At 38.5% G+C, this 72,089-nt stretch overlaps 2 protein-coding genes across 4 annotated transcripts; both read left to right on the plus strand.

Annotated features, from left to right (window-relative positions):
- The first annotated feature begins 2,606 nt into the window (after window positions 1-2,606).
- LOC142179383 (jacalin-related lectin Calsepa-like) lies at window positions 2,607-26,893 on the plus strand. Of its 3 annotated transcripts, XM_075249159.1 has the most exons (5): window positions 2,607-3,009; window positions 3,183-3,245; window positions 14,018-14,242; window positions 25,288-25,614; window positions 25,987-26,893. In XM_075249159.1, exons 2-5 carry the CDS (start codon window positions 3,186-3,188, stop codon window positions 26,098-26,100), a joined length of 726 nt encoding a protein of 241 aa, XP_075105260.1. In that variant the 5' UTR covers window positions 2,607-3,009; window positions 3,183-3,185; the 3' UTR covers window positions 26,101-26,893. The 3 variants fall into 3 exon arrangements, 2 of the variants coding, with proteins under 2 accessions (XP_075105260.1, XP_075105259.1); XM_075249158.1 differs by lacking the exon at window positions 2,607-3,009 and having other exon boundaries at window positions 3,016-3,245; window positions 25,987-26,890; XR_012707373.1 differs by lacking the exons at window positions 14,018-14,242; window positions 25,288-25,614; window positions 25,987-26,893 and adding an exon at window positions 4,476-4,706 and having other exon boundaries at window positions 2,690-3,009.
- A 4,886-nt stretch (window positions 26,894-31,779) lies between these two features.
- On the plus strand, window positions 31,780-38,861 carry LOC142175502 (putative late blight resistance protein homolog R1B-16). Its single transcript, XM_075242379.1, has 8 exons — window positions 31,780-32,108; window positions 32,243-32,308; window positions 32,448-32,669; window positions 33,102-33,371; window positions 33,951-37,617; window positions 37,748-37,819; window positions 37,934-38,097; window positions 38,805-38,861. The coding sequence occupies exons 1-8, from the start codon at window positions 31,938-31,940 to the stop codon at window positions 38,859-38,861; spliced, it is 4,689 nt and encodes a 1,562-aa protein (XP_075098480.1). The 5' UTR covers window positions 31,780-31,937.
- The last annotated feature ends 33,228 nt before the right edge of the window (window positions 38,862-72,089 follow it).

The raw sequence follows: 72,089 nt of genomic DNA on the forward strand, positions 1-72,089 counted from the left end.
TAAAGATTCTAGATAAGCAAAGTAGGAATTACAATGAAGAACAATTACAAAGTTACAACTCAACTAAGGACATACAAAAGACTTGTTGTAGGAACTGGTATGTAGTAGCGTTCTACTTTGTTCTTGATGCACTTGAGAATTGAATGCTTGATGGAGTTCGTTTGGAGTGCTTGAATGAATTCTCCAAAATATTCAAGTGATATTTTGTTGTAATACTCTTTGTTAATACAACTTGGATGACATCACTTGAATGATGTAATCACTTGGTTGGTCAAAAGGGAGTGACTGATGTACTTTGTTGCACTATTTGCGTGTAAAGTGCAAACAGTACAGCAGACACTCACTTTCCAGCTGTAGACAATTGACTTTCGTACTGCTGTCAGGTAAACCCAAAGGAATTGAATCAGGTCCCTGAGCTGATTCCTTATCTTCTGAAGCCATATCAACTTAACTTAGCTTGAGTTCATTGATTGAACTGTGTACCAAGTGTATCAGATTCTTCATCTGGTTCTTTGACAATAAATCTGTTAGATCATCAAAACAGAAAGCTAAGCTACTGTAAACCTATCACAACAGCAGAAGGCTGTCATTTTACCATATCTCTTTTAATTAGTTCTTCTATAGTTGATATCCAAAGCCTTTTGAAAGCGCTGTCAAAATTTTGATGTAAAATGTGCACCCTTGCTAGATATGAAAGAAAGGGGCACCTCATGAAACAATAGAGTAAACTAGAATGAAGTATGCAGGCTTTGATTTAATCTGAATCATGTTTTCGCAAAGTACATGGAAAGCTAACCACAAAGTCCATGATCATCCTCTCCCATTTGCACTCGGGAATAGTTAAAAGTACCACCAGACAGCTACCATCAACCACTTCTTTAGGACCTAATAATTTGTGGATATAACATTTGCATTACCTTAATTAATTTTTATATTATTAACTTTAATAACTATAATTTATAAATATTATGATATTGGGAAAATAAACAATCTTAACTATTTAGTATTCAATATTCAATTCTAAATACATCTTAATGTGTATTCATATTTATACATTTTAATCTTAATAAAAACAAACGTTCTTTAAGTCGATATCAACTTACTTGGGATTGAAATGCCATAATGGTTAGTAGTTATATGATTCTCTTACTCCATTGAGAGAATTCATCACAGCTTGGTGTAATATGCTAATAAGGACTTGAAGTTTGTCGTTTTTCAAGGAAAGTCCTGTCAAATCCTAGAAACTATATGATAATTGGCTAAAAGAACATATAATATGATGATAATTGCCTCGCATTTTAGTATAATAATTGTGATATTTAGAGTGCCTTATGATGTTTTGAGCCTAATTGTGTTGTTTACTTGTATAGAAGTGATTGAAAGAAGAATGGAGGAATAGTGGAGCAGTGCCATAGCCAGTGCCTAGCACCCACTGTAGCACCGAATTTCAGTGCTATCCTCAGTGCTCAGCACCCACTATAACACCGAATTTCAGTGCTATCCTTGGTGCGCAACACTCACCATAGCGCCCAAACTCAGTGCCATAAGAAGTGCGGCACACCCAACATATTTCGGAAGCCAACTTTTCGTTGTTTTGCTTGGACTTGGTTTAAATCGTCTAGGACTTTTCCTACACATATAAATAGTCCTTAAACATTTTTTTTTTTAATGGAGTTAGACCCTAGCAAAGGAGAAACGCTGCCAGAGTAATTTAGGAGCCAAAAATCATAGAGTTTTTTTTTCGTTCTTGTACTACTTGTAGTTTTATGTTGTCAAACATCTTATGATGACTATCATGACTATGTATGGCTGGTTCTTCTCATTTTGGGATTATGGGTGCTACATGAATGTTGACGTTGGAAGTTTAAATTGACGATTTTGATTTTTCAATATTACTTTGTTTATTTAATCGTGTTCTTTTTATTTTGCCGTGCGTAGCTAACAACAAATTCCATCTACGAATCTAGAGTTGAACTCGAAAGTGGGAATTCTAGATTGCATATAGGATTAAATAGAGCAAGTTCTTTAACCTGGGCATCGGGGAAAGATTCACAGTTAGGATAGACATATACTTTATTTCCTTGCTTGGTTGAAATACAGGAATCATAAATGCATTCTTGTTAGTCTTAATTCCATCAACCACCTCTTTATTTATTAGGACCGAATAATTAATTTGTGGATACAACATTTGCATTACCTTAATTGATTTTTATATTATTAACTTTAATAACTATAATTTATAAATACTAAGATATTGGAAAAAATAAACAAACTTAAGTATTCAGTATTCAAATTTAAATACATCATGTATATTCATATTCATACATTCTAATCTTAATAAAAACAAACGGCCTTTAAGATGAGCTGAAATCTGTAATAATTCATATTGTTGATCTCAACTTATTTGGGATTAAAATCTCATAATGTTTAGTAGTTATATGATTCTCTTCGTCCATTGAGAGAATTCATGGTGTAACATGCCTAACAAGGACTTGAAATTTTCAGTCTTTCGAGGAAAGTTCTGTCAAATCCTAGAAACTACAACATTAATGACTGTTCGGACACTAGAAATATGGCAAAAAAACAAGAATTGCACCTCAAAGTACTGCACTAGCCACGAGAAATAGATCAAAATAGGAGAAACTATATAACCTGCACCTTCAAATGTGATCTCTTTTTATTTCACAATGCTGTTTAAATCTAACCATCACAATTTATCAAATATAAAAAAATTACTCACTTTTACATAACTTAAAGAAACTACTCGGAAATATATTTAAGAGACTTATTTCAAATTTAATGCCCAACCACTTTTTGTCATTTTTCTCCCTAACCTCATGGTTTTGGTGCCCGTATACCCTTATCTCTTCTCCTCCACACGAATTTTCAACTTCTTATTATCTCAAACTGTCGGTTTGTTGAACAGAAAGAAGAAACCATTCCATACTTTTTGTTGCCTCATTCTAAAGCCATTTCTCAGATTTTTCATCTTCAACATCAACTAAAAAAGTTAGTCAATTAGTCTCTAATAACTTAAGAAAAGTGTGTTTAATTTTGGTTCTCCGATGGGGAAATATTCTTTAATAAACACTTGCTACTTTTTATGCATGGCTATATCTGCAAAAATGTTTTCTGCTTCTTTCTTCAGTTTCTTTGTATTCTTACTTCTTTCTCCTGATCAGATCATGGAAAGAGGAAAACAAATTGACGGAGAAAGAGAGAAAGGGGAATTAGCAAACTTGGAGGTATGTCATAATTAATTTGTGCTAGTAATATTGGTTTAAGGTGTCTATCTACGTAGGTCAAGAATAACTATTTCTAATAAACTTTTCACCTAACGGTCTAAACCCAAATAAAATATTAAGTAAAAGAACTAATTGAAGAATCGATTAAACTAAATAACTAAATAATGGATTATAGTTCCTATATATGGGTGAAAGGTAAAATTTCTTCTTTTATTAAATTGACTAACTTCTATGGTTGTTTGGTAACTGATAATATGTTCAAATTAGGTGTGTGTATAGGTTGGGTAGGTAGCTTTCTTTATTTACCAAATTAAACCAATTATGTCGGGGTTTTAAATCTATAAACCAAATCAAACTCGTAATAGTCGGATTTTCGATCTCTTTTTTTCAGTTTTTTGGTTTGGTTTGATTTTTTCGAGTTTTTCCCCATAATATCGGGACAAAAATATAATTAATGCTCCAAATATTTCTTTTATCCCTGTAAGATAAAACAATTATAGTTCAATAATCATTCATTTTCGCTATCACTAATGAAAAGCTTTAAGAGTTTTATGATGACCGAGCTAAAACAATGGAATGAGTTATATGGGGAAGGGGGGTCAAGTAAAAAGGAGCAATTTTGTTAGATAGGAATTTTTACATTCCTATGCCATAAAGTAAACTATATTACCCTCCATGCTTAACTTTTAATATAATTACCTTCTATATACCTAATTATCATTTATGTACCATTTTAGGATTTTAATGGTATTAATTAGTCTCCTAATTTTACTCAACCATATATTCTCACTCCCCCAAGTTTCTCTCTCCAAATCCCCACGATTTCCTCTTCAAACACCCACATTTTCCTCTTCTAAAACTAGCAAAAATCTGTAACTCTTCCACCATTGACAACCATTAAAAAGTTTTGAAGCTTTGAATTCGAATTTGGGTTTTCAAAAGACATTGTTTGTTTGGACTGGATGTTGTTGCAAAGAATTGAGAATTCTCTCCACGTCTCTCTCTATCTCGCAATCCCAAATTTCAGTAATATAAGAGGAAAGGAAAAGAGAGCAGCAATTCCATCATTGACAGCCATTAAAAAGCTTTGAATTCAAATTTGGGTTTTCAAAAATCATTATTTGTTTGGATTGAGTGTTGTTGTAAATAATTGGGAATATGGTTTGGAATTTATATCTTAATTTTGAGGGGTTTTGGTGAAAATTAGACTTGATTTTGGCTAAATTTCAGATTGAAACTCGAAGAAGAAGAAGAAGAAGAAGACATGACATACATTATATTGCAGAAATTGTAGATAAATTGTAGAAAAATTGTAGACTATTATTTTTTAGCTTTGTGTTTTTTTGTTAAAAGTTTTGATGAGAGCTTGTTATTCCACTTCGTCTGTTTTGGAGCTAACTTATGCAGAGGAGAAGATATTTTTTAAGTTATATATATTGTTATACCTTTAAATTCAAGAAAGTATGGATGCATTATATTTAAAGAGACGTGAATTTGTAAAATAGGTTGAATGTGAGCAATAAGTCAAATAAGACTCACAATGGCTTGTTTTCTACATTTATTCTACAATAAAACTACATATCATTTGAAAAATTAATATGAAAAAACAGAATTTCAATGTTTCTACAAATTATCTACAAAATTTCTACAAACTGTTCATAAAAGAATTTATCTTTATTTTCATGCATGTTCGTTTGGAACACTAAAGTTACTTGATATGCCAACATCTCCCGTTATAGAGGAATACAACTTATTTACAATTTTCTACAACTTTCATACATTATTTCCACCCAGTGAAATACAACTACAATAACATAAAACTTATATACAAATTTTATACAAATTTTATACAATATGTCTTTTGTATATTTTGTATCTGATTTATACATAGTAAAAATAATTTTCATACGACTGATTATATATTATACAACTTATCTACAATTTTCGTACATTATTTCTACAAAGTTATATACAACTACAATATAATACCACTTAAATATAATTTTTATACAATGTTGTTCAACTTTCATACAATATGTAAATAAATAAACAACAGTCTACAATTTATCTACAATTTTTGCAATATAATGTATGTCATGTCTTCTTCTTCGAGTTTCAATCCGAAATTCAACCAAAACCAAGTCTAATCTTCACCAAAACTCCTCAAAATTGAGATATAAACTCCAAACCATATTTCCAATTATGTTCAACAACACCCAATCTAAACAAATAATAATTTTTGAAAACCCAAATTTGAATTTAAAGTTTCAAAGCTTTTAATGGCTATCAATGGTGGAATTGTTGCTCTCTTTTTCTTTTGTTTGTATTACTGATTTTTGACATAATTGCGTTTGTTGCAGAAGAATTATAGAAGATTTAGTCATTTTTTATTTGTGAAATCAGAAAAAAATGTTGAAACAGAGTGTATCGCAAAAACAGAGTATGAAAATTTTGAAACGAATCTGACGATAATTATGAATATGCGTGATTTGTGTTGTAGAAGATCTGGAAGAATTTTTAGTTTCCCAATTTTAGCTAGCCTAAATAAGGAATCCTACAACTACAATGATTCCTTATTTAATGTATTGTCTATATTTTGTAGAAATACTATTAGCATGAAGGGTAATATGTAAACTATGAACATATTTGGTAATATAGTTTCTTATATGGTATAGGAACGAAAATTTTCCTTGTTTTTATTCAATTTTGTTTAGGCTCAACCGAACACTTATATGGACTATTCGCAAATTACAGTGAAAATAGTACGGTTTAGCCAATTTTCGGATTGGTAATTGAAAAGTAGTCAGTATTTGTAAAGTCATTGAAAAATAGTCATTATTTTGCTGCAACACATAAAGTTCCAGCATAATATACTGGAGATTGGTGCACTTGTGTATGAACTTCCAGCATATTATGATGGAACTCCAACACACGGAAAGTTCCAAAATAATAAACTGGATATTGGAGCACCCCTGTATGAACTTCCAGCATATTATGTTGGACCAGTATATTATGTTGGAACTCCAGTATATTATGTTAGAATATATTCTGAATTTTAAACAGTGTTTTCGTTCAGATTTATCTTTATATGAAAATGGGCTAAATTTCGATTGTTTTTGAAACTGTGGCTATTTTTCAATTACCACATGTAAATCTGGTTTTTTTTTTAATTTCCCTCCAAATTATAAGCTCAAACTTAAACAATTATACTAAAATACATAAATTATTAAAATAATTGCTGGGATTAAGATTGGTGAATGGGAAATGAAGGGAAGAAAGTGGAGGGAAAATGAGCTCCTTTTTGCTTTGGAAAGAGCAAGTGTCTTTCATTGGTGGTGGAAAAAAAATGTGAATGTGCTTATATTGAGAAAGAACTTCCTTGGGTTAAATGGGTTGGAAAAAAAAGTAAGCCTCACGCCGTCGCCGTCGTCACGTAGCTCGGCTTCTGTCAAAGATGCTTTATCATCTTTCTTTTTGGTTGGGAAAAAGTATAAGTACCCTCCCAACTTATAACCGAAGTTTCAATCACACACCTTTTCTTTTCTGGGGTCTTATTACTCCCTCTAAATTTATTTTTTTCAAAATTTTGAAAAAGACTGTAACCTATACGAAATTGCCATGTATCAATCTCAGGACCGATTTTCATGAGCCGTTCTTCCAAAATACACTTCATTTCATGAACATTTTATCACACATTTTCAAGAGCTTTAAATTAATTTTGGGTCTCAAAATTCACCAAATCCACAGTAATCAAGCTTAAATTTCAACTACAATTTCACAACAACATCATCACCAAACCCCAATAATCAATTTGGCCAACAACCAACAACTTCAACAAACACTTTTATGTTACGATAAATATCATATTATAGTGGATGTCTACTCTTCCTCCATAATCTTCATGTCAAATGCTTAATGACATATTCAATGACATATTTTCTATGTTCAGTGACATATTCCATGACATATTTTCTTCACTTTTCATGCCTATATAAAGGCCTTGTAATAGATAGGAAAATACACACAATTGAAGAAGAAAATCTCTTCCTTCTCTCTATCTCTATTTCTTGCTCATGTTTTACGAAATTGCTTTTATTTCTTGTTCATGTTTTACTAAATTGCTTTTATTTCATAACACGTTATCAGCACGAGTCTCTAACCAATTGTATATATATACCTACAAAAATTTTCCTACATCCGAAAAGATTACAATTAGAAGTCATACATATCATCACATGGTTAAATGTAAAGAGAAACTACATATGGTAAGTAATGAAATGTAAGAAGGTATGCTTATCTTATACTTGTCATTCCTTTAAAATCTCATATGCACACAACTTCGTACTACACCTGTATTGCATAAGCACATATTAATATTACATCTTTTATATCACAAGAATGGAATAAAATTTTCGAAGTTCTATATGTGAAAATCATAGTAGCAGTTAATTGTTGATATGATGCATGTCATGGTAACCAAGGATATTTTATATAAATTGTCTTATGCATATTTATGTGTTAATTATCTTCAATCTGTCCTACCGCTTTAAACATTTTTTTTTTTACTTGGATGAATATATTTTTTTCCTTTTGGATTTTTACACTTGCATATAGTACCAAAAAAAGGAATAAAAAATAAAATAAAATTGGTCATACTGTTTAAAAGCATAAATCATCTTGAAGAAAAAAAGAAATACTTCACATCTTTATCTAGGTTGATTTAAAAGCAAACAATGATTAGTATGACTACGAGAAGAGGTATTTTTGAGTATCCATGACCTACTTGATGCTTGCTACTGACTTACCATTTTTAAGTATTTTATATGAATGATGCACAAGCTACAACTGGTAAATTGTTACCTATAATGTCACTTTTCAGGTAATATAAATGCTGAATTTATGTATTAGTACTATATATGTGTTAAGTGTACTTTTGATAAATTTTTTCACTAATTGCTTGGTTGAATTGAGTGAAGGAAAGTCATGGCGTTAAATCAAATCCAATAGGTAGGGTATACCCCGAAAACAACAATATTTTTGAGAGAGACTCAATAAATATTATGACCGTGATTTTATGATCCTTTTAAACTCTAATAAAATTTAGAAGAAATATTCTGACTACAAACGGTTGTATTTCATATATATGCTACAAATAATTAATAAAGTTTTACGCTGATTTGAGATTTGTACACTTATTTAAGAAAGCAAATTTGATTTGCTAAGTTGCAAATTAGTTGTGTATAACTTTCTTGGCATGTGATTGAAATTAAGGCTTGAGAATGAATCTCAATATTGTTTAACCTATTATGACATTGATTGAGGGTAAGACATCGGGATCAAGTCCTGATGCTTCATAATTATAAGAGTTGGATTTGAGTCCCAATTTATTATGTCCTAACATGCCTTTATATTGGTAAGACATTGGGTTTGACCCCCAATGTACCATATTGATGATATAATGATGACTAAAGAAAAATAATATATTTTTCATGAAAAGGCATAAAAATTGTCCCACTTGATTTGCTCCATTCTTGAAGTGAATGTGATAGCAATGCATAATAAGTTTCAATGAAGACAAGTGGTTGAACAATGAACGTGGGCATTCCAAATATCAAAATAATAATAATCATCACTATGATTATAAAAGGAGAACAATAAGGGTTCTCAAAATAGTCCTTCAAAATGTGAAGACAATGCTTACCATCAAATTGGTATGAAAATAATAAAGCACATCGCTGATTATGATCCATTCCTTGAAGAGAATGTGACTTATGATAAGCATTGAGAATGCAAACTCATTCCTAAAGTTGAATGTGGCAATATGTGATAAAAGCAATGAATAAAGACATGCAATTCATGATTATATGAATACCACACAACTCACCTCTAAGGGAGGTTTGAGTAAAATAAAGAGAATAAATATTATTGTGTGGTTACATGAATATGTCATTGGTCGCGTTCATGTGATACACCAAATATTATTTTGTCATGCCTTATAAAAGTTATTAAAGACAAAGTTAAAGCAAGAAATGATTTTGCTTATGATGATTTTGACCATGACAATTTATTATGATATAATTTTATCCGTGAAGGAGACATTTACCATATGAATGGTATGATAAAAGATCTTGTAGTACAAAAGTTGTTAAGAACTCCGAAAAAACTAATTTATTACCACCCAGATAAATAAACTTATTCATGACATTGATATTGTAAAGTCTCAAAAGAAACTTTTTGAGTTTTAAATATATAAGTCAAAGTGATTGGCATATTGAGACTATAAATGAAAGGAAGATTGAATATCTTCATATTTCTATAATCATACCGGATAAATATAAAAGGTTACCCGATCTTCTTTCAATTTGTACTATACAAATATAAGCATGATGCTGGAATCATATGCCACAAGTAAACTAGAGGTTTACTAAAACAAATATTAATTGGCATGACCGGTTGACCATCTCGGTTCGATTATGATGAGAAAAATTAATTAAGAATTACATTGACATATATTGAAGATTAGAAGATTCTTCAAGAATTCTCTTGTGCTGCTTATTCTCATGATATACCAGTTAAAGGTTGGGATTGAATCCCTTGATTTTCTGGAAGGAATAAAAGGTGATATATATAGTCCCAGTCACCTGCCATGTGGACCGTTTACTATTAATATGATTTTAATAGATGCCACTATTTTATGGTCACATGTGCATTTGTTATCAACTTGCAGTTTGGTTTTTGAAAGATTGCTTGCTCAAATTATTAGAGCACAATTCCAGAATATTAATTATGATGATTTATCTTGATAATACTGGTTTAAATTCAAGTTGGTTTAGTGGAAATTATATGCCTCCAATTATAGCTAAATCATTAGTTATGAGAACAAAACTCCCAAAAATGAAATGTGGTATGAGATGTATTATTTAATATGCACCAGTACTTGTACGCATCTAGCCAAGTTATGAAAATTTATCCCTATCACAATCGGTTCAGGGTCAGGAACCAAATAATTTCTATATAGACATATAAATGTGCTATATGATTTAATTATGCTACCACAATGCACAAAGATGAGTTCCCAAAGAAGGTTGGGAAATGTGTTGGTGATCCCAACATTAGGGGGAGAAAATGGATAGCTGAGAAAGTGATACGTGAAATGAATTATTATGAATACACATAGATCCTCGTACAAGAAAATATGAACTTAAAGTTCAAGTGATAATTAATTTATAAATTATTGCCAAACGCATTTGCTGACCCAAAGCTAAATGTCATATTTCAGCTGTTAATGCTCCAAATAGAATAAAGTCCATGAGGGACAGAGTCTATGGCACGCATGAAGCGTAACAGACCAATCGGTTCCAAAGATAAAACTCCTTGAAGAAGGATAGGGGCAAAATGGTCATAATAAGGAGGCAAGTGCTCTAGAAGAGCACCACGACATAACACTTCGTAATACCTCATGTGAGAGGTTCAGGTACCTGAAAATAATGAGATAAAGAGATCTCAATAAGTTATGTTTTTATTGTGTAAAATTGAACCGATATAAAATGATCGTCGACGATATTGTTAACATAATGTAGCGTTCAATATTATTAATATTGACGAGGATCTTGAGCTCAAATCTGTCATGAAATTTGGACAGATAAATGATTGGCCAAATGAAAAATACGCAATGAAAATTGACTTCACTTGAAAAAATGTGAAGTTGGGCGGATAGTCCCAACACCTAAAAGTATAAAGCCAATGAAGGTATAAATGTGTTTTTGTGCAAAAGGTTTATGTCGATAGACATAAAGATGACATGTGACACAAGAAAGTTAGTAAATATCCTCACATTTATTATATGGAGACATGTTCTCTTATGGTGGATATAATTATTTCAAGTTTTAATTTGGCAATACATGAAAACTTGATATGTGTATAATGGAAATCATTGAAGGATTAAAATTGTTCTGAAGCATATTAATGTTTCCAAAAACTCTATTAAATAAAGCTTCAAAAATCCTTATACGGATTAAAATAATCAAGGCGCGTGTGGTATAATCGCCTGTGTGAGTACCTATTGAAACAAGGGTACAAGAATGATTCAATTTGTCCTTGTATCTTTATAAAAAGATCTAGATTTGAATTTGTTATAATCTTTGTGTATGTTGATTCAAATATCATTACAACTCCCAGGCAGCTTCCTAAAGCAGTAAACTGTTTAAAGAAAGAATTTGAAATGAAAGATCTTGGAAAGACAAAATTTTGACTTGGTCTAAAAATTGAGTTTATGAAAGATGAAATTTTTATCAATCAATCAGCATACACTGAAAAGATTTTAAAGCGATTTTATATGAATAAAGCACATCTATTCAGTACCCCGATGGTTGTGAGATCACTCTATATAAATAAAGATCCATTCCGACCTCATGAAAATAATGAAGAACTTGTTGGTCCTGAAGTACCATATCTTAGTGCAATTGATGCACTAATGTATCTTGCTAACACTAAAAGGTATGACATAACATTTTCACTTAATGTCTTAACAAGATATAGCTCTGCTCCTACATGGAGACATTGGAGTGAAATCAAACACATATTGTGTTATCTAAAAGGGACTACCAATGCGGGCTTATTTTATGGCAATGATTGCAATCCCGATCTTGTTGGTTATGCCGATGTAGAGTATTTATCTGACACACACAAGGCTTAATCTCAAACATGCTATGTGTTTACATGTTGAGGCACTGTCATATCTTGGCGTTCGACTAAGCAATCAATCGTGGCTACTTCTTCTAATCATGTTGAGATAATTTCTATTCATGAAGAAAGTCGAGAATGTATTTGGTTGAGGTCTATAATATATCTTATCCGAGATAAATGTGGTTTGAAATGTGACAAACTACCCATAATTTTGTATGAAGACAATGCAGCATGCATAGCCCAATTGAAGGGATGATTCATAAAAGGAGATAAGACAAAGCACATTTTACCAAAGTTATTTTTCACACATGATCTATAAAACAATGGTGATATCAATGTGCAACAGATTCGTTCAAGTGATAATATGGTTGATTTGTTCACCAAATCTCTACTGACGTCAACCTTCAAGAAACTGGTATACAAGATTGGGATGCGAAGGCTGAAAGATGTAAACTGATGCTCTCATCAGGGGGAGTTAATACGCGGTGTACTCTTTTTTCCTTACAAGGTTTTGTCCCACCGGGTTTTCCTTGCAAGGTTTTTAACGAGGCAACCAAAAGGCATATATGTGTACTCTTTTTTCTTCATTAGGATTTTTTTTCCCATAGGGTTTTTTCCTAATAAGGTTTTAACGAGGCATATTATTTATGGACATCCAAGGGGGAGTGTTATGATAAATATCATATTATGGTGGATGTCTATTCTTCCTCCATAATCTTCATGTCAAATGCTTAATGACATATTTTCTATGTTCAGTGACATATTCCATGACATATTTTCTTCACTTTTCATGCCTATATAAAGGCCTCGTAATAAATAGGAAAATACACACAATTGAAGAAGAAAATCTCTTCCTTCTCTTTATCTCTATTTCTTGTTCATATTTTACGAAATTGCTTTTATTTCTTGTTCATGTTTTACTAAATTGCTTTTATCTCATAACATTTTATTTGTTCTTCGAGATTTTTTAAGTTTCAACAATAGTATATTCGAAATTCTTTCTTCATTTTTGAATCTCATCAGCAAATAAGGATCTAGAATGAGTTTAGTACTTGAATCTCAACTTCAAAACTTCAAGAACCTTCGTATTTGCTCAACACCTCCAATTCTTTTTCAAATTCGTACAAGAACAATGACAATAATAATTGTCCTTTTTTTCCCCATTATATTTAGGAATTAAAAACGAACAGAAAGGAGGAAAATGAAATAGACTTAAAAAATTAAAAGTTAGACATATGAAACATTAGTTTATGTATTTGTCATATTTCTCCTTTTTATTTATGAACTAATTCATAAAATGATCACTTAATAACTCACTAGTAATTTTTTGTGACAGTGCGAAGGCAGATAAATTAACTAGTTCTCACATATCTTGTGATTATTTCCTCCGTTGCTTAGAGCCTGTTTGGCTTAGCTGATTTAAAGTAGCTGATAAGCATTAAGTGCTTAAAAGCACTTTTAAGTGTTGAAACTGATTTAAACAATAAGCAGTTATGTGTTTGGATAAAAGTGCTGAAATTAATAATATGCAGCAGAAGAATTGGGTAAACGAAGAATTTTGTTTTAAAAAGAAGTATTTTAGGGATAACATAGTAAATATTTTGGTCAAACTTACAGTGCTTATAAGCTGAAATTTGATAAGTTGGGGGAGACCAACTTATGGCTTTTAGCTTATAAGCAGTTAACTTATAAGCACTTTTAATTTTACCAGACGCGTAGATAAGCCAAAAAGTGTTTATAAGCCAGTTTGACCAACTTATAAGCTTAGCCAAACACCCTCTTAATCACCTCTACTTCTTTTACTTGACCTCATACTTACACACAAGCACAGATCCCTTTCGTAAAACTAATGACTTATGTTACTCTTCTAACTCCTTATATAGAATGAATAACTTAAATAGAATAATCATAAGAAATATTAAGAGAAAGGGATTGAAAAAAATCAAAGCAAATCGCAAACAATGGTACCTTGCCTACTCATCTTTTACATGATTGTTCCTATATTCACTCTATTTTTTGCCACACCAAAATAATACTACCAATATTCGGATAAAATTTGATAATGGAGTCATTGATTTGTTATATAGGTGAAGGAAAATCAAGTGAGTTACGATCAAGCGGATTCAATATTGGTGGAGCCATGGGGAGGCACTGGTGGATCAGAATGGTATTACAAGATGGAAAGTCCCATTAAAGAAATATTGATTGCTCATGGAGATTGTATTGAATCCATCATGTTTAGGACCGTTACTGAACAAGGTACTACAATAGACTCACCAATGTTTGGTGGGGATAGAGGTCGAAGAGACAAGGTAGGTCCAAAAAATTTGTGATCAACATATATATTTCTCATGATTGTGTCACGACCCTGGTTCACCCTTCGTGAATTATGGTGACGGCACCTAGTCTCTACGACTAGGTAAGCCTAAACTTGCTGAAGATAACCAAAACTTGCGGAAGTAAAATAATTTAAAAATAGAAATAAGGCAATAACAGTGTTAAATATAGGCCTGAGTAGCGGTACTTGGATCTACATATGAAAAACATGTGCAGAAGGGGCATGAGTACACCTTAGCAGTACTCAGTAAGTGCCAAGCCTAACCTCGGTTGGGTAGTGACGAGGAAGGTGAGAGCCCTACTGAGATTAAATAAATATAAAGATGACAGGATAAGATAAGCAGCACAATTGAGAATATACAGTAAGAATCTACACAAGGTAATAAGAGTACAATAACGGAAATGGAGATGAAGGCAAACCACAAGGAAAGTAACCGGGGATCTCTCAGTATCCCGAGGATCTCTTAGTATCCTCAACATGTACTAGGGATCTCTTGGTATACCGAGGATCTCTTGGTATCCTCAATATATGCCAGTGATCTCTTGGTATCCCGAGGATCTCTCGGTATCCTCAATATATGTCAGGGATCTCTTGGTATCTCGAGGATCTCTCGGTATCCTCAATCTACGTGTCAGGGATCTCTTGGTATCCCGCACCTCAGTCCAGGTCATCAATACGAATATGGGATCTCCCGGAAAACCGTCCTGTAGTCCCAATTTAAAACACACAGTAGCAACACAAGAATATTAAATTAAATGCTAATTTCGTACCAAGTACACAATTAATCCTAGCCTAACATGCTTCACGTAATGCAATTAAGGCAGTTTAAGAAAAATGCAATTAAGTCAACTAAACATGCTTTTCTAAACTAGCAACAGGCTAAATTCACAAGTAGAATATAACAGGAAAAAGAACTCAATTGAAATACTTAAGGAAAAATTAGATTTTCAACAATTAGCTCAAATACGTGCTCGTCACCTCACGTAAAAGTCATTTCAATTATCAAATATATCATATCCTAAGGGGAAGGTCTCCCACACAAGGTTAGACAAGCCACTTACCTCGAACCGGCTCAAAAATCAATCTGAAACTACGCTCTTGCCACGAGTACTCGACTCCAAATGATCCAAATATGTTCAAGCCAATTTCATAATATAAATAACACTTCAAGTAACTGATTCTACAATTAAATTCTGCGCTAATACGCAAAATTAGGTAAAATTACCAAAATACCCCTCGGGCCCACGTCTCGGAATCGGGTGAAACTTACATTTTCAGAAATCTCGTACTCTCACGAGTTTATACACAACAAGAACACTGAAATCGGAGTCCAACTGACCCCTCAAAATCTCATTTAAAGGCCTCTTAAACTCAAGCCCTAATTACTCATTTTTCCCAAATTTCTCACCACTAATTAGGTCTTTAATCACATAAAAATGAGTTATGAAGTCAAGGATTTTACCTCCAAGTGATTCCCCTTGAATTCCTCTTCAACCCTCTTCAAAAAGCTTCAAAATCACCTAACAATGGAGGAAACTAGGCTAAAATTCGCGAAATAAACCTTTTAAAACATTCTGCCCAGGCATATAATTCCTTCTTCACGAACGCAGTCAAGGCCTCGCGTTCGCGAAGCACAAAAATGACGTTGAGCAAAAGTCCTCTTACGTGAACGCGACAAAGCCCTCGCGAATGCGATGATTTACCCAGACAAGCCTTCGCGAACGCGTTTCTCTCATCGCGAACGTGATGAGTAAATTCTACTAGGCCAATATTTCTCCTATGCGAACGCGAAGACCAATCGCGAGCGCGGTTCACAAGTATCCAGCCTTTCGCGAATGCAGAGCCTTCCTCGCGAACGCGAAGGCTAAAATTTCACTAACCTCCACTAACTCATCGCGAATGCGAGGGTCCACTAGCGAACGCGAAGTGTAAATATCTGCAACAGCTGAACCTGCAATTCTGCAACTTTTTAACAACTAAAAATGATCCGTTGAGCATCCGAAACACACCCGAGGCCCTCGAGACCTCAACCAAACCTACAAACCAATCCTAAAACATCATTCAAACTTGTTCCAACCTTCGGAATGCTCAAAACAACATAATAACACCTATTTTTCATCGGATTCAAGCCTAAGAATTCCAAAAGCTCTAAAAATACGCTTTCGATCAAAAAGCCTATCAAACCTCGTCCGAATGACCTGAAATTTTGCACACACGTCACATTAACTACTACGAAGCTACTCCAACTTCTGAAATTCCATTCCGACCCTCGTATCAAAATTTCACTATCGAACCGGAAACTTTAAAAATTCAACTTTCGGCATTTCAAGCCTAAATTAGCTACGGACCTCCAAAACACAATCCGAACATGCCCCTAAGCCCAAATTCACCCAACGGAGCTAACGGAGCCATCGGATTTCCATTCCGAGGTCATTTTTATACTGCTCTGACTACAGTCAACTTTCCAACACTTAAGCTCTCATTTAGGGACTAAGTGTCCCAAAACTCTCCGAAACTTGACACCGAACATCGCGGCAAATCAAAATAGCATAATTAAACTTGGGAAAGCAGTTAATAGGGGATCGGGGTGTTAATTCTTAAGATGACCGGCCAGGTCGTCACATCCTCCTACACTTAAACATTCATTCGTCCTCGAACGAGCATAGAGACATACTTGAAGTAGTGAAAAGATGAGGGTAACGGCTGCGCATATCCTGCTCGGTCTCCCATGTCGCTGGCCCCGCCACTGAACCTTTACTGTTGCAATGTTCTTTGACCTCAGCTTTCTAACCTGCCTGTCCAATATTGCATTGGCTCCTCAACATAAGATAGATCCTTGTCCAACTGGACTGAACTGAAATCCAACACACGCAACGAATTACCGTGATACCTCCGGAGCATCGAAACATGGAATACCGGATGAACTCCAGCCAAGCTAGAAGGTAAGGAAAGCTCATAAGCAACCTCCCCAACATGCCTCAGTATCTCAAAAGGGCCAATAAATCTCGGACTCAACTTCTCTTTCTTCACGAATCTCATAACGCCCTTCATAGGTGAAACCCGAAGCAGAAACCGCTCTCCAACCATATAGGAAACATCACGAACCTTCCAGTCCGCGTAACTCTTCTGTCTGGACTGGGCTGTACGAAGTCTATCCTAAATCACCTTAACCTTCTCTAAAGCATCCTGATTCAAGTCTGTGCCCAATAGTCTAGCCTTACCCGGCTCAAACCAAGCCACCGGAGATATACACTGTCTCCAATATAAAGCCTCATACGGTGCCAATCGCTTCGAAGAATAAGTAGTATACACAGGAATGAAGTGAGAAAACTTGGTCAGCTGATCCACAATCACCAAAATAGCATCAAACTTCCACAAAGTCCGTGGGAGCCCAACTATAAAGTCCATGGTAATCCGCTCCCACTTCCACTCCGGAATCTCTATCTACTGAAGCAACCCACCCGGTCTTTGGTGCTCATACTTCACCTGATGACAGTTGAGACACCGAGCTACGAATCCAACTATATCTTTCTTCATGCCTCCACCAATAGTCATGTCTCAAATCCGGATACATCTTCGCGACACCCGGATGGATGGAATACCGCAAACTATGGGCCTCCTCTAGAATCAACTCTCGAAGCCCATCAATATTGGGTACACAAATCCGACCCTGCATCCTTAATACCCCATCATCACCAATAGTCACATCTCTGGAATCACCGTGCTGAACCTTGTCCTTGAGGACAAGCAAATGAGGGTCATCATATTGCCGCTCCCTAATACAATCAAATAAAGAAGACTGAGAAACCACTCAAGCAAGAACCCGATTGGGCTCCGAAAGATCCAATCTCACAAACTGGCTGGCTAAGGCCTGAATATACATTGCCATTGGCCTCTCCGATGCTGGTAAATAAGAAAAACTCCCCAAACTCTCCGCCTGGCGACTCAAAGCATCGGCCACCACATTGACCTTGCCCATGTGATACAAAATAGTGATATCATAATCCTTCAGCAACTCTAACCATCTCCTCTGGCGTAGATTTAGATCCTTTTGCTTGAACAAGTGCTGCAAGCTCTGATGGCCAGTATAAATCTCATAGAGAACCCCGTATAAATAATGATGCCAAATATGCAGGGCGTGAACAATGGCAGCTAACTCAAGGTCGTGAACAGAGTAGTTCTTCTCATGTATCTTCAACTATCTGGACACATAGGCAATTACCCTACCATCCTGCATCAACACCGCTCCGAGTCCAATCCTCAAAGCATCATAATAGACCGTATAAGGCCCCGAACCTGCAGACAGTATCAAAATTGGGGTTGTGGTCAAAGCTGTCTTGAGCTTCTGAAAGCTCGCCTCCCACTCCTCCGTCCACTGGAACGGAGCACCCTTCTGGGTCAACCTGGTCATAGGGGCTGCAATCAATGAAAACCCCTCCACAAAATGACAGTAATAGCTCGCCAAACCAAGGAAACTACGGATCTCGGTAGCTGAGGATGGTCTGATCCAACTCTGTACGGCCTCTATCTTCTTCGGATCCACCTGAATACCCTCACTCGATACCACATGGCCTAAGAATGCCACTGAATCCAACCAAAACTCACATTTCGAGAACTTAGCATATAACTTCTTCTCTCTTAAAGTCTGAAGCACAGTCCTCAGGTGCTACTCATGATCTTCTCGACTCCGAGAATACACCAAAATATCATCAATAAAGACAATTACGAATGAGTCAAGATACGGCTGGAACACACTGTACATCAAATGCATAAAGATTATTGGGGCATTGGTCAGCCCAAATGTCATAACAAGGAACTCGTAATGACCATACCGAGTCCTGAAGGCAGTCTTCGGGATGTCTGGTTCCTGAATCTTCAACTGATGGTAACCTGAGTGCAAATCAATCTTAGAAAACACTCGTGTGCCCTGAAGCTGGTCAACAGATCATCAATACGAGGCAAAGGATAATGGTTCTTCACTGTAGCCTTGTTCAACTAGCGATAATCAATATACATACGCATAGAACCATTATTTTTCTTCACAAACAAGACAGGAGCACCCCCAAGGTGATACACTGGGCCGAATAAAACCCTTATCAAGCAATTCCTGCAACTGATCCTTCAACTCAGGAGGAGCCATACGATACGGAGGAATAGAAATGGGCTGAGTGCCAAGCAACAGATAAATGCCAAAAATCAATATCTCTATCAGGCGGCATGCCTGTAAGATTAGCTAGAAACACATCGGGAAAATCTCGTACTACTAGAACTGAATCAACTGAAGGGGTATCAATACTGATATCTCTCACATAAGCTAAATACGCGTCACCCCTTCTCAACCATATGCTGAGCTTTAAGAAAAAAAATAACTCTACTGGGAGTGTGATCTAAAGTACCCCTCCACTCAACACGCGGTACACCTGACATAGCCAGCGTCACGGTTTTGGCATGACAATCAAGAATAGCATAATGGGGCGACAACCAGTCCATGCCCAAGATAATATCGAAGTCAACCATACTGAGTAACAATAAATTGTCTCTGGTCTCAAAACTACTAAGAGCAACCAAACATGACTGATAAACGCGGTCCACAATATAAGAATCTCATACAGGAGTAGAAATGTAAATAGGGGAACTCAAACAATCCCGAGATACACCCAAATGGGGAGCAAAATAAGAAGACATATAAGAGTAAGTAGATCCTGGATCGCATAGAACCGATGCATCTCTATGGCAAACCAATATAATACCTATGATGACAGACTCGGTGACAACAACCTCGGTATGGCAGGAAGGGCATAGTATCTGACCTGGCCTCCCCCTCTAGGGCGCCCTTTACCTCCCTGACCTGCAGCTGGGGTACGGGCACCAGAATAATGGCCCGACTCTAGAGACCTCTTGGCCTCCCTCTTCTCTCTCTCCCTAGCATACATACCCTCGATCTTTTTAGCAATGCTCACCACCTACTGATAAGAAATATCCATATCCAACTTATAAGCCATGCTAGACCTGATACTGGAAATAATCCCCTCAATGAACTGACGAACCCTCTCGCAAATAGTAGAAACCAAGGCTGGTGCATGCCTAGACAAACTGGTGTAACGGACAGCATACATTGAGGCAGTCATAGCACCCTGGTGCAAATGCTCAAACTTGGCGTACCATGAGTCTCTAAGGCTCTGAGGAACATACTCTCTTAGGAACAGATCTGAAAACTGAGTTCAAGTCAGTGAAGCAGCCTCATCTAGACTGTCTAACTCATAGGTGCGCAACCACTCATAGGCGGCTCCTCGAAGCTGGAAGGTAGTGAAGGAAACCCCGCTCGATCCTGATATACCTATGGTACGAAGAATGTGATAACTCTCATCTAGAAATCCCAGAGTATCCTCTGATGCTAAACCGCGGAATACAGGAGTCTTGTACCTCTTGAACCTCTCAAGCCTCCGCTGCTCCTCGTCGGAAGTCGTTGCCCTGTCCTCGGGCTAAACTAGCACTGAAGGCTGTACAGGAATAATCTCAGGGACCTGCTCAACATGCACTCGCTACTCAGGAGTGTGGGCAGCGGGAGTCTGTACTCCTCCCCTGACCTGAGATGTAACTGCAAAAAGGGGAAGCAACCCTACCTGAGCTAGAGTGGTGTACATGCTCATGAATTGTGCCAGAGTCTCCTGAAGAGCTAGAGTAGTAGTAGCAGTAGGTATGTCAGGTGCCTAAACTCTGGCTGGAACTGCTGGTGGTACCTCGGCGGTAGCTTGCGCAAGTGCTTTGGATGCACCACGTGTGTATATTCGGCCTCTACCCCGGCCCCGACCTCGGCCTCTAACGGCTGCAGTAGGGGGTGCGGGTGCCTAATCATCTCGGGTAGCATGTGTCCTTACCATCTGTGAGAGAATAGAAGACAAAAGTTTAGAATTGTGATGGCAAAATATCGCACGACAAGGAAATCAAATGAAATGGAATTTTCCTAATAGTTACATAGCCTCTCGTAGATAAGTACAGACGTCTCCGTACACACCAGCGAGACTCTAATAAACTGTCTTATGATCCATGACTCCTATGAACCTAGAGCTCTGATACCAACTTGTCACGACCCCAGTTCGCCCTCCGTGAACCATCGTGACGGCACCTAGTCTCTACGACTAGGTAAGCCTAAACGTGCGGAAGATAACCAAACCCTGCGGAAGTAAAACAATTTAAAAAATAGAAATAAAGCAATAACAGTGTTAAATGTGCCACTCGGCATACACCATATTTATATATATCTCAAAACCAATATCTAAATCCAAGACCCGGACAAGCTAAGAAAAAGAAATACTACATAGCTCTAACTACGGAATTTTTGTCTAATAAGAACAAAAGTACATAAGGGCTAAATACTAAGAGCACGAATAGAAAGGGACTTCTCGATCTGCGGACCTGGCAGATGTACCTCGAAGTCTCTAAGCAGTCGCCTCTCTCAATGAAGGTAGACCTGAGTACGGTACCTGGATTTGCACATGAAAAATATGCGCAGAAGAGGCATGAGTACACCACAGCGGTACTCAGTAAGTGCCAAGCCTAACCTCGGTTGGGTAGTGACGAGGAAGGTGAGGGCCCTACTGAGATTAAATAAATATAAAGATGACAGGATAAGATAAGCAGTACAATTGAGAATCTACACAGGGTAATAAGAGTACAATAATGGAAACGGAGATGGAGTCAAACCACAAGAAAAATAACCGGGGATCTCTTGTTATCCCGAGGATCTCTTGGTATCTTCAATATATGCCAGGGATCCCTTGGTATCCCGTGGATCTCTCGGTATCCTCAATATATGCCACGAATCTCTTGGTATCCCGAGGATCACTCAGTATCCTCAATCTACGTGCCAGGGATCTCTTGGTATCCCGCACCTCAGTCCAGGTCATCAATACGAACAGGGGATCTCCCGGGATACCGTCCCGTAGTCCCAATTTAAAACACACAGCAGCAACACAAGAATATTAAATTAAATGCTAATTTTGTACCAAGTAAATAGTTAATCCTAGCCTAACATGCTTCACGTAATGCAATTAAGGCAGTTTAAGTAAATAGGCACTTAAGTCAACTAAACATGCTCTTCTAAACTAGCAACATGCTAAATTCACAAATGGAATATAACAGGAAAAAGAACTCAATTGAAATACTTAAGGAAAAATCGGATTTTCAACAATTAGCTCAAGTACGCGCTCGTCATCTCACGTACAAGGCATTTCAATTATCAAATATATCATATCCTAAGGGGAAGGTCCCCCAAACAATGTTAGACAAGCCACTTACCTCGAACGACTCAAAAATCAATCTGAAACCATGCTCTTGCCACGAGTACTCGTCTCCAAATGGCCCAAATATATTCAATCCAATTTCATAATGAAAATAACACTTCAAGTAACTGATTCTACAATTAAATTCTACGCTAATACGCGAAATTAGGTAAAATGACCAAAACGCCCCTCGGGCTCACATCTCGGAATCGGGTGAAACTTACATTTTCAGAAACCTCGTACTCTCACGAATCTATACACAATAAGAATACTGAAATCAGAGTCCAAATGACCCCTCAAAACCTCATTTAAAGGCCTCTTAAACTCAAGCTCTAATTACCCATTTTTTCCAAATTTCTCACCACTATTAGGTTTTTAATCACATAAAAACGAGTTATAAAGTCAATGATTTTACCTCCAAGTGATTCTCCTTGAATCCCTCTTCAACCCTCTTCAAAAAACTTCAAAATCGCCTAACAACGGAGGAAACTAGGCTAAAATTCACGAAATAAACCTTTTAAAACATTCTGCCCAGGCATATAATTCCTTCTTCGCGAACGCGGTCAAGGCCTCGCGTTCGCGAAGCACAAAAATGACGTTGAGCAAAAGTCCTCTTATGTGAACGCGGCAAAGCCCTCGCAAACACGATGATTTACCCAGACAAGCTTTCGCGAACGCGATGAGTAAATTCTACTGGGCCTATTTTCCTCCTACGCGAACGCGAAGACCAATCACGAAAGCGGTTCACAAGTATCCAGCCCTTCGCGAATGAGAAGGCTAAAATTTCACTAACCTCCACTGACTCTTCGCGAATGCGAAGACTAAATATCTGCAACAGCTGAACCTGTAATTCTGCAACTTTTTAACAACTAAAAATGATCCGTTGAGCATCCGAAATACACCTGAGACCCCCGAGACCTCAACCAAACTTTTCAACCAATCCTAAAATATCATTCAAACTTGTTCCAACCTTCGAAACGCTCAAAACAACATCAGAACACCTATTTTTCATCGGATTCAAGCCTAAGAATTCCAAAAGCTCTAAAAATACGCTTTCGATCAAAAAGGCTATCAAACCTCGTCCGAATGACTTGAAATTTTGCACGCACGTCACATTAAATATTACGGAGATACTCCAACTTCCGGAATTCCATTCCGACCCTCGTATCAAAATTTCACTATCGAACCGGAAACTTCAAAAATTTAACTTTCGGCATTTCAAGCCTAAATTAGCTATGAACCTCCAAAACATAATCCGAACACACCCCTAAGCCCGAAATCACCCAACGGAGCTAACGGAGCCATCTGATTTTCATTCCGAGGTCGTCTTCACACTGCTCCGACTACGGTCAACTTTCCAACACTTAAGCTCTCATTTAGAGACTACTAGCATGTTTGGCCAAGCTGGAGAAATCAGCTTATTTTGAGAAGTGCTTTTGAAAAAAGTGCTTTTGAAAAAAGTACTTTTGGAGAGAATCAGTTTATGTTTGACTAATCAGTCTGAAAAGCATTTTCGAGAAATAATTTGTGTTTGGCCAAGTTTTTTAGAAAGTGCTTTTAAGTGTCAAATTACGAATAAGGACATGAATAGATTTACTTAATAATTAATATTATAAGTAAATAAATAATATCAAAATTTTGTTATTACATGCAATAATTAAAAAACTAATTCATTTTATTTAAGTAAAATATGAAAATAAAATTAAAAAGTACTTAATTCTTTTAATATAAGTTAAATATATTAAAAAGATTTCAACAAATATAAAAGCATTCACCCCTAAAGTCACTATATATTAGAAAGTTTCCTAAAAATAAGAAAAATATTTATAAATTAATATCCTAAGTATTAGGTTTAAGGGTTATTTTGGTATATGCTATATTTTGTTAAGGGTATTTTAGGTAAGAAGAAAAGCCAAAACTGCTTCTGCTTTTGAAAAGAAACTATTTTTTTCTGCTTCTCTGAAACTGCTTCTGCTTCTTTCCAAAAGCACTTTTTTCTCCAAATAAGCTTGGCCAAACATCTCAAATTAGGAAAAAAAAAAGTGTTTTTGGGGAAAAAAGTGCTTTTGAAAAAAAAACACTTTTTTGTCTTGAGAAGCTTGGCCAAACAAGTTATAAGTGTCCCAAAACTCTCTAAAACTCGGCACCGAACATCTCGGCAAATCAAAATAGCAGAATTAAACTTGGGAAAAACAGTTAATAGGATATCGGGCGTTAATTCTTAAGACGACCGGCCGGGACGTCACAGATTGACTCGTTCTTCTCAAGTTAACTTGTGTCATATCATAGGATTGAGCTTAAATTTTTTAATAAAAATTCAATTATCAAGATATGAAAAACGACATGTTATATATCCGCTTAACATGATAGTTTAGCATCTTTTTACATTTTCAGTGAACACAACATAAACTCTATAGTACATAAGCATCTTTCAAGTCAAAGATATGAACACACCGGTTGCTTTCACTATAGATCCTCATTTGGGTTTAACACAAGGCTGGCAGAGCTACAGGTTTAATTGATTCCCCTTCATCTAAAAATTATGTAGAAAGGGTAAATATAATTTTCTTATATATCTAAGTTAGTTAAATCCTCTCCATGTAAAGGAAGTGGAAAAGTCTCCAAATTTGCTTTAGGTCACAAATTTTGTATCCTAATGTGACATTCTTGTACTTTTATGAATTTTTGTCAAAATTATCGACTCTGCTACTTATTTAACCGATTGCAATAATCTCAGGTTGTTATTGAGGCAACTCCATTGGAATATTTAAGAGGCATCAAGGGGACATTTGGACGTTGTGGTAGCTATTTGGTTATAAAATCTCTATGTTTTATAACTACTACAAAGAATTATGGACCATTTGGGTCTAAGACTGGAACCCCATTTTCATTTGTGATGAAAGAAGGTGGAGCTGTTGTGGGATTTCATGGGCGTTCTGGAGCGTACCTTGATGCTATTGGTGTTTATTTGCAGAAACTTACTCCTCCCACTTTATCAAAGGAACCTGAAGCTAAAAACATTGAGCCAAATGAACCTGTGGACGAAGAAATTGAAATTCATAACGTATGTTGTGATTACTCCCTCATTTGCTTAAGCACGTCTACTTCTTGATTTTTCTTCACCTCATACTTGCACACAAGCACAGATCCCTTTCATAAAACTAATGACTTAAGTGACTCTTCTAACACCTTAAACAGAATAATAACTTTTAAAAAGGGATGATCAGGTGATCATAAGAAATATTAAGAGAAAGGAAAAATAACAAAAAAATCAAAGCAAATCGCCAACAATGCTCAATGGTACATTGTCTTCTCTTCCTTTACATGACTATATCTATATTCATTCTATTTCCTCTTCACTGCAAAATAACGCTACCAATATAGGGATAAAAATTTGATAATGGAGCCACTGATTTAATTTGCTGTGTATGTAAAGGGAAATCAAGTGAGTTACGATCAAGCGAAATCAATATTGGAGGAGCCATGGGGAGGCAATACTGGTGGATCAGAATGGAATTACAAGCTGAAAAGTCCCATTAAGAAATATTGATTGCTCATGGAGATGTTATAGACTCCATCATGTTCAGAACTATTACTGAACAAGGTACTACCATAGACTCACCAAAGTTTGGCGGGAATGGAGGTCGAAGAGACAAGCTAAGTCCGGAAAAATTATGATCGACATATTTATTTCTCATGATTGGAACTCTCTTCTCAAGTTAAATTTGTGTCATGTCATAGCAATGAGCTTAAATTATGTAAAAATAACAGTTAATTATCAAGACAATTAAACCAGTTATAGCAGATTATTCATTTATCTTACGACCTTCAAGTTACCTTATTAGACTCTTGATATGAAAAATCACATGTTATAGGTCAACTTAACATGGTAGTATAGAAACTTTTTGCATCATTTTTACTATATACGACAAAACTTTATAGTTATATAAGCATCTTTAAAAGCTAGTCGGGGGTCTTTCGGAAACAATGTCTGCGTACACACTTGTAGGGAAGCGTATCAAGCTAATAGAAAGAAAAGAATATTTAAGAGAGAAAAGCAATAAATTGCACAAGACAAGACAAGACAAGATTTACGTGGTTCAGCAATTTTTGCCTACTCCACGGCCACACAAAGAATAACTCTTTATTAATTGAAGAGAGAAAGAAGAAATTTTGGGATGTTCTACAAATGAAAATGTAGACCCCTATTTATAAGCATTTGAATGCCCTGCCGAGGTAAGCGCTTACATCATAAGAATGCCGATGTAAGCGCTTACATCATAAGAATGCTGAGGTAAGCGCTTACATCACAAGAATATCGATGTAAGCGCTTACATCATATTTTCATCTCTTTTTTATTTTTCTTTCTTTTGTTTTGTCTACTTTCACATACAACAATAGGTTTGGTCCTATCAATCTCCCCCTCAAACCTATGTTACATCAAGAAAGAAAATAAAGAAAGATTTGCTATTCTCTGGTGGCACCTTCACTCTATCAGTCTTGAAGGCTAACTGAGGCAGTGCACATCCTCAGTTTCTCAACACCGACAACTTTGGTCAACATGTCTGACGGGTTCTTTGATCCTGGTATCTTCTCTAGGGAAAGAGTTTCTTCATTTATCAACTCTCGGATATGATGATACCTCAACTGGATATGCTTCGATCTTGTATGAAACACTGGATTCTTGGCAAGATGAATTGCACTCTGGCTATCGCTGAAAAGCTCACAATTGTCCTGCTCTTTACCTAGCTCTTTAAGAAAATTCTTGAGCCAAATCATCTCTTTTCCAGCTTCTGAGATTGCCATGTACTCTGCTTCAGTGGTAGATAGAGCAACACTTTTCTGAAGTCTGGACATCTAACTAACAGCAGTACCACCCAAGGTGAACACGTAGCCCGTGGTACTTTTTCGACTATCCAGATCGCCACCTAAATTTGCATCAGCAAAACCTTGTAAGATAATGTTGCTCTTTTTAAAACAAAGTGCCATACCTGAGGTGCCTTTGAGATATCGCAATATCCATTTTACACCTTCCCAATGCTCCTTCCCTGGATTTGACATGTATCTACTGACAACTCCAACTGCATGGGCTATGTCAGGTCTAGTGCAAACCATAGCATACATCAAACTTCCTACTGCTGAAGCATACGGAACTTTAGACATGTACTTCCTTTCTTCATCTGTCTTAGGTGATTGGTCCTTTGACAGATTTAGATGGCTTCCAACTAGAGTGCTTCTGGTTTTTGCATCATGAAGACTGAACCTGCTTAGTACCTTCTGTATGTACTTTTCTTGAGACAACTTTAAGGTTCCTTTCGACCTGTTTCTGCTAATCTCATCCCAAGCATTTGCTTAGCTGGTCCTAAGTATTTCAATTCAAACTCCTCCGCCAGTTGTTGCTTAACCAAGTTGATCTCATTTATGCTAGATCCTACAATTAGCATATCATCAACGTACAACAATAAAATGATATAGGATTCATCAAGATTTTTGATATAACAGCAATGGTCCATCTCACATCGTGTGAAACCATTTTTATGCATGAATCTATCAAATTTCTAGTACCATTGTCGGGGAACTTATTTCAAACCATACAAACTCTTCTTCAACTTACACACATGGTTTTCTTTACCAGAAACTTGAAAATCTTCAGGTTGCTTCATGTAGATGTCTTCTTCAAGGTCACCATGCAAGAAAGCAGTTTTAACATCTAGCTGCTCCAAATGCAAATTTTCTGCAGCTATGATACTTAGCACCAACCTGATAGTAGTTAATTTGACTACAGGAGAGAAGATCTCGGTGTAGTCAATTCCTTCCTTCTGCTAAAAGCCTTTTACTACTAATCATGCTTTGTATCTCTTCTTACCATCATGCTCTTCCTTGACTCTGTACACCCACTTGTTCTGCAATGCCTTCTTTCCTTTTGGTAACTCCGTAAGTATCTATGTTTTATTCTTTTGAAGAGAATTCATCTCTTCTTTCATGGCTAGCTTCCACTTATCAGAGTCTATCACCTGCATTGCTTCAACAAAATACTCTGGTTCTCCAGCATCAGTAAAAAGTAAATAGTGAAGAGAGAGAGTTAACCTATCCGGAGCATTCGTGACTCTTTTAGATCTCCTCAATGTAGGTTCATGAGTAACAGAATCCGAATTTGATTCAGGTCCTAATTCCAGATTTGGTTCTGGATTTGATTCTATCTCTGGTTCCGCTTCAGGTTCGGCTTCGAGTTCTTCTTCAAATTCGGCTTCTGGTTCTTCATCTTCAATTTCAGAATCAGTTGTAATCCCTCTAGCCACTTCATTTTCTGAGATTTCTTCTAACTCAACTATTTCAGACATTGTCTGTTTGCTGGTGTTGGTTGGTTCTACTTCAAGCTTGTCCTTGTACATCACATTTTCATTAAATGTGACATTCTTGTGTCTTAGGATCTTTTTATTCTAATCATCCCAAAACCGATAACCAAAATTATCACCACCATAGCCAATAAAGAAACATTTCTTTGCTTTAGGATCAAGCTTATCTCTATCATTAGAGTTTACATGCACATAAGCAACACAACCAAATATTTTCAGATGTGGGAGAGTTACCTCCTTTCTTTTCCATACCTCATCAGGAATTTCAAAATTCATCGGTACAGAGGGTCCCCTGTTTATGAGGTAAGTTGACGTGTTAACAGCCTCAGCCCAAAAATACTTCGGCAATCCAGAATGTATTCTCATACTTCTGGCTCGTTCATTCAGGATTCTGTTCATCCTCTCAGCAACACCATTTTGTTCCGGTGTTCCAGGAACTGTCTTGATCATTCTGATCCCATTCTCCGAGCAAAATGCTTTGAACTCTTGGCTATCATACTCTCCTCCATTGTCAGACTTCAGACATTTTAACTTTAGACTTGTCTGATTTTCAACTTCAGCTTTCTATCTTTTAAAGGTAACAAATACATCAGATTTATTTTTCAGAAAATAAACCCATACATTTCTTGTGGAATCATCAATGAAAGTGACATAATAGTGTGAGCCTCCTAGAGAAGTTACAGGAGCTGGTCCCCACACATCTGTATGCACTAGTTCCAGTTTCTCTTCTTTGGCGTCCTTCCCACCGTTGAGAAACTAACTCTCTTTTGTTTCCCGTAAATGCAATCTTCGCACAAACCTAATTCAACATGTTTTAGGTTTGACAACTTCTTTTTGGATGCCAAAAGCTTCATTCCCTTCTCCCTCATATGCCCGAGCCTCTGGTGCCACAATGTTGTATCACGACCATGATCAATTGTTGCTATAGTATCTCTTTCTATTGCAGTTGCATACAGTGTTCCCCTTTTGAAGCCTCGTGCCACAACCAAATTCCCTTTGGTTATCTTCCACGATCTATTGCCGAATGTTGTTGTATATCCTTCATCGTCAATCTGACCCATAGATATCAGATTTTTCTTGAGGCTAGGAACATGTCGTACATTTTGCAATTTCCATAGCGTGCCTTGTGAAGTCTTTATATGAACTTCACCTTTTCCGGCAATGTCGAGAGGTTCGCCGTCTGCTAGATAAACTTTCCCAAATTTTCCAGCAATATAATTATGCAATAATTCTTTGCATGATGTAGAGTGAAAGGATGCACCTGATTCCAGAATCCAAGATTCGATTGGACTGTCTGCACAACAAATTAGTGCATCACCGACTTGTTCAGCAATTACATTTGCTGAATTTTCTTCCTTCTTATTCTTTGGTTCTCTATATTGACTACTGTAGTGACCTTTTTTATCGCAATTACAACAAGTAATGTCCTTGCGATTTTTGGATTGTCCTCTTCTCCTTGACTTTGATCTTCCACGACCGTAAATCTGTCCTCTTTAGTTGATTCTCCCCCTGATTCGGTACTAAAAGCAGATCCTGGGGAATCACTTGATTCTCTTCGACGAATATCTTCGCTTAGAACCAAGTCTCTAATATCATTCAATTTGAGTTTGGTACTTCCTGATGAACTGCTAACTGCAGTTACTGTTGCAGACCAACTCTCCGGTAGAGATGATAGTAGAATCAACGCCCTGATTTCGTCATCAATTGTTATATTAACATAACTCAACTGAGTTAATATTGTATTAAACTCATTGATATGTTCCGTGACTGATCCACCTTCTGTCATTTTTAAGTTGAACAATCGACGCATCAAATAGACTTTATTTGAAGCAGATGGCTTCTCATACATATTTGATAACGCATTCATCAAGCCTGCAGTGGTCATTTCGTTAATGATGTTAAACACCACATTTCGTGTTAGCGTCAAACGAATCACACCAAGAGCTTGGCGATCTAATAGATCCCAATCCGCTTTGGACATAGTCTCCGGTTTCACCTCGGTCAGAGGTAAGTGTAATTTTTTCTAGTACAAATAGTCCTCTATTTGCATTTTCTAGAATCCAAAATCTTTGCCATTGAACTTGTCAATCTTAACCTTCCCTTCTTCCGATGCCATTTTTCACAAAAACAATTTATGTGAATAGTGCTTGTGAATAGTAACGATGATCAATAGTGTCGCACTATTCTTGTGAATAGTACCTGCACCAATACTGTACTTTTCTACCAGAATTACACTGTCTGTACTCTGATACCAGTTGTAGGGAAGCGTATCAAGCTAATAGAAAGAAAAGAATATTTAAGAGAGAAAAGCAATAAATTGCACAAGACAAGACAAGACAAGACAAGATTTACGTGGTTCGGCAATTTTTGCCTACTCCACGGCCACACAAAGAATAACTCTTTATTAATTGAAGAGAGAAAGAAGAAGTTTTGGGATGTTCTACAAATGAAAATGTAGACCTCTATTTATAAGCATTTGAATGCCCTGCCGAGGTAAGCACTTACATCATAAGAATGCCGATGTAAGCGCTTACATCATAAGAATGCTGAGGTAAGCGCTTACATCACAAGAATGTCAATGTAAGCGCTTACATCATATTTTCATCTCTTTTTTATTTTTCTTTCTTTTGTTTTGTCTACTTTCACATACAATAATAGGTTTGGTCCTATCAACACTACCCTGCCCAAACCCCACTTTGTAGGATTATGCTAGGTTGTTGTTGTTGTAAGCATCTTTCAAGTTAAGGATATGAATGCACCTATTGATTTCGAATCCTAATGTGACATTCTTGCACTTTTCTCTGAATTCTTGTCAGAATTCCTGATTCTGCTATTTATTTCACTGATATGTGATTTGCAATAATCTCAGGTTGTTATTAAGGCGCCTCCATTGGAATATTTAATAGGCATCAAGGGGACATTTAGACGTTATGGTAGCCATTTGGTTATAAACTCTCTATGTTTTATAACTAATTCAAAGAATTATGGACCATTTGGGTCTGAAGCTGGTGGAACCTCATTTTCATTTGTGATGAAAGAAGGTGGAGTTATTGAGGGATTTCACGGGCGTTGCGGAGCGTACCTTGATGGTATTGGTGTTTATTTGCAGAAACTTACTCCCCCTGCTTCAGCAAAGGAACCTGAAGATAAAACAATTGAGCCAAATGAACCTATGGTTGAAGAAATAATTGAAATCGATGACGTATGTTGTGATTATTCGCTTGTTTGCTTAACCACCTCTACTTCCTTAATTTTCTTCACCGCACACTTGCACACATGGGCAGATCCCTTTCATTAAACAATTAACTTATGTTACTCTTATGACACCTCATATAGGGATCAGGATCAGGTGATCATAAGAAAGGGAAAATGACAAAAAAGGAAAACAAATTGCCAACAATGGTACCTTGCCATCTCTTCTTTTACATGACTGTATATATATTCATTCGTTTTTTTTGTTGTTCACTGCAAAATAAAACTACCAATATTGGGATAAAATTTGATAATGGAACCACTGATTTAATTTGTTATGTATGTGAAGGGAAATCAAGTGAGTTACGATCAAGCGGACTCAATATTGGTGGAGCCATGGGGAGGCAATACCGGTGGATCAGAATGGAATTACAAGCTGAAAAGTCCCATTAAAGAAATATTGATTGCTCATGGAGATTTTATAGACTCCATCATGTTCAGAACCATTACTGAACAAGGTACTACCATAGACTCACCAAAGTTTGGTGGGAATGGAGGTCGAATAGACAAGGTAAGTCTAAAATAATTATAGTCGACATATTTATTTCTCAGGATTGGAATGTTCTTCTCAAGTTAAATTTGTGTCATGTCGTAGTAATGAACTTAAATTATGTAAAAATAATAATTAATTATCAAGACAATTGAACCAGCTATAGCAGGTGATTCATTTATCTTACGGCCTTCAAGTTACCTTATCATGCCCTTGATATGAAAAATGACATGTTATAGATCAACTTAACATGATAGTGTGGCAATTTTTGCATCATTTTCAGTGTACACTGCATAAACTTTATAGTTATATAAGCATCTTTCAAGTCAAAGATATGAGTGCACCTGTTGATTTCGAACCTAATGTGACATTCTTGCACTTTTCTCTGAATTCTTGTCTGAATTGCTGAATCTAGTACTTATTTAACCGATATGTGATTTGTAATAATATCAGGTTGTTATTGAGGCGACTCCATTGGAATATTTAACAGGCATCAAGGGGACATTTGGATGTTATGATAGCCATTCAGTTATAAAGTCTCTATGTTTTATAACTAATTCAAAGAATTATGGACCATTTGGGTCTGAGGCCGATGGAACCCCATTTTCACTTGTGTTGAAAGGTGTAGCTATTGTGGGATTTCACGGGTGTTCTGGAGTGCTCCTTGAGGCTATTGGTGTTTATTTGCAGAAACTTATGGTTGAAGAAATTGAAAGCCGTGACGTATATACTACTTTTTCTCTTAATATTATGAATCAAATAAATTTCGTTTGTTATTTGTTTTATTTTATTTCTTTCTAGTTAATTGTGACTTTACACACTAAATCAATAGATGCATGACATGTATCTGCATATAAGGTTTTCTTCATTTAATATATATTGACATGTTATTAAATCGCTTAACCATGATAAGTTTGTATGATTTGTTATAAATACCGAGTTGGGCATGTTTTTGTTAGAGACATGTCCATTCACTATTTTATGGCAAAGAATAGGAACTTACTAATAGAATTATAAACTTATAGTTTTAAGAATAAAATAAAAAATAAGTAAACATTATAAAGCATATCAATCCTGGTTGGTTATAATTTCGAGAGGTTGTTTTTATATGTTTGAACATTATAAATAGACACCAGTTGAACTTATTATTTTAATGCAGTTGAACATATGCATAGTAAACCATCTTTCTTGGCATGCTTATTTTGGATACATAACCATTTGCTCAAACTCTGACAACATAATATATAGAGAATTAACGGTCTTTCTTTTGAGAATTTGATATAACGTTTGGTCCTTTGGCAGGTGTCATTTTCTGCTCTTCGCAAGGACATAGTCAATGTTCTGGATTTCATAGAGAGCGTAAATAATGAAGAAAATCAAAAAATTGTTGACGTGGATCTAATTGAAAAGCTGAAATTGGAGCTGGCATTTTTCTGTATATATGTACAGCTTTCTTATTCCGATCTGCAAAAGTTTAATTATACAATGAATCTCAAAAGGCAGGAGGTTGAAACAATTTTGTATGATTTTGGCAACTGCATGCGGTTAAAACAAGGCATGCATCATGTCCTTCCTTGCCTCGTGGAGAATATGGATAATTGTATTAGCTCATGTCTTCTTGATAAATCAAGTGCCACCATGACTGCGGATCAGTTGGATTTCCTCCTCCAGAATCTCTATCGTTTATCCAAGTATCGTGCTGAACAGGTTTTTCCTTTAGTGACTGAATATGAGATTCTTCAGAATGTATGTGGCAACATAAGAGATTTCCATGGGTTGATAGTGAATGCGTGTCTTGAGCATGAGATTGTTAAAAATGTCTTACCTAGGTTTCAACCTATGGCCGAGAGAGTAGGACATTTCCTCTGGGATGATCAGATTGATGGAGCCTCTCGTCTCTTCAAGCTAGCACATCTACTCTTGGAGATTATTCCGATTGAACTTGAGATTATGCACATATGTCATACAAATTTGAAAGCTTCAGCATCAGCAGAAGTTGGAGGCTTCATTAAGCAGCTCATAAAAATCTCTCCGGACATTTTTAGGGAATATCTGATTCATCTACAAGAGCGCATGGTTATTACCTCTAGCAATTCAGGGGCTCGAAACATTCATGTCATGATCGAGTTCCTATTAATTATTCTTACTGATGCTACCACAAACTTTATTCATCATGACATACTGCTTGATTTCTTGGCGTGTGTCGGAAGGGAGGTATCAACTCTTGTTCGCGTCTTAGAAGAGAAATCCAGAAATGAAGTGTGTACTAGTGGAAAAAACCATGAAACTTTGGACTTAATGGAAAATATTGAACTCCTAAAAGGAGATCTCAAACATGTTTACTTAAAAGCCCCAGACTCATCCCAACTATGCTTCCCCGTGAGTGAGGGATCCCTCTGCATGCATCTTCTACTCATACACTTAAATGATTTGCTCAATTCCAATGCTTGTTCAGTTGCTTTGATAAAGAAAGAAATTGCGGTGGTAAAAGAAGATCTAGAATTGATAAGATCTATCTTCATGAATGTTGAACAAGAATTGTATAAAGATCTTTGGGCACGTGTTTTAGATCTAGCATATGAGGCAAAAGATGTCATTGATTCAATTATTGTAAGAGACAATGGTCTCTTACATCTTATTTTCTCACTTCCCCTTGCCATAGAAAAGATCAAGCTTATCAAAGAAGAGATCTTACTTGAGAAGATTCCCAAAAACAAGAGCCTCATTGTTGTAAACTCTCCCAATAAGCCACTTGAAAGCAAGTCATCATCAGCTGAGCAAATAATCGTAGGTTTTGAAGAGGAGACAAATTGGATAATTAGGAATCTCATCAGTGGACCAAAAATGCTAGATGTCATTTCGATCACTGGTATGCCAGGTTCCGGTAAAACTACTTTGGCATATAAAGTGTATCATGATAATTCAGTTTCTAGTCATTTCGACATTTGTGCATGGTGTACAGTCGATCAAAAATATGATGAGAAGAAGTTGTTGGAGAACATTTTTAATCAAGTTACTAGCTCAAGTTCAAAATTAAGTGAGAATGTTGATGTTGCTGATGGGCTACGAAAAAAGCTATTTAGGAAGAGGTACCTTATTGTCTTAGATGACTTGTGGGATACTACAACATGGGATGATTTAACAAGACCTTTTCATCAAGATGAGAAAGGAAGTAGAATTATTTTGACGACTCGAAAAAAGGAAGTGGCTTTGCATGCACAACGCCACAGTGATCCTCTTGACCTTCGATTGCTAAGACCGGAAGAAAGTTGGGAGTTATTAGAGAAAAAGGTGTTTGGAAAAGAACGTTGCCCTGATGAACTAGTGGATGTTGGAGAAGAGATAGTCCGAAACTGTAAAGGGCTTCCTTTGGTGGTTGATTTGATTGCTGGAGTCATTGCAGGGAAGGAAAAGAAAAAGAGTGTGTGGCTTGAAGTTCAAAATAATTTGAAGTCCTTCATTTTTAACAAGAAAGTGGAAGTGAGGAGGATTATAGAATTAAGTTATGACCATTTGCCTGATCATCTAAAGCCGTGCTTACTTTACCTTGCAAGTTATCCAAAGGACGAATTAATTGGAGTCGATGTTTTAAAAATTGTATGGCGTGCCGAAGGATTTGTGGAACAGACAAATATGAAGAGTGTGGAAGAAGTGATGGAGGATTATCTGGATAATTTAATTTCCAGTAGCTTGGTAATTTCTTTCAAGGAGATAGGTAAAGACCGGACTTGCCAAATTCATGATCTTGTGCATGACTTTTGTTTGATAAAAGCAAGAGAGGAAAAGTTGTTCGACTTCATAAGTTCAAGTGCTGCATCATCATCTTCTTCAGATCTGATGCCACGTCACATGAGAATTGATTTTGATAAGGAGCACTTTGGGCATAACAATTTTGTCTTGTTCGATTCAAAGGCGAAAAGGCATTCTGGTAAGCACCTCTATTCTTTGAAGATAAATGGACACGAGCTGGGCAACTGTCTTTATGATGTATGTCACCTAAGACACTTGAGGCTTCTTAAAGTGTTGATCCTGGATCGCTCCTTTATCAAGGTGAAAGATTCTTTGCTGAATGAAATATGCATGTTGGTTCATTTGAGGTTCTTACACATTCAGACAGAAGTTAAATCTCTGCCTTCGTCTTTATCAAACCTCTGGAATCTTGAAACTCTGTCTCTGGATAACGGTAATCAATCTATGGTACTACTACCGACTATTTGGAGTCTTTCAAAATTACGAGTGCTGAACGTATATGCCGGTTCCTTCATTGATTTGGACACAGATGAACCAATATTGACAGTAGAGGACCCAAAGTTAGAGAACTTGAGAACATTAGAGCTACTCGAGCTTTCCTATTCGAAAGACACACATGATATTTTCAAAAGGTTTCCCAATCTTCAAGAGCTTGGATTTTTTCTCAAGGAATCATGTTCAACAGAGGGATATTGGTTCCCGAAGTTGGACTTCTTAAATGAACTAGAAATAATCGTGGTAACTTTTCAAAGTTCAAATTCAAGTGATAGCGCACCCTTAGAGTTTGAAAATCCACTGTGGAATTTTCACTTCCCTTCGAGTTTGAAAAAATTGTCGTTGCGTCAGTTTCCGATGACATCCGATTCACTATCAACAATAGCAAAACTACCCAACCTTGAAGAGCTGAACCTTATTAGCGTAATCATCGATGGAGAAGAATGGAACATGGGGGATGAAGACAGCTTCGAGAATCTCAAATGTTTGACGTTGCAGCGAGTGACTCTTGCTAAGTGGGAGGTTGGAGAGGAATCCTTTCCCGTGCTTGAGAAATTACGACTGTGCGAATGTTGCATGCTTGAGGAGATTCCGCCTTGTTTCGGGGATATTAGTTCATTAAAAGTTATCGAACTCCCATGGAGCCCTCAACTGGAAGATTCTGCTTTGGAGATTAAGAAATATGTTGAAGATATGATGGGAGAAGACAAGCTTCAGATCAGGAGTAAGTATTGAGCGCTCTTACCCTTGGAAAAATGCGAGTATAGACGAATTTATTACCTCCTTTATTTCATGGACTTTGACCAGTGTAATTTTCTTTGCAGAGCACATGTAGATACAATTCACTTTGCCAGTACATCAGCTTGTAAATGAAGAAACATACATGGGATTGCTGACTCTCTGCTATGATGGGGAAGAAACAAAAGGTTGGCAACCTCTATGAAAGTTATCCTATTTCTCAGTTTTTGTAAATCTTTCAAGAAATACAATCACTAACATGTGAAAACTGTTCAGATATTCTAAAGAAATGGGATCTTTAGTTGTCGCGTGTGCGAAGAGTTTAAATAGGTGCTGCTGTTCAACATTAGGCCTGATTGAAGCTCCATGTTCAACTCTTCCTAGGGAACATGTAGCAGCTTCCGGTTACTTTCCCGTCCGATCTTTGATTTCTTCATACCAAATATCAGCTTCCATTTGTCATCAGGTATGTGAATTTCTCCAGTAAAAAGCTGTAATTTACCCACAACCGGCGTCATAATTCTGTTTTTTTTTTCTTGACTAGATTTATTATCCCGTAGCAAAGGCCTCATCCGGATAAATCCTAACTTGGGTGCGGTAATTTCTGGTAAAATTGACATCTTTGCTGTTTCTTTTGGCGATTTTGTCAACTATTCTTTAGGTGCAATCTATGATCAACTGAATTCTTGCATATATTGCATTACATATATATATATATATATGTATATGTATATGTATATGTTATATAATATTTTTTTGCGGGGCTCCTTCGCTAGCTTTAGTTTTTTAGATTCTTATTACATATGTTTCCATTTTATTTCACCTAAGAGTCTTGAAGGAGATCCTGGACGTGATTGCACAGTGCTTGGCTTCTTTCAATTCACTAGATTGTTGGCTTGATTTTTACCTTGTCTGAAATCCATGCGGAAAGGTTCTCTTGATGCAATTTTGATGGAGAGGCAACCCGAATCATTGTTGGTATACTCTGTCACTTTTCCAGCCCCTCAGCATGGCACTCGTGTTGTATACTTGATGCAATTTTTTTTTTTTTTTTTTTTTTTTGGCACTCGTTCACCTCGGCCCGAAGCAATTTTTAGTCCTGCTCCTTTCCCATCATCAACAGGTCCTCCTATATCAGCAATTTTTAGTATTTCTAATTATGCTATTGCTCAGGACTTTGCACAAAATGCTGTTGTAGTTGCTGTTGCAGCTAGCTCTACATCATTTTAATGTTATCATAGAGCATGTTATAAATTCTATGACGATTACAGCATGTGATTGTAGTGTGCTAGGTTATATTGAAGATACCGGTCTTGAGGAGATTGCCAAGAACCGAATGTATCCTTGACAGAGCAAGGCCTTGTATCTGTCTCAGCTGGCTGCCCTAAGCTTCAGTCAGTTTTATACTTCTGCTTCCAAATGACAAATGCTGCTTTGGTTACTATTGCAAGGACTAGTCCTAACTTGCTCCTGTTTCATTTGTGTATAATCGAGCCTTGGACCGCTTGATGATGGTTTTGGGGCCATCGTGTAACAATGCAGGGAATTGTGCTGAGAAACTCTTTCTGGCCTTATTACTGATAATAGGCTATATTAATGTTTTAGCTCAACTTAAGGATGGTTTACTATTGTAAATGTTTAAATAATGTAAAAATTGGCTCTAATCATGACTTTAATGTCTCACAGGAGTTCAATAAACAAATGAGGATTTATGATGGTAATCAAGTGAAAAATGGAGTCAAATGACGAAAAGTTGAGCAGCAACATTTTAACAAGAGAAAACCCCACTAGCGCGGGTCATGCGCTGGTCATGCGCTCCCGCGCTAGTTCAATTGTTTTTGACAGAAAGAAACCCCACTAGCGCGGGTTATGCGCTAGTCATGCGCTCCCGCGCTAGTCCTGTCCGGGAAATCAATTATTTGGGGGTAAAATTGGAATTCCTTCTTAATCCCACTCAATTTACATAAAGTGAAGCTCCATTATTGAGAGAAGATCAGATTTTGAGGGGGAAAAAAGTCATAGAAGAAGGAGGAGCTTCATCTTGGAGCTAAGAAAGGAGAAGAAGAACAACATCTTGGAGCAAGGATTCAAAGAGTTCTTCTAAACTTTCTTCTATTTGTTTGTTAATATTATGTTTAAAACTTTTATTGTTGATTTTTGTATGATTATGAGTAGCTAAAAACTCTAGTATTCTTGGGTCATGGATGTTAGATAATTATGTTATTTGAAGCTTAGATTGATGATCTTGAATTTATCATTATGGGTTGTTTATTTGATTCTGCTTCTAATTATTTTACTGCGTAGCTAAGAGTGAAATATTATTTACGAATCTTGAATTAAACTTGACAAAGGAAATTCTTGATTGCATATAGAATCAAATAGAGCAAGATCTAGATCCTGGGCATCGGGTGAGAGATTCGCAATTAAGATAGAACTATACTTAATTGCCTTGCTTGGTTGAAAAATAGGAGTTGTAAATGCATTCTTGCTAATATTAATACCATAGACATATAGGTATTAGTTTAACTTGAATAGATGCATAAGAACTCGAAAGATTCTTATGAATATTATTAACCCAATAATCAATAACCCGGATAATTCAATAAATCCATTTTAAGCTAAAATAGTAGCATAATTTCTAGCAAGTCCATGACCCGGGAATATATTTATCCAAATTGTTATAAACATATTGTGAAATTGGTGTAGTAATTTTGTGTTGAATTATTGTGCAATTATTAAGTAAGTTGTAAATTGGTTCTTTATATATTTTGTGATAATTTAGCTTGAATTGATAATTGTTTGAGTCTACATCAGTCGATAAGTTGATCACAATTCCTCGTGGGAACGATACTTTACTTACTACTATATTACTTGTCGATCGCGTACACTTGCATGAGTGTTTTGGTCGCAATAAGTTTTTGGCGCCGTTGCCGGGGAGTTGAAATTAGTTACTTGACTGTTTTAAGATTTTATTAGCTGTTAATAAAAACCTAAATTTTTCATCTACTTTGTTTGTGTTGCGCAGGCTCTTCTCTTGAATGCGGAGGAGTAGAAGCACAAACAACCTCTTCCCTTTTGATCTTGAAATTGAACGAACAATTCATAGAACAAGGAAGGAGTGAGAAGCTAGAAACAAAATAGAAAGAGAGTTGGATATTCAAGTTCAACCACAGCCAACAGTGATGGCAGGTAATCAAGAACGTGCGGTGATAGAAGCAGCAAGGCCAAACCTTGCTAATATGACTCAGGCCATTGTGAAGCCTGAAATCACCGGTCACTTTGAGCTTAAACAGTACATGGTGCAGCTGATACAGTCCACTGGGCAATATGTTGGTCTATCTCATGAAGACCCACAAAGGCACATTCAAAATTTTTTGGAAATAACGGATACTTACAATTATCCAAATGTTTCCAAGGATTATGTCAGGCTGACCTTATTTCCCTTTTCAATATTGGGGGATGCTAGGGAATGGTTGCAAAAAGAGCCAGCTAATTCAATCCACAATTGGGATGATTTAGCAAAGAAATTTCTAATCAAGTTTCTCCCCACCAAAAAGACAGTTTTGCGGAGTCAGATTCTTGGGTTTCAACAACGGGATGGTGAAACTCTTCGCTAAGCTTGGGAAAGATACAAGAAAGTACTTCGGGATTATCCTCATCATTGTCAAACTGATGAAGTATTGGGCCATACTTTTGTTGATGGATTAGACGAAACTTCCAAAATGAATCTTGATTCAGCTTGTGGAGGTAGTTGCATGGAAAAACCATACAGTGAAATACAACTTCTGCTGAATAACTTTACTGCTAATGATCATAATTGGCAAGGTGAAGGAGAACCAAGGAGAGCAATGAAACAGAAAGCAGGGTTACTTGAACTGGATGACATTTCCGCCATGAGAGCAGATTTAGCAAAATTGGCAAATCAAATGACCAGAATGACAATGGGACCATCACAACCAATGCAGCAGGTTCAACAAATGTCAGTTTGTTGTGAAATGTGTGGTGACAATCACACTAGTGACATGTGCCCCGTGAATCCTGAATCTATTTATTATGTGGGGCAACAAAGCAGAGGTCGATGAATCAACAAGCCCAATATGGGAACACTTACAACTCAAATTGGAGGAATCATCCTAATTTCTCTTGGGGTGGGAATCAACCCAATCAAAATCAATTTAGACCCCAAGGAAATTTTAATCAATCTCAAAGGCCGCCACAGCAAGCAGAAGAAAGTACAAATGATTTGTTGAAAAAATTGTTGCAAAACAATCAAAAACTCAGAACGAACTTTAGAAATCTTGAAAGACAATTGGGACAACTAGTTGCAAATCAAAATACTAGGCCTGCAGGTGCTCTTCCAAGTGATACAGAGAAAAATCCGCAAGTTAGTGCAATTACACTTAGAACTGGAAGGGAATTAGAAGAAGTTCCAAAGAAGAAAAAAGACAAGCCTGTACCTGAGGGTGAATTGATTCTCAAAGCAACACAGGAAGTAAGGAAAGATGATACAATTTCAGCACCTGTGAATGTTCCAAGGCCACCACCACCTTTTTCACAAAGATTGCAGAAAAAGAATGACGATCGCATGTTCAACAAATTTCTCTCTATGTTGAGTCAGATTCAATTGAATATTCCATTGGTAGATGCGATTCGTGATATTCCAAAATATGCCAAATACATAAAACACATTGTGGCTAACAAGAGAAGACTAACTGAATTTGAAACAGTTGCACTTACTGAAGAGTGCACTTCAAGGGTCTAAAATAAGCTTCCTCAAAAGCTTAAGGACCCTGGCAGCTTTACTATCCCTGTGAGAATAGGCAATGCTGATGTAGGCCATGCACTTTGTGATTTGGGAGCAGCGTAAATTTGATGCCAGTGTCATTGTACAAACAATTGGGTTTGGGAGCTCCAAAACCCACCACAGTGATGTTTCAACTAGCAGATAGGTCCATAGCTTACCCGGAAGGGGTGATAGAAGATGTGCTACTGAAAATTGGGAAATTTATTTTCCCGGCTGATTTCATTGTCTTGGATTTTTAGGCCGATGAAAAAGTTATCGCGAATTGGGGAAGTTGTTCGACGGACCCAAGGAAGTCGAATTTGGGGAAGGTCCTTCTGGGACCAAATAGATAGGAATTTGCTTTTTCGCTTTATGAATGTAATAAGGCCAATGGCCAATATTGACTTTTATTTCTTGTTTATTTAGTGTCGTTTTGGGATTCGTCTATCTTTATCAATAAAATGAGGCATTTAGAATTCTAAGTTTTCCAAATCAATTTTTCGCTAGGCCTACCTCGGGCACAAAGAGGTTCCCAAATTAAGACGCGCTTTACATTCCCGTACTATGTGTTTAAATATTGCAATACTTTTTATAATCCTCACTGACTTGATTACCTTTTGTTTTATTTTATTCTTTTATTTACTCCCCTCCCCAAAGGTTAGTTCGTGCACTCTGGCATCATCATCTAATTTAACAAGATCCAGGGGCCCTCCACCCACTCCTCCTCTTAGTCCCATTAAAGGCAAGAACAAAGGCAAGATGGAGTATTTGAACAACATCAGGAAGGAAAACACCGCTGAACGGATAGAGGCCACTGATGACCATGGTATTCGGATTCCAAACGAGAATGTGTCACAACTTGAACAGAAACTGTTGAAATTCCAGGAAGAGCTCAATCAAGTTCGAAATCTAGCAAACCGTCATTTTCCGTCAACACCCTAGATATCAACTTCCCCAACACTCAAAACCCTAAACATCCTCAAAATATCCCAAAACAACAAAATCATCCCGCTCCTCACCATCTCGCTGCTCCACCAAAGAACCAATGTAACACCTGACATACCCCAAACAACACTCCACTACTCATCCTAGAACCTCAGAACTCCACAAACGACCATTTCCAAAGGCATACACTAGGCCATCATAACACTCATATCTACGTGGAGACCATATCACACTCCACCCAACCTATATCAGGCATACCTGAGTTTGATGAAAAGGATCTACTTATCACGAACTTGGCCAAGGAACTTAAGAAACTGACTAGCCGGATTCAGGGCGTTGAGGGAAACAAAGGAATCGAGGGGCTGAACTATGAGGATCTTTACATACAGCCTGATGTCGAACTGGCTGAGGGGTACAAACCTCCTAAATTTGAAATGTTTGATGGTGTAGGTGATCCAAGGGTCCATCTGAGGACATATTGCGACAAGATGGTTAGGTTAGGGAAGGATGAAAGGATCTGCATGAAGCTGTTCATGAGGAGTTTGAAGGGAGATGCATTTTCTTGGTACATCAGCCAAGATCTGAAAAAGTGGTCAAGCTAGGTAGGCATGGCATCTGGCTTTATAGACAGATTCAGGTTTAATACAGAGAATGCACTAGACGTGTTCTATATCCAAAACTTGAAGAAGAATCCCACGGATACGTTTCACGAGTATGCTTCTCGTTAGAGGTCGGAAGCTTCTAAGGTCAGACCCGCCATAGAAGAGGAGCAAATGAACAAGTTTGTTGTCCTGGCTCAGGACCCGCAATACTATGAATGGTTGATGATGATTGAGAACCACAAGTTCTCCGACATTATCAAATTAGGTGAAAGAATTGAAGAAGGTATAAAAGTGGTATGGTTACAAATTTTGAAGTCTTGCAAGCTACAAATAAGGCTTTAGAGTCCGGTGGTGTGTCCAAGTAAAGGGACGTAGGGGTTGTGATGGTTGAACAAAGGACCAAGTCTCCCCTCAAATACCAAGCTTACCCAACACCTCCACTCACATACCATCCAACTCCAAATTACCAAGTACCCTCACCCTCATACCAAGCTCCGCCACCAACTTATCAGTCATCTCCACCTCCTACATATCAACCTACCTCACCCAGATACTCCCAACCCACTCATGTCTACCAAACTTATAATGCTCAACCATCCCATTATCAATCACCCCCTGCACGCCAAAATTTCCCTAGACCCCGACCTAATTTTGATCGCAAACCTCCAAAATATTATACAGCCATCGCTGAACCCATCGACCAGCTGTATGAGAGACTTAAAGCTACTGGTTATGTCACTCCCATCCCTGCTACAACCCCTAAGAATCCTTCTTAGTGGGTTAACCCGAACAAGTCCTGTGCATACCACTCCAGCATGAAAGGGCACATCATCGATTAATGCCGCTCCTTGAAAGACAAGATACAGTCCTTGATTAATAACAAGATCATTGTAGCAAAGGAACCCACTCCAAACGTACGCAACAATCCTCTGCCAAACCATAACGGTGGAGGTATCCTCATGATTGAAGTAGAAGATGACTGGGATCCGAGGGATCGATCGGGTTAATCACAAAAAGTGATGACCCAAAGAAACCAATGATTACTCTCAATCCAATCATAGTCCATATCTAACCGTTTGAGGATGCTGAGGTGAATATGTATGTACCTCTCGAGTTTAAAGCAGCGCCATCCGTAAAAACACCAGTACCAATGATGAATTCATGTCTCTGGCAACTGTACCCATTCATTTGAGGTGGCAGTCTTGCCACCCAAGGAACATGTTCTATTTGAAGTGAGGATAGCCGCGCCGGTTCTAGTGGCGATGTCTACCATGCCTCCATTCTGTACAAATGTTGTACCCTAGGATACAGCTAAGACGAGAAGGAAGGGCAAGGTCAGGATTGAAGAAACTGTCGCATCACAGGGTATAACAAGAACTGGTAGAGTCTATACCCCTAAACATCTAGCCGAATCAAGCAAGCAGGCCTCCAATCGGCCACCCCTCATTGAGACAGGTCCTGACGACCCTTGGAGGAAAATACAGGCCAAGGAATATTCGGTCATGGACCAGTTAAACAAGTCGCCAGCATAAATATCCATTCTCTCTTTGCTGCAAAATTCCAAGACTCACAAGAATGCTCTATTAAAAGTGCTAAATAAAGCATATGTACCAAGTAACATCACTAGAGGGGAAGTGGCTAATATGGTAGGATAAGTTCTGGAAAGCCATAAGATCACCTTTCATGAGGATGAGCTGCCACCTGAAGGGCTGGGGCACAACAAGGCACTGCACATCACCATGCAATGCGAAGATTATTTCATCACCAGAATCTTGATCGATGGAGGTTCTAGTCTTAACATTTGTCAGCTGGAAACACTCAAGAAGTTAGGTAAAGGGCTGGATGAGATAAAGGATGGAGCAATCAATGTGAAAGCCTTCGATGGTTCTCATAGGTCCACCATTAGTGAGATTAGTCTATGCCTGCAGATGGGACCAACCTGGTTCGAGGTCGATTTATAGGTGATAGATGTACCAGTGTCTTACAACTTGCTGCTGGGACGGCTATGGATTCATGTTGCTGGGGCCGTAGCATCAATACTGCATCAGGCAGCAATGTTCGAATGGAATCACCAGGAAGTGATCATTTACAGTGATGGTAGCAACCATATATACAGTCTCCAGACCATTCCGGCAATCGAGGGAAAAGGAAGCTAGGTGGAGAAACTTACCACCACATTGAACGGGTCGATGCTATCGACAAAGACAAATGTGGGACAGCAAAATCGAGAGTATACTAAGTTGGAGTAGGTACGAACCTGGAAAAGGGCTCGGCAAGAACCTCCAAGGAATCTCTAAACCCATAAAACTCAAGAAACATGGCACTACTTTCAGTTTGGGATATGAATACACTTGGGAAGAATTCAATAACCGGTTGCTACCATGGCACAGTCCTTACTATCCACTAGAGCAGCTGATACCGCATTTGGAGCAGACTTTCCAACATGCCGACATTATTTATAGGTCAGATGAAGAAGAAGCACTTGCAGTAGTGAAGAACTTGTTTCTAGAGGACAATGATATAGACTGTTGCGTTATTCTTAAGGAGGAGGGGGAGAAAGGACCTTCCATACAGGCTATGAGCAGAGGGGCACATCTCAAGAATTGGACCATCAGGACAACCAAAGCCCGACGAGCCTCGGAGTAACAAGGCTAAAATAAGAATTATTCACTGTTTTATTTACTAAATGATTTTCTTTTCGCATTTTTCAATTCTCGCAATAAGATCTTCGATGTTCAAAATAGTTATCCAATTTATCAAAAGCATTTATGATTTTTCCTATAAATTAATATTCATTGCTATCATTTCCTCCTTACTTTACCAATACAACATTACTATTACTTATCTTGATGAACCAATGACTGTGACTTGCAATGAGACAACGCAACAAACGGACATTGATTCAGAGGAAGGCGGCATACCTGATGACATTGTCAAGGAAGTTGAGAACTTTGAGAACAAACCTAAGTCCAACCTGGACGAGACCGAGATTGTCAACCTAGGAGATGCAAAAACACATCAAGGAAATGCGAATCAGCATTCACCTATTGCCATTAGATAAGGAAGAATACATAGAATTTCTAAAGAAGTATTACGACATATTCGCCGGGTCACATGATGACAGGACTAGTCTGAGTACCTCTATTATGTCTCACAAACTGCTAACCAATCTAACGTGTCCACCGGTAAAGCTAAAGCTCAGAAAGTTCAAGCCTGATATGAGTTTGAAAATCAAGGAAGAATTCACCAAGCAGATCAAAGCTAAGGTTCTCAGGGTAGTAGAATACCCAACATGGTTAGCCAACATTGTGCCAGTACCAAAGAAGGATGGGAAGGTCAGAGTCTATGTCGACTACCGGGATCTCAACCGGGCCAATCCAAAAGACGACTTCCCTTTACCAAATATACATATCCTGATTGACAATTGTGCCAAGCATGAGTTATAGTCATTCGTAAATTGCTTTGCTGGTTATCATAAGATCTAGATGGATGAGGAAGATGTTGAGAAAACGGCTTTCATTACGCCGTGGGGAGTGTACTGTTACAAGATGATGTCATTTGGCCTGAAGAATGTAGGGGCCACCTACATGAGGGCCATGAACATGATATGATACACAAGGAGATAGAGGTATATGTGGATGATGTTATTGAAATCCAAGAAGGACACTGACCACATAGAAGATCTGAGGAAGTTCTTCAATAGACTGCGGAGATACAACCTGAAACTAAACCCCGCAAAGTGCGTATTTGGGGTTCCTGCTGGGAAATCGCTTGGGTTTATTGTGAGCCACCAAGGAATAGAACTGGATCCATTGAAAGTCAAAGCCATTCATGAACTACCACCGCCAAAGGACAAGAAGGATGTGGTAAGTTTCTTGGGAAGGCTTAACTACACCAGCTAATTCATAGCACAGTCTACAGTTATCTATGAGTCAATCTTTAAGATACAACAGAAGGACGCCGCCACCAAATGGACCGATGACTGCTAGAGGACCTTCGACAGAATTAAGGAGTACCTATCAACACCACCAGTCTTAGTCCCGCCTGAGCTAGGTAGACCATTATTACTCTATCTTGTAGTGTTGGACGGAGCTTTCGGTTGCATTCTGGGGCAGCACAATGAAATAGGGAGGAAGGAACAAGCCATTTATTATCTCAGTAAAAAGTTCACCCCATACGAGGCCTGGTATTCTATATTGGAACGCACCTGTTGTGCTTTGACTTGGGTAGATCAGATGTTTAGACATTACTTCTATGCCTATAATACATATCTCATATTGAGAATGGATCCCTTGAAGTACACCTTTCAGAATCCCATGCCTACCGGCAAGTTAGCCAAGTGGAAAATCTTGTTGAGTGAGTTCGACATTGTTTACGTAACTCAGAAAGCAGTCAAAGGACAGGCACTGGCAGACCACCTTGCTGAAAACCCCATGGATGGAGGATGTGAACCCTTGAAAACGTATTTTCCTGATGAAGAGGTATCATTCATAGGAGAAGACATTGCAGAATCCTATGACGGTTGGAGAATGTTCTTTGATGGAGTAGCAAACTTCCAAGCAGTTGGCATAGGAACAGTCCTAATATCAGAAACCTGTCAGCATTATCCGGTGTCTACCAAACTCAAGTTCCCATGCACCAACAATATAGCCGAGTATGAAGCCTGCATCTTAGGACTCAAAATGGCTATTGACATGAACGTTCAAGAGCTGCTAGTAATTGGAGATTCAGACTTTCTTGTACATCAGGTACGAGGAGAATGGATGACCAAGAACTCCAAGATACTCTCATATCTGTATCACATACATGAATTGAGAAAGAGGTTCACAAAGACGGACTTCCAGCATGTTCCCAAAATCCAGAATGAGTTCGTCGATGCATTGGCTACCCTATCATCTTTGATACAACATCTAGAAAAGAATTTCATTGATCTCATTCCAGAGAAAATCCATGATCAGCTAGCTTACTGTGCCCATGTCGAAGAGAAAGCAGACGGAAAGCCTTGGTTTCATGATATCAAGGAATATTTGGTAAAAGGGGAGTACCCAGAACTTGCTAATCCTACTCAGAAACGCACACTTTAGAGATTGTCCTACAACTTCTTTCACAGCGGAGGAATCCTATATAAGAGGATTCCCAATTTAGGATTATTAAGATATGTCGATGCAAAGGTAGCATCCAGTCTACTAGAGAAAATTCATGTTGGGACCTGCGGTCCACATATGATCGGTTTTGTCTTAGTAAAGAAGATACTCCGAGCTGGTTACTTTTAGATGACTATGGAAACAAACTGCATCTAGTATGTCCGGAAAAGCCACCGCTATCAGATACATGCAGACATGATAAAGGTACCTCCAAGCGAGCTTAACACAACAAGCTCACCGTGGTCGTTCGCCGCCTGGGGAATGGACGTTATTAAACCAATCGAGCCTACTGCTTCCAACGGACACAAGTTTATCCTGGTAGCCATCGACTATTTCACCAAATAGGTCGAAGTAGCATCTTACAAAGCAATGACTAAGAAAGTCGTGGTAGACTTTGTCCGCAACAACATTGTTTGTCGATTCAGGATTCCAGAGTCATTCATTACTGATAATGGCTCCAACCTCAACAGCGACTTCATGAAAGCTATGTGCGAAACTTTCAAGATCAAACATAGGAATTCCACAGCCTACATTCCTCAGATGAATGGAGTTGTAGAAGCCGCCAACAAGAATATCAAGAAGATATTGAGGAAAATGATAGAGAAGCATAAGCAGTGGCACGAGAAGTTATCATTTACTCTACTGGGGTATCACACCACAATCCGCACATCAACCGGGGCAACCCCCTATATGCTGGTTTACGGTACAGAGGCTGTTGTTCTCGTTGAGGTAGGAATTCCTTCCCTAAGGATCATACAAGAAGCTGAGCTCGATGAGGCAAAGTGGGTAAAAAGTCGTTATGATCAACTAGCCCTTATAGATGGAAAAAGAATGAATGTAGTTTTCCATGGTCAACTCTACCATAACAGAATGTCCAGAGCCTTCAACAAAAGAGTAAAGCCAAGACAGTTCACAATGGGGAAGCTGGTGTTAAAGAAAATTTTTCCGCATCAAGATGAAGCCAAAGGGAAGTTCTCTCCCAACTGGTAGGGACCATACATGGTTCATCGGGTTTTGACAGGAGGAGCCCTCATACTTGCAGAAATGGACAGAGAAGTCTAGCCAAAGCCGATCAATTCAGATGCAGTCAAGCGTTACTATGTGTAATCTTTATGCTTTCCCTATATCATGTAAATTGAACTACGCCTAACCTGATTCCCTTTTAAGAGGGGATACGTAGGCAGCCCTATGGGTTCGGTCACAATTCAATAAAAATTTCATTTCCCCTCCCCCCCCCCCCCCCCCCCGCAATTGGAAACTAGGGCAGAATTTTGAGGAGGACCCTCAAAATTCCAAAGTAATTTCAATCGATCGCTGCACGAGCAATAGTCCAAAATGTCAACTCATCAAACTGGGGCAGAATTTTGAGGAGGACCCTCAAAATTCTGTTAGCAGGAGAGGTTGCAATGTCCTAAACTACGTCACAATAGTCTATTTTTAACTATACATTTATGTCATACTTTTACAAAATCATGCATGTTATTATTGAAACTGATTTGTCTAGCAATGCTACCTCAATGACATAGACGATATCACCAGATTGAAGCCGAACAAGTTAAGCAAAGCCAGCGGGGATACGAACTAACCTTCCCCCTTACAAAACTCACGATTTTTCTTTGGATGCAGGAACTAGGGTTGCGAAATCATTAAACATACTATACGCCCATGGGACAAACATTGTTCAAGAATACGACTCTCAGAACCATTGCACTTGCTAACATTTTCTATCAGCATAAACTAGTGATGTCCCATATGTCACAATGCTCCCAGTAATCACAACGCCGCAATCTGCTATCAGCTAAGAAAACTCTACTATCATTTGTTATTTTATTTCTTGAATAAGGCTACCATTCTGCCTTCCAGTCTGCACAAGGCTACCATTCTGCCTTCTGAGACTAAACGTTGTCTCCATCTGCATCTGCATTGCATAAGCTCTACCTCTATCTACATTCGCATCTTTGCATAAGGCTACCATTCTGCCTTCCGAGGTTAAGCTCTACCTCCATCTGCTTCTACATTGCATAAGGCTACCATTTTGCCTTCCAATCTGCATAAGGCTACCATTCTGCCTTCCAAGACTAAATGTTGTCTCCATCCGCATTTGCTTTGCATAAGGCTACCATTCTGCCTTCCGAGGTTAAGCTCTACCTCCATCTGCATCTGCATTGCATAAGGCTACCATTCTGCAATCTCCATAAGGCTACCATTCTGCCTTCCGAGGTTAAGCTCTACCTCCATCTGCCTCTACATTGCATAAGGCTACCATTCTACCTCCCAATATGCATAACGCTACCATTCTACCTTCCCATACTAAACATTGTCTCCATCTGTATCTGCATTGCATAAGGCTACCATTCTGCCTTCCGTGGTTAAGCTCTACCTCCATATGCATTTGCATCTTTGCATAAGGCTACCATTCTACCTTCCGAGGTTATGCTCTACCTCCATATGCATTTGCATTGCATAAGGCTACCATTCTTCCTTTCGAGGTTAAGCTTTACCTTCATCTGCATCTGCATTGCATAAGGCTACCATTCTGCCTTCTGAGGTTAAGCTCTACCTCCATCTACATTCGCATCTTTGCATAAGGCTACCACTCTGCCTTCCGAGGTTAAGCTCTACCTCCATCTGCATCTTCATTGCATAAGGCTACCATTCTTCCTTCCAATCTGCATGAGGGTACCATTCTGCCTTCCGAGATTAAGCTCTACCTCCATCTACATCTACATTGCATAAGGCTACCGTTCTACCTTCCAAGGTTAAGCTCAACCTCCATCTGCATTCACATCTTTACATAAGGCTATCATTCTGTCTTCCAAGGCTAAGCTCTACCTCCCATTTTCTTCGAAACTCAGCACTATCCCAAGTACTATTCATCTCGTTTCTCTTATGGGCTAAGCTCTGCCCTTCAATTCTCAAGACTAAGCCATTTCTTGTCCACATCATACTACTGCATCCTTTATGGTCTGAAATATCACCAACTCATCCAAAGGCGTCATCGATCGGAGGCACCATCTTCATAGCCCGAGAACACCATGTCATGGCCTGAGGATCTCTTTCAATCTTTTGAATATCATTATTCAAAGGCGTCATGTTTCGGAGGCACCATTCTCAAAGCCCAAGAACATCATTTCATGGCATGCAAATCCCTTATCATACGCTTCATGTCCCAAGACATCATCCTCATCATCCGAAGACAACTTTCATGGTCCGACGGGAGTTTGCATCATGTTTAAATTTATGCACAATATACGCTTGTATTATTTCTATTTGCAGATAAGAGAGCGAGTAACGGCTACCCCAGCAGGAGCGATCCCGCTCCATTTCCCTCAGTCGTATCAAACCTAACCATTCCCGTAAACCTTTCACTCACCCAGCCCTAGATATTGCGTCCGTTCTTGAAATGTCTTCATCGATATACTCTACAGATGAATCCGGAACAACATAAGGTCTGATTCCTGTGTAACCAGGGATATGTAGGCAGTTCAGAATCCAAGGTGCGTCCTAACCTCTTCAAACCGTTTCGCTCGGTCAAAATTGGCCATCATTTCTTTACCCGGAAACTCTTTCATTCTTTCCGGGTAAAGAGGGGCAGTTGTTGATACCCAATTTTTCCCTATGTATTTTAAATAAGCAAAATGTCTTCTAAAAACCCAATTTTTTCCTATACATTTTAAACATGTAAAATACCTTCAAAATAGCATATATATGCATATATAAGCATGTCCAAGGTGTTTATTATTTTTCCATAATTTTAAGGGTTTTAAATTGATTTATTTTCTCCGCTTTTATCCATAAAACCCCCAATAATTATTTCCAAAATTATTGTTTCGATAATTCACCTATTGGATTTCTATATTTATGCCAAAATATTACTAAGGTAATTTTTATATATCTTTTAAATTACATTTAATATTTTTAAAGCTAAAATGCACATAATTGCAATATTAGCCCTTTTAAGAACTATGTTTTATATGCATAAAATTGGATCCTCTATTTTTAAATTGCTAATTGTGTATTCTAAATCATTTTAGCACTTTAAATTATATTTTAGAAATTATCTACTATTTGTTATAAATTAAATAGGGAAACAAACTGGCTATTTAAATCATAGCCAAATCAGGACCCCAATCCCCAGCCAAATTTTACAATTAAACCCGACCCACACCTTTTTAACCCATACCCAAAACCGAAACACCACCTACCCTTTCTAATCTCGACCGTTGATCTCCCAGATCAACGGTCCACGTTATTTCTTGCCTTTTTTAACCCAACGACCCCCAAAAACCCTACCTCATTCTCTCATTTGCACCTCCCTTGAATCCCTTCCTCTCCAAATTCTCTCTGAGACCTAACTCAAACCCTAATCGTCGTCACCGGCGTGAACCCCTCCTATGATGTTTTTATGTCTTCTCCGACCGGACCTGGTCTTCCGCACGCCATGGCTCTTCGATTTCTTGGATCCTTGAGATCTTCTCAAGGGAACCCCAACTAGTTCCGTCTTGAAACTTTGTTTATCAGCCTGTCTCATGCCATTTTCCGTTTGTGAGTAAGAACTTCTTCTTGTTTTACTACAGATCTATGGGTTCTTGACCTATTCTACCATCTCTACTATTTTCTGAAAACCCTAGCTATAGATCCTCCGATCGTTTTAGATCTGTGATGGATCTATGGGTCTTTTACGGTTCTCACCTGTTTTCCTCAAAATATTTCTCCGATTTCAAACGATTTCTTCTTTTTCCAGACTAGGGTTACAAAACACTTTTTGCAAAAAACGATTCTTTCTGATTTTAGCAATTACTTTGTGATTTTTAGCATGTTTAAACATCACCTGAGTCTATTTGCGATGTGTTTGCATGTCTCTCATGAACATTCTAGGTTTCATGTATGTTCTTATGTTTTCTGCTCTAATTTATTCTTAGGGTTTCTCTGATTTTGTTCAAATACGTGTTATTTATCGTTTAATAGATCCGACTATTTGTTTTATTCATTGTTCACATAATTTATGTTGATTTTAATCTCCTTAAACCTGCAATATCTTCCCTGACTCTGTGATTTTGTATATTTTCCTTGTAATTCTGTACTGATTTTTCGAAATTGCTTCCTTACTTTTGTGATACTTTCCTTAGTTAGTGTTGATTCTATGTGATTTTCAATCTCATTCGTGATTCTTTGAACTAATTTTCAAATTCAAAATTGTACTCTACCTTGTTTATGTGCACAAATATGCTGTTAATTATTTAACATGTACTTTCGTTATTTGAAAATATTTTGTACTTAGTCCTTATTACATGCTACATGCTCCTATTATGGTAAAATCAGTCTTACAAGCCATTCCTTTACTTATTTGATACAACTTGTACCCGTTTGAACTATGGCTCCCTAATTGAATGGAGTCCGGGTCTTTAATAGATTCTGATTTATATTATTTCTATAATGGTGCTAAGTCAGTACTTATTACCTTATTTTCCTGCCTGTTCTCAAACTATAAATACTCTACCCTCTCTTTAACATAGTACACGAACAATTACACTGTTCTGAACTCTCTCTTACACACATACCTAATCTCTTACTTGATACTCAGTGGGCTGCAAGCCAAAACTGAGTGGTTACATTACTCTATTGCTCTGCTACTCTACTGCTCTACACACTACTGCTCTACTTCCCTTCATTGTACTGCTCTTCACTCCTCACTCTGCACCTATTCTCTCATTTTTGCTAGTATGTTTTCAGTTTATTTTACAACATCATAAATAGTATGTCTCTATTTGTATTTCACTTCCTTTTGTTTCTCTTGTGCTTCTACTTGTGGTTCTTCTGTCTCCCTTGCAATTAGCATGCCTATTTGCCATGTGATTACCGTGTAATTCAGTATGTCTACTGCTTTCTTATATTTTTCTACTACTATTTAGCCCTACCCTCTAATACTTAAAACATTATAAGCATGACACCTAGTTACTATGTGATCCTGAACCCTTTCCCCTAAACCTAATGTGTAACTCTATTTAGCACCCCTTGAATCTAATGTTGTTAAGCTCATGGCATGAACACTTTGTGATAGACTATTGCTGTGACTATTTAAACTTTGTAGTACTTCTCTAACCTGTGTGCAAATATGCTTTCACATATGAGTTACTTGTCCCCAATTCCTCCTTTCCCTGCTTGTGTTTGAACTATGTATGTTGATTTTGTCTTGAGTTGTTGATTGTCCTGTTTGTTTTCTTCTTCGAACTGGTTTTCACTAAGGCAAACTCTACTACTGCTTTCCAAAACTTATTTCAAACTAATCCTTGTCAAAACTGTTTCCAACTCAACTCTTTTAAATCTATGTCAAGCACTCTCACATATACTCTTAGACCACTAGATTCTGCCTCTTTTGTGTGAGCCTTGCCTTGGGACCCTTGAGTTCCCTCAGAACTTGGACACATAAAAACTGGCCTTTCTACACTGCACTTACTCTGTCTTGGTTATGCAATCTAGGTGTGAGCACTGCCCGGGATCCCTTGAGGTCCTTAGGGAACTCTGACACATCCAGGTATGAAAAGGGCTATGGAACAATCTTGGCACTTGAGGTGGTTTATTTCATAACTCAGGGAGGAAGTCCTAATCAGGTGCTGAAAAGTCTAGGCCCATTTCAGGCTCTCTATAGTGTAATTTTTACTTTTCTTATGTAATCCATTCACATGGTCTATAATAATTTGTAAATGAATATTGGGGTAACTATTAAAAAGGGCGGTATTTACATGTTTGCGGGATAAGGCAGGTAGAAACCATGCCTATAGGACTTTACATTTTACTATACTTGTGTTACCATATTAGAAGCATGCCTATAGGGTTATACTATACTTGCCTTACCATGTTAGAAGCCATGCCCATAGGGCTTTACTATACTTGCCTTACCATGTTAGAAGCCATACCTATAGGGTTTTACTATACTTGCCTTACCATGTTAGAAATCATGTTTAATAGGTCTCAAAATCAGTTTCACAAATAGATGCCATACCTACAGGATATAATTCAGCTTCTATTATAACAAGTGTTACATGTTTCCTTTCATTGGTCATCATGCCTACAAAGTTTCTAAAATCAATGTTAAACAACTAGATGTCATGCCTGTAGGGAATAACTCTGGAAATTCTGCCTATAAATCTCAACTATTTTAATTAAATGAATCAACCAAGTCCATGTTTTAGTTCGTTTTGAAACTAGTTTTAATAAATGGTTTATGTTCTCTAAAACAAGTTATTTCAAAACTGCCTTGATTTGTCATTAGATATCATGCCTATAAGGATTCAAGAGTCCGCTTTTAAAAACCTGCCTTGTTTCACTATATAAAAAGTAGTCATCTGTATTTTGCGCCTAGGCAAGCCTTAGGCAATCAACTTTAAATAAAAACCAGAACTATCTTTGTGATTTAGTGTTTAACTATCAATGTGTTAAAATTAGTAGGCAAGCCTGATTCAGACATTTTTTCTGAGTTACGTAATAAATCTGGTTCTATTGTTGTCACCTAAATACCTTGTTAGGATCTGAATTCATACCTTAATTGTGTATGAGTCATATTGTCTATGTGCATTACTAGTGGAGGTGTATCTGAGCCATCTATCTATTTCTGTATTTTCCCCCCTAAATGCAGTCTTATGTGTTCTTATTTGTCGCCTAGTATTTTACCTTTAAACCTGAGGGTCCACCTAGAACCTTCCCCCTTTTAGGATAGGAGTCCTAAAATCCTCTGGGACTAATAGGAAAGGACAAGTAATAGCATGCAATAGGGGTCGAGACCAACCCTCGCTTTAATTACCTTTACGGGGCGGGAAAGGATAGATATGGATATGATGACTGATGCGTTAGTACCACGTGTAGCCCCTCTTTGAGGATTGTCATACCAGGTATTGCATTGATGTTATCCATATTATAAACAAACCTAGGACACCTCCCTTTACATTCACAAGTGTGCTTAGATCGTAATTCTTTTAAACTCTTGCTTTTTCATTAATTGTTTTTCAAACATCTGTGTTCTTAAACTTAAATCCCCTATTATTTAAGCCCTACTTGTCTATTTGCTAATTATACAAATTCACAAAAATTGTTTGGCCGGGAACCACACTAGTGGATCCTGAGGGGTGCCTAACACCTTCCCCTTGGGATAATTTCAAGCCCTTACCCTATCTCTGGTTACCAAACGTAGTTGTAGATGAACCTTATAGGTGTCCTAACGCACCATAAAATCATTAGGTGGCAACTCTCCAAAATGCAACCCCTTTTTCGAAAGGAAAGAGTTGTCCTACCAAAATGTCATGAACCTGATTCCGCGAAGGAAAAAGGGGACACGACAGCATGGCGATTCTGCTGGGGATATTTAGGATTTTATCATTTCATACCATTTTTTGTGAATTTGTACCCCTCCCTATGTGCAATTATTTGTTTAATTCCTTTAAGCATTTAATTTCTTCTTCAAAAGCAAAACTGACATATCTTTCTTGTTTCCTTCCTTTACTGCTGCTTTAAATTATAAAACTGATGTATTTATCGCTTTCTTAACGTGCAAATACATGTCAACATGCTTTCAGTTATTGCATAATCATGCTCAACATCATACTCCACTCGTGCCAAACAAATACTATAGCAACGCTTGATGAGTGGTTGCTCCCTTCCTATATCATTACCCCCTAAATTTTGAACGGATTATTTACGGTAAAACCAGTCGATCAGCGGTGCAGTCGACAGTTTCGTTCCTTCCCCCTTTGAGTGTTCCGCTCAAGGGTACTAGTATAAAACCCCATAGAAACCTTACTCTGTTTAAATTGTGCATGTATCATGGTCAAACCTAGCCGGGTCAGTTATGTTATCCGCATAATGATCCTTTAAGATAGTCTTGTCCAAAAGTCCACTGGGTTTCCCTAAACCCAAACATACATCATCACGTTCTGTGCATTTATTTGGAGAACTAAATGCTTCATGCTAATTGTTGATATTAAATAGTCGAGTCTGGTGGGGGTAAGGGCCTAACCTTGTTTGTCTTGTAGAAATATGAGGCACGAGTCCCCAGATTCGGCATGGTCACCAATATCCACCCAAGATTGCTAAGCTGGTGGAAAGATTTACATTCAAGTGACAAAACCCTCGCCAAAATATATCTGGGCAATCTACCATCCCTTATGGAGATCCAGCCTAACAACATGATAATAGAATCTGGTACCTTATATTAGGATTATGAAAGGGTCGTGTTCCGCTTTGGGGACATCGAAATGACACCTTTGCTAGAGGAGATAGGAGGACTGGCCAGTCTAGTGTGGGAAACCCTGGGTTTGCTAATGCCTGAGAACCGCACAAGTAAGGGTTTCCTAAAAATGATAGGTTTGAAGAAGAATGCAGAATTGGTATTCCTAAAGGAATCGTACATCCCTTTTGACTACCTTTAGAAAGGTACGGTCACAGCAAATCATACCGTACCTACCATGACAAGTTTGCCATCACGTCCTTAGGACATATCCATCGTAGGGTTTTCGTCTTCATGTTTTGCTTCCTGGAGTTGATCGTGTTTCCAATTAAGAAAGGGAGAATCCATACTACGCTGGCTACGGTAACCAAGACCCTAAAAGAGGGGATTGGTGGGCAGACATTCAGCATTGTACCTATGATCATCGCAGACATATACCGAGCCTTAGAGAAGTGTCAACAATGAGTGAGACACTTCGAAGGTTGCAATCTGCTACTTTAGCTTTGGCTCATAGAACATCTCCAAAAGGGAGAATACCGACAAGAAATTCAGCGAAGGGTCTGGGATGACCACATTGCTTTCCACCATCCAAAGCAAATGAATTACATCCCCAACATGTTCGCTCAGCCTGAGAATGCCAAAGGATGGGTTGAGCTCTTTGATAATTTGACTGAAGGGCAAGTTCAATGGATGTTCGAGTGGTTTCCGATAGAGGAGTTCATTGCCTGATCCAGAGATGCACCTTTTCTGTTATTGATTGGTCTAAGAGGAACATACCCTAACGTTCCTCTTTGAGTTATGAGGCAAGCAGGTAGGAAGTAAGTCATACCCAGGGTCGACAAGATGAGCCATCTTCGAGCTGACTTCCAAAATGATGATAGCCCCCACAAGTGCCAAGCCCAGCACATGTGGCACTGCAAGATCGTAATAGGGAAAGACGCCATTAAGCTAGATAGATATCATGCCGGTTGTACCCTTTTTTATTCGGGCTGGTTGGAAGACACTTGGGATGGTCTGGGCCAGCCAGGGTTCGTTCGAGGTCACAGAATTATAGATGAAAAGGTCGAGCAGCAAGTCAAGTACAATCAGCTGTGCAAAAGGATCCGTGAATGCGAGAGCGAACACCACGAGATACAAGAGTCCAACCAGAAGCTGATTGAGGAATGGAAAGACATGGCTATCAGTCCCAACAAAAGGCTAAGATACTTGGAGCGAGGCATAGTAGAACTAGAAGGAAAATTTCTCAAAAGGGTTGAAGACTGTCAAAAGGCTAAAGGGACTGAAGGTGGACATCTATCCAGAGCATACCTGTTGCTGGGACTTCGCGAATTGGGGAAGTTGTTCAATGGATCCAAGGATGTCGAATCTGGGGAAGGTCCTTCTGGGACTAAATAGAAAGGAATTTGCTTTTTCGCTTTATGAATGTAATAAGGCCAATGGCCATTAGTGACTTTTATTTCTTGTTTATTTAGTGTCGTTTTGGGATTCGCCTATCTTTATCAATAAAATGAGGCATTTAGCATTCTAAGTTCTCCAAATCAATTTGTCCATAGGCCTACCTTGGGCACAAAGAGGTTCCCAAATTAGGACGCACTTTACATTCCCGCACTATGTGCTTAAATATTGCAACACTTTTTATAATCCTCACTGACTTGATTACCTTTTGTTTTATTTTGTTCTTTTATTTATTCCCCTCCCCAAAGGTTAGTTCGTGCACTTTGGAATCATCATCTTATTTCACAAGATACAGGGGCCCTTCACCCACTCCTCCTCTTAGTCCCATTAAAAGCAAGAACAAAGGAAAGATGGAGGATTTAAACAACATCGGGAAGGAGAACACCACTGAACGGGTAGAGGTCACTGATGGCCATGGTATTCGAGTTCCTAACGATAATGTGTCACAACTTGAACAGAAACTATTGAAATTCCAAGAAAAGATCGATCAGGTTCGAAACCTGGCAAACCTGTCATTTTCCCTCAACACCCCAGATATCAACTTCCCCAACACTCAAAACCCTAAACCTTCTCAAAATATCCCGAAACAGCAGAATCATCCCGCTCCTAACCATCACGTTGATCCACCAAAGAACCAATGTAACACCTGCCATACCCCAAACAACACTCCACTACTCATCCCAGAACCTCAAAAATCCACAAACGACCATTTCCACACACATACACCAGGCCACCATAACACTCCTATCTACGTGGAGACCATTCCACACTCCACCAAACTTATCTTAGGCATACCTGAGTCTGATGAAAAGGATCTGCTTATCAGGAACTTGGCCAAGGAACTTAAGAAACTGACCAGCCAGATTCAGGGCGTTGAGGGAAACAAAGGAATCGAGGGGCTAAACTATGAGGATCTTTGCATACGGCCTGATGTCGAACTGCCTGAGGGGTACTAACCTCCTAAGTTCAAAATGTTTGATGGTACGGGTGATCCAAGGGTCCATCTGAGGACATATTGCGATAAGCTGGTTGGGGTAGGGAAGGATGAAAGGATCCACATGAAGCTGTTCATGAGGAGTTTGACGGAAGATGCATTATCTTGGTACATCAGCAAAGATCCCAAGAAGTGGTCAAGCTGGGTAGGAATGGCATTTGACTTTATGGACAGATTCAGGTTTAATACAGAGAATTCACCAGACGTGTTCTATATCCAGAACTTGAAAAGAAGAAACCCACGGAGACGTTTCGCAAGTATGCTACTCGTTGGAGGTCCGAAGCTGCTAAGGTCAGACCCGCCTTAGAAGAGGAGTAAATGAACAAGCTCTTTGTCCAGGCTCAAGACCCGCAATACTATGAACGACTGATGATGATTGAGAACCACAAGTTCTCCGACATTATCAAATTAGGTGAAAGAATTGAAGAAGGCATTAAAAGTGGTATGATTACAAATTTTGAAGCCTTTCAAGCTACAAATAAGGCTTTACAGTCCGATGGTGTGTCCAAGAAAAGGGACGTAAGGGCCGTGATGGTTGCACAAACGACCAAGTCTCCCCTCAAATACAAAGCTTACCCAACACCTCCACTCACATACCAGCCAACTCCAAATTACCAGGCACCCTCACCCTCACACCAAGCTCTGCCACCAACTTATCAGTCATCTCCACCTCCTACATATCAACCTACCTCACCCAGATACTCCTAACCCACTCATGTTTACCAAATTTAAATGCTCAATCATCCCATTATCAATCACCCCCTACACACCAAAATTTCTCTAGACCCCAACCTAATTTTGATCGCAGACCTCCAAAACAATATACAGCCATCGCTGAACCCATCGACCAACTGTATGAGAGACTCAAAGCTACTGGTTATGTCACCCTCATACCTGCTGCAACCCCTGAGAATCGTTCTCATTAGGTTAACCCGAGCAAGTCATGTGTATACCACTCCGGCATAAAAGGGCACACTATCGATGAATGTCGCTCCTTGAAAGACAAGATACAGCCCTTAATTGATAACAAGATCATTGTAGCAAAGGAACCCGCTCCAAACATCTGCAACAACCCTCTGCCAGACCATAAGGGTGGAGGTATCCACAAGATTAACGTAGAATATGACTAGGATCCCGAGGGATCGATCGAGTTGCTCATAGAAGGTGATGACCTAAAGAAACCAACGATTACTCTCAATCCGATCATAGTCCAGATCCAACAATCTGAGGACGCTGAGGTAAATATGTCTGTACCTCTTGGGTTTAAAGCAGTTCAATCCGTAAAGACACCAGTACCAATCAAGGTTGAATTCATATCTCCAGCAAATGCACCCGCATTATTTGAGGTGGCAGTCTTGCCACCCAAGGCACATGTTCTATTCTAAGTGAGGATATCCACGTCGGTCCCAGTGGCGATGTCTGCCATGCCACCATTCTATACAAATGTTGTACCTTAGGACTATACAGTTGAGGCGAGAAGGAAGGGCAAGGTCAGGATTGAAGAAACTATCGCAGCACAGTGTATGACAAGAACTGGTAGAGTCTATACCCTTGAACATCTAGCCAATCAAGCAATCAAGCCTCCAATTGGTCGCCCCTCATTGAGACAGGTCCTGACGACCTTTGAAGGAAAATACAGGCCAAGGAATATTTGGTCATTAACCAGTTAAACAAGACTCGAACACAAATATCCATTCTCTCTTTGCTGCAAAATTCCAAGACTCACAAGAATGCTCTGTTAAAGGTGCTAAATAAAGCATATGTACCCAAGTAACATCACTAGTGGGGAAGTGGATAATATGGTAGGACAAGTTCTGGAAAGCCATAAGATCACCTTTCACGAGGACGAGCTACCACCTGAAGGGCTGGGGCACAACAAGGCACTACACATCACCGTGCAATGCGAAGATTATTTCATCACCAGAATCCTGATAGATGGAGGTTCCAGTCTTAACATTTGTCCGCTGGTAACACTTAAGAAGTTGGGTAAAGGGCTGCATGAGATAAAGGATAGAGGTCCACCATTGGTGAGATTAGTCTATGCCTGCAGATGGGACCAACATGGTTTGAGGTCGATTTCCAGGTGATAGATGTACCAGCGTCTTACAACTTGCTATTGGGACGGCCATGGATTCATACTGCTGGGGCCGTAGCATCAACGCTGCATCAGGAAGCAAGGTTTGAATGGAATCACCAAGAAGTGATCATTCACGGCGACGGTAACAACCCTATATACAGTCGCCAGACCATTCCGGCGAACGAGGGAAGAAAGAAGCTGGGTGGAGAAACTTACCACCACATTGAACGGGTCAATGTTATCGACAAAGACAAATGGTGGGATAGCAAAATCGAGAGTATACTAAGTTGGAGTGTACGAACCTGGCAAAGGGCTCGGCAAGAACCTCCAAGTAATCTTTAAACCCATAAAACTCAAAAAACATGGCACTACCTTCGGTTTGGGATATGAATATACTTGGGAAGAATTCAATAACTAGTCTCCACCATGGCACGGTCCTTACTATCCACTATGGCAGCCGATACCGCATCTGGAGCAGACTTTCCAACAGGCCGACATTATTTATAGGTCAGATGAAGAAGAAGCACTTGCAGTAGTGAAGAACTTGTTTCTAGAGGACAATGATATAGACTGTTGCGTTATTCTCAAGGAGGAGGGGGAGAAAGGACCTTCCATACAGGCTGTGAGCAAAGGGGCACATCTCAAGAATTGGACCATCAGGACAACCAAAGCCCGATGAGCCTCGGGGTAGCAAGGCTAAAATAAGAATTATTCACTGTTTTATTTACTAAATGATTTTCTTTTCGCATTTTTCAATTCTCGCAATAAGATCTTCGATGTTCAAAATAGTTATTCAATTTATCAAAAGCATTTATGATTTTTCCTATAAATTAATATTCATTGCTATCATTTCCTCCTTACTTTACCAATACAACATTACTATTACTTATCTTGATGAACTAATGACTGTGACATGCAATGAGACAACGCAACAAACAGACATTGATTCAGATACCTGATGAGATTGTCAAGGAAGTTGAGAACTTTGAGAACAGACCTAAGTCCAACCTAGACGAGACCGAGATTCTCAACCTAGGAGATGAAGAAAACATCAAGGAAACGTGAATCAGCATTCACCTATCGCCATCAGAGAAGGAAGAACACACAGAATTTCTAAAGGAGTATGAGGACATATTCACCTAGTCACATGATGACCGGACTGGTCTGAGTACGTCTATTATGGCTCACAAACTACCAACCGATCTAACATGTCCACCGGTAAAGCAAAAGCTCAGAAAGTTCAAGCTTGATATGAGTTTGAAAATCAAGGAAGAAGTCACGAAGCAGATCAAAGCTAAGGTTCTCATGGTAGTAGAATACCCAACATGGTTAGCCAACATTGTGCCAGTACCAAAGAAGGATGGGAAGGTTAGAGTCTGTGTTGACTACCGGGATCTTAACCGGGCCAGTCCGAAAGACGACTTCCCTTTACCAAATATACACATCCTGATTGCCAATTGCGCCAAGCATGAGCTACAGTCATTTGTAGATTGCTTCGCTGGTTATCATCAGATCTGGATGGATGAAGAAGATGCTGAGAAAAAGGCTTTCATTACGCCGTGGGGAGTGTACTATTACAAGATGATGTCATTCGGCCTGAAGAATGTAGGGGCCACCTACATGAGGGCCATAACTACCATCTTTCATAATATGATACACAAGGAGATAGAGGTATATATGGATGATGTTATTGTCAAATCCCAGAAGGCCACTAACCGCATAGAAGATCTGAGGAAGTTCTTCAATAGACTACGGAGATACAACCTAAAACTAAACTCCGCAAAGTGCGCATTTAGGGTTCTTACTGGGAAATTGCTTGGGTTTATTGGGAGCCGCCGAGGAATAGAACTGGATCCATCAAAAGTCAAAGCCATTCAAGAACTACCACCGCCAAAGAACAAGAAGGATGTGATGAGTTTCTTAGGAAGGCTTAACTACATCAGTCGATTCATAGCACAGTCTACAGTTATCTGTGAGCCAATCTTTAAGATGCTAAAGAAGGACGCCTCCACCAAATGGACCAATGACTACTAGAAGGCCTTCGACAGAATCAAGGAGTACCTGTCAACACCACCAGTCATAGTCCCGCCTGAGCCGGGTAGACCTTTATTACTCTATCTTGCAGTGTTGGACGGATCTTTCGGTTGCATTCTAGGGTAGCACGATGAAACAGGGAGGAAGGAACAAACCATTTATTATCTCAGTAAGAAGTTCACCCCGTATGAGGCCCAGTATTCTCTATTGGAACGCACCTATTGTGCTTTGAATTGGGTAGCTCAGAAGCTTAGACATTACTTCTATGCCTATATTACATATCTCATATCGAGAATGGATCCCTTGAAGTACATCTTTCAGAAGCCCATGCCCACCGGTAAGTTAGCCAAGTGGCAAATCTTGTTGAGTGAGTTCGACATTGTTTACATAACTAAGAAAGCGGTCAAAGGATAGGCACTGGCAGACCACCTTGCTGAAAACCCCATGGATGGAGGATACAAACCCTTGAAAACGTATTTTCCTAATGAAGAGGTATCATTCATAGGAGAAGACATTGCGGAATCCTATGACGGTTGGAGAATGTTCTTCGATGGAGCAGCAAACTTCCAAGGAGTTGGCATAGGAGCAGTCCTAATATCAGAAACCGGTCAGCATTATCCGATGTCTAATAACTCAGGTTCCCCTACACCAACAATATGACCGAGTATGAAGCCAGTATCTTAGGACTCAAAATGGCCATTGACATGAACGTTCAAGAGCTTCTAGTAATTGGAGATTTAGACTTGCTTGTACATCAGGTACGAGGAGAATACACGACCAAGAACTCCAAGATACTCCCATATCTGTATCACGTACAGAAATTGAGAAAGAGGTTCACAAAGACGGAATTCCAACATGTTCCCAAAATCTATAATGAGTTCACCGATGCATTGGCTACCCTATCTTCTATGATACACATCCAGACAAGAATTTCATTGATCCCATTCCAGTGAAAATCCATGATCAGCCAGCTTACTGTGCCCATGTCGAAGAGGAAGCAGACGTAAAGCCTTGGTTTCACGATATTAAGGAATATTTGGTAAAAGGAGAGTACCCCGGAACTTGCTAATCCTACTCAGAAACACACACTTTGGAGATTGTTCAACAACTTCTTTCATAGCGGAGGAATCCTGTATAGAAGGACTCTCGATTTAGGATTATTAAGATGTGTCGACACAAAGGAAGCATCCAGGCTACATGAGGACATTCATGCTGGGACCTGCGGTCCACATATGATGGTTTTGTCTTATCAAAGAAGATACTCCGGGTTGGTTACTTTTGGATGACTATGGAAACAGACTGCATCCAGTATGTCCGAAAATGCCACCAATGTCAGATACATGCAGACATGATAAAGGTATCTCCAAACGAGCTTAACACAACAAGCTCACCATAGCCGTTCGCTGCCTGGGGAATGGACGTTATTGGACCAATCGAGCCTGCTGCTTCCAACGGACACAGGTTTATCCTGGTAGCCATCGACTATTTCACCAAATGGGTTGAAGCAGCATCTTACAAAGTAGTGACTAAGAAAGTCATGGTAGACTTTGTCCGCGACAGCATTGTTTGTCGATTCAGGATTCCAGAGTCAATAATTACTGATAATGGCTCCAACCTCAACAGCAACTTGATGAAAGCTATGTGCGAAACTTTCAAGATCAAACACAAGAATTCCACAGCCTACAGGCCTCAGATGAATGAAGTTATAGAAGCCGCCAATAAGAATATCAAGAAGATATTGAGGAAAATAATAGAGAAGCATAAGCAGTGGCACGAGAAGTTATCATTTGCTCTACTGGGGTATCGCACTACAGTCCTCACATCAACCGGGTCAACCCCCTATATGCTGGTTTACATTACAGAGGCTGTCATTCCCGCTGATGTAGAAATTCCTTCCTAAGGATCATACAAGAAGCTGAGCTTGACGACACAGAGTGGGTAAAAGTCATTATAATCAACTAGCCCCTATAGACGGAAAGAGAATGAATGCAGTTTGCCATGGTCAACTCTACCAGAACAAAATGTCCAGAGCCCTCAACAAAAAAGTAGAGCCAAGATAGTTCACACTGGGGCAGCTGGTGGTAAAGAAAGTTTTTCTGCATCAAGATGAAGCCAAAGGGAAGTTCTCTCCCAACTGGCAGGGTACTTACATGGTTGACCGGATTTTGAAAGGAGGAGCCCTCATACTTGCAGAAATGGATAGAGAAGTCTAGACAAAGCTGATCAATTCATATGCAGTCAAGTGTTACTATGTGTAATCTTTATTGTTTCCCTATATAATGTAAATTGAACTACACCTGACCTGATTCCCGTTTAAGAGGGGATACGTAGGCAGCCCTATAGGTTCGGTCACAATTCAATAAAAATTTTATTCCCCCTCCCCGCAATTGGAAACTGGGGCAGAATTTTGAGGAAGACCCAATGATACAGATGATATCACCAGATCTAAGCCGAACGAGTCAAGCAAAGCCAGCGGAGATACGAACTAACCTTCCCCCTTACAAAACTCACAATTTATCTTTGGATCCAGGCACTAGGGTTGCGAAATCATTAAACATACTATACGCTCATGGGACAAACATTGTTCAAGAATACGACTCTCAAAACCATTGCACTTGCCAAAATTTGCTATCAGCATAAACCAGTGATGTCCCGTATGTCACAATGCTCCCAGTAATCACAATACCACAATCTGCTATCATCTAAGAAAACTCTACTGTTATTTATTATTTTATTTCTTGCATAAGACTACCATTCTGCCTTCCAATCTGTATAAGGCTACCATTCTGCCTTCCGAGACTAAAAGTTGTCTCCATCTGCATCTACATTGCATAAGGCTATCGTTCTGCCTTCCGAGGTTAAGCTCTACCTCCATCTGCATTCGCATCTTTGCATAAGGCTACCATTCTGCCTTCCGAGGTTAAGCTCTATCTCCATCTGCATTGCATAAGGCTACCATTATTTCTTCCAATATGCATAAGGCTACCATTCTGCCTTCTGAGACTAAACATTGTCTCCATCCGCATCTGCATTACATAAGGCTACTGTTCTGCCTTCCGAGGTTAAGCTCTACCTCCATCTACATTCGCATATTTGCATAAGGCTACCATTCTTCCTTCCAAGGTTAAGCTCTACTTCCATCTGCATTGCATAAGGCTACCATTCTGCCTTCCAATCTACATAAGGCTACCATTTTGCTTTCCGAGGTTAAGCCCTACCTCCATCTGCATCTGCATTACATAAGGCTACCACTCTGCCTTCCAATCTGCATAAGGCTACCATTATACCTTCCGAGACTAAATGTTGTCTCCATCTGTATTTGCATTGCATAAGGTTACCGTTCTGCCTTTCGAGGTAAGCTCTACCTCTATCTGAATTTGCATTTTTGCCTTCCGAGGTTAAGCTCTATCTCCATCTGCATCTGCATTGCATAAGGCTACCATTATTCCTTCCAATATGCATATGGCTACCATTCTGCCTTCTGAGACTAAACATTATCTCCATCCGCATCTGCATTACATAAGGCTACCGTTCTGCCTTCCGAGGTTAAGCTCTACCTCCATCTGCATTCACATATTTGCATAAGGCTACCATTCTGCCTTCCAAGGTTAAGCTCTACTTCCATCTGCATCTGCATTGCATAAGGCTACCATTCTGCCTTCCAATCTACATAAGGCTACCATTATGCCTTCTGAGGTTAAGCTCTACCTCCATCTGCATCTGCATTACATAAGGCTACCACTCTGCCTTCCAATCTGCATAAGGCTACCACTCTACCTTTCGAGACTAAATGTTGTCTCCATCTGTATCTGCATTGCATAAGGTTACCGTCTGCCTTTCAAGGTAAGCTCTACCTCTATCTGAATTTGCATTTTTGCCTTCCGAGGTTAAGCTCTACCTCCATCTGCATCTGCATTACATAACGCTACCATTCGGCCTTCCAATCTACATAAGGCTACCATTTTGCCTTCCGAGGTTAAGCTCTACCTCCATCTGCATCTGCATTGCATAAGGCTACCGTTCTGCTTTCCGAGGTTAAGCTCTACCTCCATCTACATTCGCATTTTTACATAAGGCTACCATTCTGCCTTACGAGGTTAAGATCTACCTCCATCTGCATCTGTACTTCCAATCTACATAAGTCTACCATTCTGCCTTCCGAGGTTAAGCTCTACCTCCATCTGCATCTGCATTGCATAAGGCTATCGTTTTGCCTTTTGAGGTTAAGCTCTACCTCCATCTGCATTCGCTTCTTTTCATAAGGCTATCATTCTGCCTTCCGAGGCTAAGCTCTGCCTCCCATTTTCTTCAAAACTCAGCACTATCCCAAGCACTATTTATCTTGCTTCTCTTACGGGCTAAGCTCTTCCCTTTAATTCGCAAGACTAAGATCTGTCTTGTCCACATCATAATACTGCATATTTCATGGGCTGAAATATCACCAACTTATCCAAAGGCATCATTATACGGAGGGACCATCTTCATAGCCCGAGAACACCATGTCATGGCCTGAGGATCTCTTTCAATCTTTTGCACATCATTATTCAAATGCATCATGGTTTGGAGGCACCATCCTCATAGCCCGAGAACATCATTTCATGGCATGTGAATCCCTTATCATACGCTTCATGTCTAAGGACATCATCCTCATCGTCCGAAGGCAACTTTCATGGTCCGACGGGAGTTTGCATCATGTTTAAATTTATGCATAGACGTGTATTGTTTCTATTTGCAGATAAGCTGGCAAACAACGGCTACCCCAGCAGGAGCGATCTCGCTCCAGTTCCCTCAGTTGTATCAAACCTAACCATTCCCATAAACCTTTCACTTACCCAGCCCTAGATATTGTGTCCGTTCTTGAAATGTCTTCATCGGTATACTCCGCAGATGAATCCAGAACTACATACGACCTGATTCCCGTGTAACCAGGGATATGTAGCTAGCTCAGAAACTAGGGTGCATCCTAACCTCTTCAAACCGTTTCACTCGGTCAAATTGGCCATCATTTCTTTACCTAAAAACTCTTTTGGGTAAAGAGGGGCAGTTGTTGAAACCCAATTTTTTCCTATACATTTTAAACATGTAAAATACCTTCAAAATAGCATATATATGCATATATAAGCATGTCCAAGGTGTTTATTATTTTTCCATAATTTTAAGGGTTTTAAATTGATTTATTTTCTCCGCTTTTATCCATAAAACCCCCAATAATTATTTCCAAAATTATTGTTTTGATAATTCACCTATTGGATTTCTATATTTATACCAAAATATATCTAATCTAATTTTATATATTTTTTAAATTATATTTAGTATTTTTAAAGCTAAAATGTACATAATTGCAATATTAGCCCTTTTAAGATTTAATTATGTTTTATATGCATAAAATTGGATCCTATATTTTTAAATTGCTAATTATGTATTCTAAATCAGATTAGCACTTTAAATTATTTTTTAGAAATTATCTACTATTTGTTATAAATTAAATAGGGAAAAAATTGGCTATTTAAATCATAGCCAAATTGGCTTTCAATTATAGCCAAATCAGGACCCCAATCCCCAGCCCAATTCTACAATTAAAACCCGACCCACACTCTTTTAACCCATACCCAAACCCGGAACCCCACCTACCCTTTTTAATCTCCACCGTTGATCTCCTAAATTAACGGTCCACATTATTTCTTGCCTTTTTTAACCCAACAACACCCCCCCCCCCAAAACCCTACCCCATTCTCTCATTTGCACCGCCCTTGAATCCCTTCCTCTCCAAATTCTCTCTGAGACCTAACTCAAACCCTAATCGTTGTCACCAGCATGAACCCCTCCTATGATGTTTCTATGTCTTCTCCGACCGGACCTGGTCTTCCACAAGCCATGGCTCTTCGATTTCTTGGATCCCTAGGATCTTCTCAAGGGAACCTCAACTGGTTTCGGCTTGAAACTTTGTTTATCAGCCTGTCTTAGGCCATTTTCTGTTTGTGAGTAAGAACTTCTTCTTGTTTTACTACGGATCTATGGGTTCTTGACCTATTCTATCATCTCTTCTATTTTCTGAAAACCCTAGCTATAGATCCTCCGATCTTTTTAGATCTATGATGGATCTATGGGTATTTTAAGGTTCTCACATGTTTTCCTCAAACTATTTCTCCGATTTCAAATGATTTCTTCATTTTCCAGACTAGGGTTTCAAAACCCTTTTTGCAAAAACGATTTCTTTCTGATTTTAGCAATTACTTTGTGCTTTTTAGCATGTTTAAACATCACCTCAGTCTTTCCTTTTTTCTCGATTCTTTTTCGTGAAGAAACCCTAATACTTCCGGGTTCGATTTGAAGTTTGAGTCTGTTTGCAATGTGTTTGCATGTCTCTCATGAACATTCTATGTTTCATGTATGTTCTTATGCTTCCTGCTCTAATTTGTTCTTAGGGTTTCTCTGATTTTGTTCAAACACGTGTTATTTATCGTTTAATAAGTCCAACTATTTGTTTTATTGATTGAACACATAATTTATGTTGATTTTAATCTCCTTAAACCTGCGATATCTTCCCTGACTCTATGATTTTGTGTATTTTTCTTGTAATTATGTGCTAATTTTTCGAAATTGCTTCCTTACTTTTGTGATACTTTCCTCAGTTAGTGCTAATTCCCTGTGATTTCCAATCTCATTCATGACTCTGTGAATTAATTTTGAAATTCAAAATTGTACTCTACCTTGTTTATGTGCACAAATATGCGGTTAATTATATAACGTGTACTTTCTTTATTTGAAAATATTATGTACTTAGTCCTTATTACATGCTACATGCTCCTATTATGGTAAAATCAGTCTTACAAGCAATTCCTCCCCTTATTTGATACAACTTGTACCCGTTTGAACTATGGCTCCCTAATTGAAGGGAGTCCGGGTCTTTAATTGATTCTGATTTGTATTATTTCTATAATGGTGCTAAATCAGTACTTATTACCTTATTTTCCTGCATGTTCTCAAACTATAAATACTCTACCCTCTCTTTAGCATAGGACACGAACAATTACACTATTTTGAACTCTCTTTTACACACATACCTAATCTCTTACTTGATACTCAGTTTGCTGCAAGCCAAAGCTGAGTGGTTACATTGCTCTGCTACTCTACTGCTCTACACACTACTGCTCTACTTCCCTTCATTGTACTGCTCTTCACTCCTCACTCTGCACTTATTCTC

Source organism: Nicotiana tabacum, chromosome 3 (genome assembly GCF_000715075.1).
Source record: "Nicotiana tabacum cultivar K326 chromosome 3, ASM71507v2, whole genome shotgun sequence".
NCBI classification, from domain to species: Eukaryota; Viridiplantae; Streptophyta; class Magnoliopsida; order Solanales; family Solanaceae; genus Nicotiana; species Nicotiana tabacum.

Excerpts from the sequence above, each read along its gene's own strand:
- LOC142179383 (XM_075249158.1), top strand. The coding sequence starts at position 3,066 with ATGGGGAAATATTCTTTAATAAACACTTGCTACTTTTTATGCATGGCT. Across the intron at positions 14,243-25,287 it reads ATAGAGGTCGAAGAGACAAG|GTTGTTATTGAGGCAACTCC; the intron begins GTAGGTCCAAAA and ends CAATAATCTCAG. Across the intron at positions 25,615-25,986 it reads AAGAAATTGAAATTCATAAC|GGAAATCAAGTGAGTTACGA; the intron begins GTATGTTGTGAT and ends GTGTATGTAAAG.
- LOC142175502 (XM_075242379.1), top strand. The coding sequence starts at position 31,938 with ATGAAAGAAGGTGGAGTTATTGAGGGATTTCACGGGCGTTGCGGAGCG. Across the intron at positions 32,670-33,101 it reads ATGGAGGTCGAATAGACAAG|GTTGTTATTGAGGCGACTCC; the intron begins GTAAGTCTAAAA and ends TAATAATATCAG. Across the intron at positions 38,098-38,804 it reads CAGCTTCCATTTGTCATCAG|GACTTTGCACAAAATGCTGT; the intron begins GTATGTGAATTT and ends GCTATTGCTCAG.